The sequence below is a fragment of the Rhodamnia argentea genome, chromosome 9 (genome assembly GCF_020921035.1).
Source record: "Rhodamnia argentea isolate NSW1041297 chromosome 9, ASM2092103v1, whole genome shotgun sequence".
Classification (NCBI taxonomy): domain Eukaryota; kingdom Viridiplantae; phylum Streptophyta; class Magnoliopsida; order Myrtales; family Myrtaceae; genus Rhodamnia; species Rhodamnia argentea.
Window position 1 is genome coordinate 24941144 of NC_063158.1, and position 68878 is coordinate 25010021.

A 68878-nucleotide genomic window follows, 5' to 3' on the forward strand; every position below is an offset into this window, starting at 1 on the left:
AGGGACTTTGATTTGAGATGAAAATTAGAGGACAAAAATGTGGGAGAGACCCACCGCCCACCGGGGATTGGAAGGGATAAGAGATGAAAACAATTGGAGCTTTAATAGGAAAACGATGGATGAAGGTGTGTGGGATGAGACATTAATGGTTTTAACCTTTTACAGGAAAGGGACACCCAAGTCTCTTGTTAGGCTCACAAATCCCACAAGGACTGAGACCCATTCGTTTCTTTTTTCTTTTTTTTACCTTTTTTTTTTTCCTTTTTTCGTGAAAAATGAAGAAAAGAATTATGTCCCAACACTTGATTTGACGAGATAAATTAGCTCACCTAATTTGGGTCTAAAATCACTGACCTGATGCCTACAAGGCACAAATGACAATCATTTTCTTTACCAGGCTCTATTTCTATTCCCTAGACTAGTTTTCGAGCAGAGACATGTGTTTGATAACAATACAAAATTTTTATTCCTGAAATAGGAATTCATTAGATAATAACATAAACTTTATATGGTTGCCGGCCATTGGGCCTTGGTAGGTGACCGGTGGAGAATGGTGGACGGCGATCGTCGAATGGCGAATAGCGAAGAGCAAATGGGAGCCGGGGACTTGAGATCGGTGGCCGGTGGTAGGGACGCTAGAGAGGCGGCTGACAATAGATGGGAATTAGAGGACGGTGACCGGCGACAAGGTCCGAAGAGAGGGGGATCGCACGTGAAAGAGAGGGAGTGAGAAATGAAAATAATTCTTATTTCAGTTTCTGTTCCAAAAATAGAAAAGTAGAAAAATTTTACTTCTTATATCCGTTCCAAACATATTTCTAGGCCCAAAATTTGTCCCGAAAATAGAAAAATGAAAATGCGTTCCCAAACGAAATTTTGTTCTAAACATGTTCCTCTGAATAGAAAAATAGGGAAATAGAACCGTCGTCATGCGCTCCCAAGTGCCAAGAAGGATGTACACAAATTCATTAATCGTGTGGAAGGAGAAATCATGGATGAACTAGTTTTTGGGAATAAGCATGTAGATAGATGGAATCCTTTTTCATTTTGCATGAGATAATAGTATGCATAAATTGATTGGGTAATTTTTCATTTTTAACGTGGTTGATCTCCACGTTCAATGATAATTTACACCGGATTAGTAAATCGTTTCCCTTATCATGTGGGTCTAATTAAACGAGAGCCCAAACTCGGTTAGAGTTTGCGGTATTGTTATTTCTTAATGAATTGGACCAATTGATGGGCTATAACAATTAGGCATAATAAGCTAAAAACATATTTCGGCGCTAGTGAAATGATTCATTCTTTTGTTCAAGTAGAGAGAGACTATAAATAAATTAAGTTTACTACAAAATTCGAAACTCAAGAGTTATAACTTTTAGTCATGATTTTTTAGGAAAATGTCCAAAAAGTCCTAATTGATTGCACTTTTGCTAATTAAGTCTTAAACCTTTTTATCTTTTGCTAGTTGAGTTCATCTTGCCGTTTTTGGCATGAAATCGCCGACGCCGACACTGGTTGTCTTACGAGGCGCCGACGCCGATGTGGACACATTTTCATAATCTTTTATCACTTTTTGAATCCATTATTTTTTTTTTTATTTTTTTCTCTCTCTTTTCTTTTCTTTTATTTCTTTGGCCAGTGAGGACCAATGACCCCTACCTGGTCTTGGCGATGGTGTGAAGGCCCTCGCTTGTGACCAGCGTGGGGGCTCACCCGCACCGTGCAAGGGCCTCTGCGCCCTCGTCGGTGGCCGACGATGGTTGGCTAGCAACCTCGCCAGTTAGAGATGTAAAAAAATAAAAAAGAAAGGAAAAGAAAAGAAAAAAAAGGAATAACTCAATCCAAAGATAATATAATATTATTAAAAAATTGTTTGCATGAGCGACAGTCATGCAACGTAGGACAATCGTCACGATTTTCAGCCAAAATTGACGGATGAACTCAATTGAAAAAAGGTGAAAAATGTTTGTAACTTAATTGGTAAAATCTAAATGTTCTGGACTGAATTGACAAAAATGCAATAAGTTTAGGGCTTTTTGGACAATTTTTTCATATTTATTTAATAATGTGAAAAACCACCTTGCGCTTTTTAAATAATGTTGGATGATTTGGTTGATAATCTTTCGTATTTTAAATTTCGACACAATGGAATATCACATTTGGGGCATCCTCTGGAAAAGAGAAATTAAGACAAAAGGTCCAATAGTTATCTTATGAAATTCATGCATCAAGTATATGTCTCCGAGGTAAAAGAGTATCCGAGAGAGATTCCGAGACTAGGAAGGACTAGAGATGTTGCCCAAGAATTAGCCCCCCTTACCAAAGGAAAAATTGATGATCTATTTTTTCAACCCGATTGTCCATGATTTCGAACTTCGGGGTGGGCTAATGGTCTTCAATACTACGAGTGCATAGATATACATATACATGAAAAAAAAAAAAAAGGAGATAAGGGTAATGTGTGTCATAAAATTTAACTCTTAACGACCTAAATGTAAGAAGAAAAAAATTGAGATTTCGCGGTTTTATTTTTCATATTTTTTAAGAACATTACATTTATGCCTTCGGGAAGCAAATTACTTCCCGTATGTGGGTCACCAGTGACATTAGGCAATCACTAAGCTATACATTGTATTGAATACTTTTCTATTTAGGAATAAGGTGGTGTCGAAATCGGTTTTCACGCATCTCGACTTTGGTATTTCCTAAGGAAAGGTGAATGAATCTTTCGGTCACTGTCTCTCGTGATCAGCCTTCACATTAAACTCATAAAAACATCTTGATAAGGCATTTATCGATTGGAAAATGCTTAACGAACTCTTGTTAATTAACAAATAGACAAGAAAGCTAACAATAGATGCACATATGCTTCAAGTTTTTGCTTTTAGTTGGTTGGAGATCTCTCTCCCCCTCTCTCTGAGGGGTCATTAAGGCTAATCGCAAGTAGTCTTGCTTGTGGTAAGATTTAAGCCAAGCCATATTTCTAACTCTTCTAATTTTAGACCCAAAAAAAAAAAAAAAACCTCTTCTAATTAAACTAAAAATAAAAATAATTTTTTTGAGTTTCTACCATTAAAGTCACCAAAACACAAAAACTACCCATCCTCATGTGGAGCTAATTAACATAAAAAATCTCGTCATTACAAAGTTCAACCACATCGGACACACTCCACTGGACACTCGGGGTGCAAATGACAATCAGTCTCTTCCCAAGCCCTATTTTTTTATTAGAAATAGATTTTTCTATTTTTATTTTTTGGACGAGTTTCTAAGCAAAGACATGCGTTTGATAACAACACAAAATTTTTATTCTCCGAACAAAAATTCGTTTAATAACGACATAGGATTTCTACGGTTGGGCAAGAGCGTTCAAGGGTGGGTGAATGGAAAATGGTGGCAAGCGATCTGTGAATGACGAACGATAGCTGGCAATCAAAGGCTGGCGATTGGCTGCGAGGAGAACCGTGGCGGGTGAACTGCAATCGAGGAGCGAAGACTAGCGATCGGCAGCGGGAGAACAACGGCCGGGGATCGGAGATCGGGGGCCAACGAACGGCGATGGCAAGTCAACCGTAGCCGAGGATTGAAGATCGGCGACCGGCGGCGGGGGTGAATGACAGCCGTGGACCGGAGATCAGCGAACGGCAAGTGAATAGCCATTGAGAGCCGAAGATCGGTGACCCATGGTGGGGGGCGAAGAGCAGCCGTGGATCGGAGATGGGCGGCGGGGGATCGAAGACTGGTAGATGGTGGTCGTGGATCGACAACAAGCAAACCATGAATTTTAGGCGGCTATCGGGGACCGGAGGCCGGCGACCGACGGTTGGGGACCATAGATCGGCAGCGGGCGATGGCGAATGGCAACAAAGATGTAAGAGAGAGGGAGACCGCACGAGAGAGAAAAAAGGAGTGAGTAATGAAGAAAATTCTTATTTATGTTTCTGCTCTAGGAATAAAAAAGTAAAAAATTTCTACTTCTTATTTCTATCCCAAACCTATTTCTAGATAAAAAAAATTAGTCCCACAAATAGAAAAATGAAATTACTTTATTAAATGAATTTATGTTCCAAAATTGTTCTTTGGCAAAGAAAAATAGAAAAACAAGAAAATAGAACTGTTGTCATGCATGCCCTCGGTAAAGATTTGTATTCAACACTTTAGTTTTAGGTTTCCTATTTTTTTCCAAACAATTTTTTTTTAAAAATTCCTATAATTATTAATGCCTAAAAATTTTAAGGAACAGAGAAGCAAGGTGCGCGTGCACAGTCATTAAAGGCTCCCTCCCCCCAACAGCACAGTTATCATGAAAAAATAAAGATTTTTTTCACCCTCTTTGTTGTTATTCCATGAAAAAGGAAAAATGCTTTGCCCCATTCCTGAGATCTCTCTTCTAATTTAGAGTCGTGGTGTAAGTTGTTGTTCATGAGACAGCGTAATTACTAAACAAGTGATCCAATGGCGCATATCGACACCAATGCAATTGCATGTAATCTTAATCTCACGAATCTAAAAGCCGAGTGCTCTATCGTAATTGACATGCTAGGGAAGTTTTAGATCGATATCGTCACTTGGGGAGATCGCCAAGAGGAAGCCTAAGTCCGAGCTCGTCAACATATGCAATTGGACCCACATTCACTCAAAAGCTTAAGCCAATGAATTATGGGCCAACTATGATATATTAATTGTTCAACATCATACCAATTATCCCATGTGGGACTTCTCTAATACAACTCACACGTGCATTCTAACAATCTCCCTCTTACGTGTGAGCAATAGTGTTAGGTTTGCTCCCCTTAATCTAAGTATCCTTCCGCATCAATTTATCTCAACTTGAATCTCTAAGTCATTGCAATGCATCCACAACTATGCATCGCAATCAACCAACATCAACCGCTAACTTCTGATTGCATCACCCATGGTCTCGATCTTGCGTTACCGGACCAACCGCCCATGGTTTTTTCTTGCTAAACCCATGGTCTCAATGTCACCAAACCAACTGTCCATGGTCTCTTCTCGTCGGACTAACCGTGATAACAATTTTCAATAAGCGTCAATCATGAGAACAATTGAATAGCTTGGAGGCCCACCAATCAATCATTGGCTCTGATATCATTTGTTGGGAGCGTGCAACAGAAGTACGACACCGTCATCAGCGGAGATCGCCAAAAGGGAGCCCAAGTTCGAACCCATCAACATATCCAGTTGGACTTACCTTCGCTCAAAAGCTTAAGCTAATGAATTATGGGCCAAATATGATATATTAACTGCTCAACACCACACTAATTATCCAGTGTGGGACAACACAACTCCCACATGCGTCCTAACATATTTATTATTTTTTGTTCCATTTTAAGTGTTTTTTGATTCACCAAAATTAGCTTCCCTAATGATATTTTCTAACCCACAATAACTTCTTTCACAAATCTTAGAAAAATCTATCATATACCTAGGATGTTTGTGAAAAAGTTGTTACTATTGTGAAATTATCACTAATCATTATTAACAATTGGAAAAAAATTAAAAGGAAAATGATATTTTTACGGTAATAATGACAAATTTAGGAAAAATGATACAAATGATCGCTAAACTTTAGCCCAATGTGTAATGTGGTTCTTGAACTTTTAATTTAACCAAAACGGTCATTGAACTTTAGCCCAATGTGCAATGTGGTCCATGAACTTTTAATTTGTTCAATGTGGTCTTCGAACTTTTGAAACATGTTCAACTTAATCCATGAACTATAATAAAATGGTGAATGTCTTCCTTGAACTTGAATTAATAGAATGGCTGAATTATACATTTTTCTATAGTTCGGGGAGTAAGTTGAACATGTTACAAAATTTCGGGGACCATATTGGTCAAATTAGAAATTCATGGACCACATTGCACATTAGGCTAAAGTTCGGGGACAATATTAATCAAATTAAAAGTTCAAAGATCCACATTACATATTGAGTTAAAATTTAATGACCGTTTGTGTCATTATCCTATAAATTTGTATGCTATAAAAGCAATAAATTACAATCCCAAAAGCTTAGTTATTACACAATCTTTTGAATGTTGCCAACTTTTCCCCCACGTTTCCATGTATTCTGAATAATATGCACGAAAGCAAATGAGGAAATGTAGGCAGTTAAAAGTATAGTCATTAAAGTAAAGACCTTACTTGCCATCATAGATGGAAACATGTCCTAATTCATCTCAATTAAAAATCTTGGAGTTGAATTTACCGTTGTCTAGATAAAGTGGGGTGGCAGTATTATTATTATTATTATTATTATTATTATCTAAAAATTAATTGATTAAATAAATAAATCAGAAGGAAGAGTATCCGAGGTTGAGCTTCATATTCCTCTGACACAAATTGCACTGCAGTAGAGACAAGACAACCATTGATGTTGCCTTTCCACGTGAGGTTGCTTTTTTATACTCATGTTATTACCGATAAGGCATATTAAATGCACGTGTGCACAAATTTTTATTGGAAACTTGGGAAAAAGTGTTCATTGATTCCCAAGTCAAGATAGACGGCAAGTCTCTCTTTTTCTACAAGTAATTAGAGAATCTCTTTGCTTAGGGGCCTTATTAAGGCACTTAATAACACGCCAACCAATAATTAAGGCAACTAATATTTCGTTTTTTCTAATTATTTTTCTGTCAACAATTACTTCCCCCCTCCCCTCACTTTTTTTTTTCGCACAAATATTGTTCACGGGTGCGAGGACGCTAGTATCATAGGTGCGTGATTCGATCCCTGCACTTTTCAAAGAGGCAGAATAAAAGTCAAAGAGATGAGAGTTAGAAATACGACAGAAAAAAAAAAACTTAATTTTTTATATCATCGAACAAAGAAATCATCTCTTTCTAGATGGATTTTCTCCGCACCCTCGAATTTTTCTTTTTTCTTTCCCTTTTTTTGTTATAATCTCCAGCCTAACAATCGAAATTACTAATTAGAGGAAAATTACATACACGAAGGTTGTTGAAATCCTGTAACTAAGCGATGGGCGATATTTAACGTCCTCTCTTATATTTATGTGCAAACAAGAACTAAATTATATGAGGAATGCAAGCGGAGTTGGAGGAAGACGAACAAGGTGCACAAATTCACAGCTTATGCATTATTATCAGGGCAAGATAATTTAAAATTAAGGCTTCGTTCATTTCGCGGAAAATAAATGATTTGAAAAATACTTTCCTAAAAGTGATTACTTATTTCTCTCGAAAAAATGAATAAACGGGAAAATATTTTCATATCCACGAAAATATTAAGACATGAATTATTGGCGATAACAAAAATATTTCCCGTTGACTAATTATTTTAAGCGATGCAAGCGATCGTTTTTGGAAAAATATTTTTCAAGTCATTATTTTTTTTTTCAAAACAAACGAAGCCTTAGTATTCATTCCATGGTGAAGTTGAATAAGTAACCGATTACATAGAAGTGAACATAGAAATTCTTAGGTTGGACTATCTAACAATTCTCCCTGGCCTTTTCATTCTTTTCATCGGGAGTCTTCAAGGAGATGCTTGACAAGTGAGATCATGTACTTGGTCCTACAAAATCTCACATGGTATCAGAGTAGGAGGTGCTGAGTTCAAATCTTTCCAAACCCCAGTTGAATATGTCCACGTTTAGTACGAGGAGTGATAGAATATTTAAATACTAAACCACGCTTTCATCTTACGGTGGTCCCACAAAATCTCACGCACTGATATTGTGCAGTGATTATATACATGAACAGATGATGAGACATGCCAGGTCCTAATTTGTAGATTCATCTCACAAAAATCTGAAAGTTTTCAATTTGGCAAATACCTCGGATGCTATTGCTAATGATTTCTTGGCCGCAACCTAAACACCCTTGCAATGCAGAACATGCACTCGTATGTATATTTAAGTGAAATCACCAGATTTAGCTGTTTTTTCTGATTAAAGAAGGAAGGAGTGAAGATCCAGGCTCCACCAAAGCTCGTGACAGTAATAAGAGCCTCTTTTTTTATGATCTGTGTGTGAAAATACCAGACATGTAGCGATCATTGTGTTCGAGATAGAATTATTTTTCTTGCATCAGCTCTCTCTTCATCCTCCTTAACTCACACTGAACGTCAAATGCAAAACCAACCCATCTTCTTCTTCCTTCTCAGATTTTTCAGCTTCAGAGCTTTATCCTGTGTAGCTTCAAGCTCCAGTTTTGATTGCTGACTTTGCACCCAAAGGACCGACTCAGGTGCTTCTCAATCTCTCACTTCTTCTAAACCCCTTCTCCAAAATGAGGAATCTTCTAACCGTCACATTGTCACCAAAGCTTCATCTCAAATGAATCTATTTCAGTCCCAGGAAGCAAACCAATCTCTGCATTGTCCTGTTCTGTTTCGTCCATGCTGTTTGTCTCTGTGCTTGTGCCAATGTCTTTTCTTGCAGTGCACAATACACAGCCCTGAGGCTTCTTTCTTTTGTTTTGGATGGTTTTTTTGCAGCGGAAACGACTGATTGGGAGAGTAAAACTGGAGGATGGTGGAGCTACATTCATGCCCAGGAATGGGTAATGCATCTGCATTGTGTACTATAGAGGACCGTGTCGGGAAGGCGGAGAGAGAGAGTGTCGATCACATCGTGGCACAGATTTCAGCTGAACTACAGCGAGAGAGGATCAAGAATGCCGAACTCATGGAGAGAATTTCTGAACTTGAAACTCAAATAAGGGTCAATCAAAATAAAGCTCTTGTCCAAGACAAAGAGGTACTTTCCAATGCATATTCTGTTTGCGAGCAGAAGAGTTATCAACACATCGTATGTTGTCAGGTTTTGTTCATTTTAGTTGTTAATCAAACCATGCATAAATTTCGACCACAATGCATCATCATATATCCGGTACTAGTTGATATTCATACTGTTAAATTATGAAAGGAAATGGTGCACTAGCCATGTATTTTTCTACCAGGTTCGTTCGATCGTAACTTATATGGCTCATCATTTTTGTCTTTAAGTCTCATATCTCCGACCAAGTCAAATTTTTCGTATATGTTATGGTCTTTGAAGGCCGCACACTCTCATCCTGCTTGAAAAGGTTTTCAGCAATGTCGGTTCAATGGATCTTTTAAAATGTCGGTTCTCAGGGTAGTCGGAGAAAAGCACCGAGGCAAAGGTACAAAGAGTCCAAAAGACAAAAGGCAGGTGAATTCGATGGTAGGACTGAAAATGGACTAACTGTTGGTGGTAAATCGGCTTCTCCAGTTGGGCAAGATTATCAGTGTGTGCTGCCAAAGTATGAAAGCACCGAACATGGCATGGTCTATCAGATGAGTATGGAACATACACGCATGTTGGGTTTTGAAAATTTGAAAGATGGTGACGACAGCGATGACTTTGATAATGTGGATGAAGCCAACGATGAAGATGACAATTACCATGGTGAAGATGGCGTTGACATTCACAATGCTGAAGAGAACTCAAGAACTAACAATGATATAATAGCCAAGAAAGTGCAGGTAATGGCGGTGGATACTCCAAAATCCAATCTTTGCTTACAGGAGATTGGACAGGTTCAGGACATGTCGAAACTCGGTGAACTTGAGAACGAAGAAGTCAAGACCGAAGATTGCAAAGAACAGGTAGAGGTACATTCATCTGGATATTATGCCTGTCATGCAGGGTCTGGAAGCATACAGCAGCGCAGGAGTTCCACGAAGGTCGCTTTCTGTCCTAAAGAAGTTAGAAGGATTGTCGAGCTGGAAGCCCTGCAAGAAAAAAATGCGCAGTCTCATACGATGAGAAAGATCATTGTTTTCGCGTCCCTCGGAATAAAGCACGGGTGTGAAGATATGTACGAGCTGGATTTCGACCATTTTAGTATTCTGAGGAAGGGTGAACCCTTTGTCTCTCTGCAAAGTCCCGGGGTAATCACTCTGACATTCTATCTTGACAGCAAAAGCTAATCGGTTCTTCTTTCCATCTCATAAAAATGACGATACCTTAAGGAAAATGCTCATCTTTCTGCTGAATCAGCAGGGACAGAAAATGACTTTGTTCTGTTTCAAGAGAGCAGTGTGATGCAGTTGCTGATAAGAATGTTGAATTTATCACGGTACTTCATTGGATCATAGTTTAAACAATGGCTATGGCATCGAGCATTTTCACCGACTTGATCGGTGATTAGCCTATGAAACATTCTAGCAGGACTTCTCGAATCGTCTGATACAATTTCATATTACTTCTTAGCATCAACTATGAGTGAACGTTGATGTGAATTTGCCTGCAGGAGCACGTTTTATATGAAAATCCCGGCATCCGCAGAAAGGTCTTCTATCCAAATAGACAGAACCCGACATTGTGTCCTGTCCAAACACTAGAGGAAGAGAAGGCCATGCGTCCATCTGACCAAAGCTGCCCGTCATCCTTATTCCTCTGCATCAAATATGGAGGGAGGACTAGAAATCTTCCCCAAAACGAGTTAAGTATTATTCTTTCATGGCTATGATTTTGATAGTCTGCCTCCTAATTCTTAGTCTAATAGAAAGGAAAAACACTTTCAACTTCAGTGAGTTTATTTTGCTCCCGAGTCTCTACCTCAGAGTAGCCAAAGAGATGTTTCCACTGCTAAGACCGAAGGCTTAAACAATTTCAGATACGTCAGGCAGCGGATGGGAAAGAACAAGCTGAAATCCTTCGGGCCGCTTATGTGCAAAATGGCGATGTTGGTCCATGTTCGCAGCGGGAGTTTCTTCTTTAAGGCCCTTGGCATAACGCTGTTGTTCATGGCTGGTTTCACTGATCACCTGATTCAAAAGGAGACCAAAAACAGAAGCTTGGGCTTGCTCCAAAAGTACTACAGGTATAGGAAGTCTAGGAAAAGCATTTGATAGTTCTTATTGCCCGATGCAAACGATGTCGCTTTTTTCTTTTACCACATCCATTAACAGTCCAGCATGAGCAAACACTTGACAGATCAGTTGAAATGCTTACTCCTTAGTAAAGCTTTGTGAGCGTGCTGCAGGAAGGATGAGGATGCTGAAGGAGAGAAATTGTTTCTTGAACTTACAGAAACCTCCGACACGGTAAGATTGCCGTTCCGAATCCAATGTATTTCCATATTCTCCAATAATTCAGTCATAGGAACACAATTCACGACTATAATTCTTGCAGCAAGCTGCCCTCAAGTTGGACCAATCTACTACCAAGAAAGCCTCAACAAAATTCAAACCCAAAAGGCATAGTCATGCTGCGCATGAGCCTTCAAATTCTGAAAGATCATCAGGTTATCCGCAATCAGGAGCCACGAGCTGTGCTCCTCAATTTGGATTAGTCGGCTATAACTCTATCCACACTCAAGCACCGGGAGCAGATAAAGCTTCGAGTTTGAAACCAGCAATCAACAACTATGCTAGTAACATGTCATACTCAAATCCAACTACGTGTCATATGTTCCCACCCCACCAGCCCGCAAACGGTTTCATTCCTATGATGTGTTGGCCTCACCCTGGCACATATGCTTATGCCCCGTTTCCATCTTCGGCAAGTTATTTCCCTGTTCATCCACGCAGTTGCTACACCTATCCTCCTTCGCGCGATTTTTTCCCGAAGACAGTCAGAGGCACGGGAAAGACCGATGCAGTCTCAGGGGAATCTGGTGATGATTCTGGAAGCAGTTCGAGCAGTTCATAGCTAAAAGAAGTGCTATTAAAACCAATTCTAGCTGCCACGACTTGTTTGGGAAATGCGCTGCTGCAGTTAAAGAAATGTACTGGGATTTACAAGGTTCATCCCTCCTTTGTGCAGGTGTGTTGTTCAGATTTGTGTATATGCCAGAGACTGTTTCTTTCTCTGTTGTAGCAGTAATCGGCTTAATAATCAGTAGAATCAATGAGCCGACATTAGCGAAAAATTTCCTACCATCCTGGATCCGTGAAGCTAACAAGGGAGGGCAATGCTCCAATGTCTGTTCTACTGGATGGCCTATATCAATCTCTAAATAATGTGGAATGTACTTCAAAAACTCTCTCTCTCAAGGTTCATGGTCCACACCTTCTGTATTGGTACCCTCCATTTTTGTCCAGTGTCATAATTCAGCACTAACTTCCAACCAAAACTTGTAATATTGCAGGAGGATACACAACATAATTTATGCTGATCCATGGGAATCTTATCCTTTTTTAGGTTCCCCTCACTTTCTTTGCCCCATGTGTTCTAGTTGATTGTACATCTTTGTTTGTTTCATTTTGCCACCTATGGGGGACCATTTGAATTCATTATACTTGAAGGGTGATGAACCACTCTTTCTTGAAAACCCAGTTTGCTTCCATCATCATGAAGATAGAGGAAAAAAGGAAAGCAGCATTCAAAAGTAGATCGATAGATACATCAACACTCTAGAATATGCATCATACACCACCACAGATATAACACAACAGCCCACAATCACTATGCCAACTTAGAGCAGAAAACAAATGCATAAAAAGGGTCACAAGATCTGCACAATCTTCACACCCATGTGCAATTTTTTTTTCCCCCATTCCTACAGATGAACCTACAGAGCAAAAGCAAAAGGAGGCACAACAAACTTCTCCTTCTAGTGGTGCTTGTTCGCAACATTGCACTGCTTCCTGATCTCACCTTCGTCACCAGTGAGAGGGTTGTTCTCAGAGAGGATGGTGATGGCCCTTGCAAACTCCTTGAAGAAGTAGTCCTGGCTCTTGGCCATCTTCTTCACATGGGGCTTGGTCCGCTTGTCGGTGGCAAGCTGGTGGTCCACTATTAACAAGCCCTTGTTGTCTAGTATGTTCCTGTAGTAGTTGTTGTCCAGCACCATGGGCGTGCCTCTGTCGTTCCTCACGTACTGCACAGCCTTTGGGTCTGGGATCGCGTCCGGGCACTTGTGAAGCATGTGCTCGACGTGGTCCGGGTTCAGCACAGGGTCGACCTCCGGGTAGAGCCGGTGAACCAGCTTAACGCAGTGGGTTCGGCCCACGCTGTGAGCTCCTGTTGGACAAATTCAGGAGACAGAATGATGCGCCAACCAAGCAACTAAGATTACTATAACAAAGCATGCATACTAATTCTACAATATGCAGGCTAAACAACTTTGGGAAATAAAGGCCATGATGAAGCACTAGGATCATATAGTAAATTACCTAGTAAAGCAACCACTCCCTGTGTATTGATGCCCATGGCGGCGAATCTGTCGAGCACCACCGAAATGCTTTCATTGTGGTCTGGAAGGTATTGTTCGAGCACCTCAGCTCGGCTCTTCCTACCATCTCGCCTCCCAGTTTTCAAGGGAATGTGAGGGCCTCCTAGCTGTTCAGAGAGTGAATTTCAAACACTTGCTAAATCTGATAGGGTTACTAAATATGCAGAGCATGTATGACAGAGAGATTAAAGAGAAACAGAGGAAAGAAAAATCTACAGATTCTATGTATTCACACTGAAACATGATAATTAGGACAAGAACAAGAGCGAGTACCGAGACGATGCCATCTCTAGCAGACAAGACCAGGATGTCCGCACAAGAAACAACTCCAGGGCACTCTCTCTCCACAGCTTCTTTAATGGTGTCGAGGTACCTGAAGTTCCTTAGACCGAAACTCCGGTCGGTTTCTTTCTCCGACAAGCTCCTCCGCGTCGAGTCCAAGAGCAGCGAAGCATCACATGACTGCATTCACACCACACCAGGCAAATGATGTTTCCAAACACTATCGCGAGCGCAAATCTCAATCCTAAAACATGGAGATCGAGTTCGGTCATCTCTCATTTTGCTAGCTCACCCAGCCCCACTTCGGAGATCTTAGTTCTCGACTCCAGAAGGAGCTCATTGGTCCAACCCAAGCACAAAAAATGTACTTGAAAATTAGTGAAAGATAGCACAAAAGCCGTTTTTCTTTCGCAAGGAAAACACAAATGTTGCTTGTTAAACTCGAAAACAACCGATCTGAACTAACGCTAAGGACAATGTGGGGTTGATACCTCAACAGCACAGTCATGGAAGATGTTCCTCAGCCAGGAGAATGCAGTGTTCTTGTGGCGCTTGTAGAGGAGCTTCACTTGCTCCTTGATGATGTCCTCGGCTTGAGGGCAGGTGTCCTTGTAGAAGTCCATCGCAAGACCAGGCTTGTCTTCCTCATTGGTCTCTGCAATGGCAGTTTTCGGTGATGCTGCCGAGAGAAATAAGAGAGCCAAGAAGATGAGAGCTTTGGATGCCATTTTTCAAGCCACTAGGCGTAGTCTGCTAGTTCTTGAGCCCTTCTTATATAGTGGAAGCGGTGAAACTCCCTATTCGTATTGTCCTTTTTATCATTTTTTTGTTGCGTTTTCTTTCTTCTTTCTGTTCTTTCTTCTTGTGTTCTTTATAATGTAATCTGCATTATATCATAGTGAAGATTATGGTAGATGACCCTTTCAATTTGTTTCTTGATAACTTTTATAACGATATTAGATATATGGTAAAAAGATATATAAGCTCTACTTTGCCGGCTTTAAATAAAGAGGAGAGTGGCTTGGTCGAAATTACGCTTCGTAAATAGGGCAGGAGCATTCCCGATGTCAAATTGATCACTTGTGTTTACCGTGATTTTATGAGTATCAACGCAACTTGCCTAACTAAATCATCATTAATAGTGTAGCCTCACGTCCATACGTCCTTCATTCCTTGCCACTGACATAACTTGCAAGAACGTAAACGGCTTCTAACCGGTTGCAATAGCCGACAATCGATACGTTCGGTGTTAGGATTTGACGCACAATCAAATTGAAGCAAAATATAAAATGAGAAAGAAAAATTGAGACATAAGATTTTATCGTGATTCACCTTTAAACTAGAACTTCAATAGAGGATTCTACTATAATTAATACCTCGTACGTATCGTTACATTACCCAATTACAAGCAAATAAGAGTACATATGTCGGTTGTAATTCACGAGTCAAAACCCAAACTACTAATGAAAAATTATGGAGTTGAATCGTAAAATCTCTACGATGTCTAGAGGGTCTTGCCTTTTTTAAACTCTCGCCGAGGCGATTCCCCCTGATCCCTACCCATTCGGTGTGGAGATCCACGTATTTTCCTGTCACATGGGAGTAGAGTGGCCGGTTCGTCTGAATCGCCGGTTCCCGGGTCCAACTGCTCTTTCCTCCCGGGCCTCCCCCCCGCCCTTTTTTTTTTTATAGAAAAACATGTCGGAATTGGTCCCGAACCGGTGGTTCAGAGCCTGTTCCAACAATTTAGAAACCGGAACCGGTTGGTTCCGGTTTCGGGTGGGAATCGTGGGCCCGGGCAACGGGCCGGTTCCGAGCTCCCGATTCCATTTGGCTATGTCTACATGGGAGTGTGAACCTCCCCCGACATATACACACAACCAGCTTCACAACACTAGGTGACAAGTCTTGTTAGCTGGACTTTGGTCAAAGAATTGGCACAAACACGAATCATATTCAAAATCACCATTGCTCAACATTTAAAGAAAAAGGACTCTTAAAGCAGAAAAAGGAGGGCAAGCTGGGGCAACTGTCACTTTCAAGTGGGCTTTCATTGTCTTTCTTCTTTTTAGGGTTTCATTGCTCAACTAAGAGACGAGGATAGCTTTTTTCCCACGAGTCGGAGAACGTGAGTCCGGAGAAGATCAGAGAAGTTGCATAGTGAAGAGCACTGAGGAACTTTCCTATGTCCATTCATTGCTTTGTCTCCGCATTACAAAGTGCTAATGGCTTCTATTCAGGGAAATCATCCTACTGCGAATGCATTGGCAACTTTTTTGTCAAGTCTTGTTGGCATGACCCATGAAAAGAAAATCAGGCTATTCTTTCCCTTCTATGTGAGAAAAATCAAATGAAGTCCAACATCATTTTCTTGGTGCGAAACGGAATCGAATTTGATGGAGCAGAGAAAATTATTGACTATATGCTGGCAAAAATCGAGCTATGTGCGTAGCAAGAGAAAGGAGAAGCTTTCTTAATGTGATTAGTTTCCCTCGCATTTATTACCATTTCATCTGATAACAATCTCCATGAATCTCCATGTGGGCTTAGCTTACGTCATTGATACTGAAATTTAATTGAGTCAAGGTCATCTGTCCACTTTATAAGTGGGGTTTCTGATAATTGCCATTGTGGATGACATTAATGATGGGTCATAGCATATCTAAAAGTTAGCTAGAAGTTGCATATAAACCAAGTGTTCATGTTATGGAGAGCCTACTAAAAATTTGCTAGCATAGCTTTGGAAAGATTGATTTTCTGGTTGGTTCATGACCATACCACATGATAATAACCAAATTATATTGTTGGGTCACTTATTTGGGGTTTTAATATTTTTGATATGATAGTTGGTAGTTGAAAAGTCCTCTCTGGCTTGAACAATATATATAAAAAAAAGGACAAATGAAGAATAGTCATGAAAAGCTAAAATACTACCATATGATAAAAGCAAAAGCATTCTCATGTTGTTTTATGTTTGGAGATTATTTAGTATGATATTGAAATATTTGGGATTCAAGAATGGGAAAGGTAGTGAGCTGGGGGGAGCTGCCAATAGTAACTAGTCTAAGCATGTACCGCTAAAGGGAAAATTACAAAAATCAGAGCTAGTACTATAGGTTAGGTTTTAAAGTTGACTGGATCAGAGATTCGTGCAATTTATGTTGCAAGCCTTAAATGCAGACGAGTACACTTCACATTAGTTAATGGAAATTGCACGACATTTTACATAATATCGACATACAAGGTTACAGAATATTATTAATGATGTTAAGTATTTAAGACTTTCAGAACACCTGACAAATCTCACGACTCATGGAGTTATCTTATTTGAACCCAACGATCTAATTCTTGGTCAGCCGCCCCCGGCATGGCCTTAAGAAAGTTGCATCAACGTGAATTTGGACTTATGATCATGCTTGTTGAGGCACAACTTAATGTTAAAACTGTGAATTAATGCAGGTATCCTTCCAACAGCATTATAAAAGAAAATTAATGAGGATTTCAGACCAGATTGTTGAGGAACCAAATATTGGTTGGAGCCCATTAAACACCCAAGCGGCCTCGCCACCGACACTTCACTTTCCGCCGAGTCTTCACCAATGATCCAACTTTAAATGATTAAAAAAAGTGTCGGCTTTATTCTCAGCTAGTAATTTTCACTCTGGCCAAAGAAAAGTTCAAAATAATTCATACTTTGACTTAAGTACACTAAAAGTGCCAAATTTATATATGGCGCTCATTTTAGTATTAAAACTTTCAAAAGGATCACTTAAATGTCAAATTTTTTGAAAAATAATCACTTAAGTGTCAAATTTTTTTGAAAAAAACCAACTTCAGTGCCAATTTCGGCAAGTCACGTCGGCTCAAATTAGAATTGATCTTGAAGTGAGCGTTTTTAAAAAAAATTGACACTTAAGTGATCGATTTTGAAAGTTTTGGCACTAAAGTTAGTATGGTACACAAGTCCCGACACTTGTAGTGTATTTTAACCTTTGCACTTTATATTAACAGATGGAGGGTTTGAACTAGGCCAAACTTGAAAAAGTGGTACAAAAAAAAAATTAGTATTTTAATAATGTCTGAAACAACAAATTAGCCTAAGAAATAGGATTTTAAAAAGCATTGCCTTTTGCTTCAAATTGTCCCCACCCCTATCAACGTAGTTATTCAAATTTGGGCAACTTTCCAATCATTTCAATGCTACTTTTTTTTACTTATCATTCAATTTGTTTGGCGAATTTAATCATTTTTTTTGTCACTCCAACACCATTTGTTAAAGGAAAATGCATCCATGATAGTCTAACAGTACTATCACTTCTTTCTTACCGTAGATCCACATACCATCATCATGTATTTTGCATAAAACACTCATTAATTGAAAAATTACAAGGTCGGAAATAATGACGATGCCGTCGGACCATCAGGCTGGTGATTTCCTTTGTTAAATAGCCAAATAATGGAAAAGATTCTTCAAGGGGAACTAATAGAGAAAGCTGACTTGGAGCAGATATATTAACTTTTAATTGTCCTAAAAAATTAATGTCACCCCAATTTTTATATGTCACTCCAGCTACGTAGCTTCATATATGCCTCCGTCAATACATTAAAAACAAAATTATGAGAGTTCAATCGATAACAAAACACCAAGAATCATCAGAACTTACTGTAATTCTAACACGTGGAAAATATTTATTTAGTTTATCTTTTTTAGTCTGTTTAAACTCTCTTGACCATTCAATTCAGATTAAACCCACCCCCACTCCCTAAAAAAAACAAAAAACCTAAAAAATCCTCAACTTCATGTCCTGTTTCAATTATGTCCCCGACTTTTCCTTTTTGGTCAATAACGAAAATCACCAACTTTCACTCGAATTCCAAATCTGCCTCCGTTAACTTTCCGTCTATAGTCACCGTTAGTCGTCCAACGTAGCATTTCCACATCAACAATAAAAATCCGCCACAGCGAGCTCGCGTGGATTTAAGCACTGTTCATGTCACTGTTAAATCCGATGAGGGCTTAGGCCGCTCAAACCCGACTTGGCTCTCATCCTCAAAGCTGGCTTTTTCCTCCCCTACAAGCGCTTTGGTTTCTTTTATGCTTACATTCATCTTGTTTGGGTTTTTCCAGAAATTCTTCGTACGTTAATAAAATTCGGTGTTGGACCCAAAAAAAAAAAAAAAAAAACAGGAACTCTTGAGCTATCAATTCGGACTAAATCTGATGCATAAGAATTGCAATCCGATTCAAATCTTGCCAAAGGCCGAGACAACGAGCGACCTCGTGGGTTTTGTGGGCTTCTTGGGCCACTGTTGAGTACGCATGTACTGAATTATAAATGCCTCTGTTAAGGGTAAATGGGGCATCAACTTTCAAACGTCGTGTGCTTTAGAAAATTGAGACATAAACATCCCAATTTGGATGAATTGAGACCTAATCAAATTTATCTATTTGACAAAAGTATCGATAGAAATTGATTGCGCTATGATTTAATCGAATGACGGGCAAAGTACTTGGTACTTCTAAGGAAGCAATCAATCCAGTGGGATCTACGTAATCGTACTAAATAATGTTTATCCAAGTATTTCGAGGTTGAAAGTAGCTCAATACGATTAGACCAAACATTCTTGGTCCCATGAATTCTAGTATTGAGAATGATGCCCCAACACCAACAAAAGCTGAATTTGATAGCCAAAAGAGCTCATCTTAAAACAAAAAATCTTAAAAAAAAAAGAAAAAGAAAAAGAAAGAGAGAGGAAGAAGACTGAATTTATCTAGATAAGTCCATGAGAGAAGCTATGTGCAATTGTTGCTTCTTCTTTTTAACCTTGAACTCATCTTAGATGATTAGATGCAGAGTGCTTTGAAGCCCAGAACTTCTCAATCTCTTCTGCCGTTCTTCCCGGGATTCTCCCAGCTATAAGCGACCACCTGAAAGCACAACGACATGATTTTTGCCAAAGTAAATCTCTCGAAGTTCTCCCAGATGCACACGAAGTGAAGCACCACATTACCTTTCTCCCACCAAGCTGAACATCCTAGCAATCAGTTTCTCCTCATCTTCAGAGAACTCTGCCTTCGATTCCTCTGCTCTGGCCTCTAGAAGAAGGCATCGTTTTTCCCTCGTCATTAGAGCAATACGGAGAGGAAGGAAGACTGCTATTATCACTGTGTATGCTACAGAAAACACCTTCAATTTCTAAACTAGTCAACTTAAAATTGGTACCTTCTGCACACCCATTGCTTTCATGAGAGCTGTGGTCTCTTTCTCCCATCACTAGTGCAAAAAAGGGTTGCTGACAGAAATCACAAGAGGGTGTAACTGGAAATTTTCAAAATAGGAGATTTGTGACTGTGAAGACAGCGGGAGAAGGGGACTGATAATGTTAATGTTGTTTTTCTTGTTTTTTTCCTCTGACATTATTGATTTTGGTGGTTGGGGAAGAGAAGAATGGTAGGTGCCTTCCTTTGATGGGTTGTTGAGGAGGGTTCTGTGAGTTTCTTGAGCTGGCATTTTGACTCAGCATGACCAAAGCACCAGTCACTAAGCTTCAAAGCAGGTGTTTGTGTATTTATTGATTAGGCTAAACAAGGTGGTCCTTTTCAAGATTTTTTCTTACTTCACGGCACAACAGAACTCACTTTCATATGCACAGGTGCTGCCAAGTCATTTCCCTATGCATGCAACTGTACTTTGGCCCTATGATCATGACCCCATGAGGCCAAATTGGACAACCAATAGAGACAGGTTAGTCGAGGGCATGATATCTTATTCACTTGTTCTAATTGGTGAATGATGTTGCAACCCACAAAAGGTTATATGGTGAAAATATTTATGCAGGCTTGAGTTCATCAAAGAAGAAGCAGAACTTGATATCCTCGAAGCTGCGGAAGCCGACTTGGAAATTTATGCAAATGTTGCAGATTGTTCCGGCAGAATGGGATTACTTACCCGGCCGCTCGCAAGAAAGGAAACATCTTATGCAGCTGTTGGGATTCCATTCGGTCGACTGAAACTAATCTTGAGAAAAATGACAACAGCATACAATTACAAGAGTGTAACTAAGATCCTTGAGATGATAATGTTCACAAAGTTCGCTGCCCGGGGCTTCAATTCTTTGTGGGGAATCAACCAAGCCCCTTATTTCTGGCCTTATTTAGTACCCATTAGAGTAGAAAGTTCACACCGTGCTGGTCGCTGAAGTGATGAGCCTTTCGGAGAGATTATGGAGGACCAGTTTCCACAGCATGCTTTGATTCCTGCTGCAACAGAAGCTCAAGCAATAGCAGATTGATATAGAGACCGTCTTCTCTATTCGTCAAGAACTTTGTCTGATCATATTCTAACCAAACTTCATTAAAATGTTTATGACTAAATTGATATTAATGTAATGCGTTTATGACTTTTTTGACACTTTTTCCCCCTTCATTCGCAAACCGATCATCAAAGATTTTAATTATTTGAAAATATATAAAAATTTCTTCAACCCGTAACCTGTCATTTGTCGTCATTGTAGTACCCATCTCCTAAACCGCTGTACCTTTTCTCTTCACACATGACAAGAACTCGTGTTAAGCAAAAAGCTCAATGAGCGCCGCCGTCTCTCTTCCGGGTGACTCCGATGTAGCAGGACACCGCGGCGAAAATGGCAGTCACGAGGCCTCCGATGATGACCCACCCGCTGGCCACGGACTCATCCAATGACCTGTGCTTTGTCGCTGCCGCAGCTGCAGCCTCTGCTCTCACAAGCACTTCAGCCGCCACCGCCGGGAACTCTTCCTTGTCTTTGGACGGCTTGGCCGCGGCTTCCGATACGAGCTTGCACAATTGGATAGCAGCTCGGGCCTCGACTCGCGACGAGCTCGCAGCAAAAGCCTCCGATGGACCCGCCATTGCTGCAGATTGCTGCGGCGGGATCTGAGCTACCGATAGTATTCATAGCCAAGGCAGAGCAACCCTCTTCATTTCTCAAGTAGCGGGTGTTGTTCTTCTTCTTTCAGGTAAGGTGGCTGAATATTCAATTCAATCCTTCAGGTTAATTTTGATAGGATATTGTTGACATGGATACCCGCCGGCTTACATGACATAATTGGTGTTGATATGAACCTTTTTAATATTATGACAAAAAAAATATTATTTTAATATTTTTCAAATTATTCATTTTTCTTTTCGCTTTTTTGTCTAATTTTTTTCTCCTCTTTCCAGTTGGCCGGCATGGTCACGGCCAGCGAGGGTGGAAAGAGAACAAAAAAAGGACAAAATAAATAAATAAAAAATTTCGACAATTATAAAAAAAAGTTATTAAAAATGTTTATGTCGATGCTGATTATGCCGCATTAGCTGGCCGACGTCCATGTCAATAATATCATGCCAGAGTTAGTCGGAAGTCTTGAATTGACTCTAGGTTAAATATTTAGGATTAAATTGACACAAATGAAGCAGATATAGGACTTTTTTTTTTATACTTTTCCCTGCCTCGAACTCTAAGCTCCCGCTAGCTTTTGCACATAAAGTGCACGAGCAGTCGGCACTTGAAAGTTCAGCGGCCTCACTTCATTTTCTTGCGCTCAAGCACACTTCATCTCCACTTCACGAGCACATCTCTCGTCCCTTGGCGATCCTGGCTTCGATGTTTTGCCCGTCCGCGATCTGGACTTCCTCGGCGTGGACATAGAAATCCAATTCTTATCGGCTCCATCGCGAGATATCTTTCGTTAATTCAAGATTAGATATGCATAGAGGTTGTGATTTTTGCATAGGGGCAGACAATTCCATGTTTGATCTCTAAATTCCTCATGTCACTAGGAGATTTCCATGCTTTTAATCTAATGAATGTTGCATCTTTGTGGCTTAAATTTGTCCCTTTAATCGAATAAAGATTACTCGGTCACGCCCCCCTTTGTCGATTTGCATGAACATTGGGCCTCGGGTTCCTTATCTCTCTGGCACCTTCATCTGACTCAATAATTATTGCTTTATTATTACTTGCTTGTATATTATATTGCTTGAGTACCGTGATCATCTTTCACATGTTACAATATTTAGGGAATAAAATTGATGAAAACCGCATGGTGGGTGTTAGATTAATCTAGCATAACCAAATCTCCATATTTAAAATTTCTTATTCGTATGATTAAAATGGACTCCCACATCCTACTCGGGTTTCTTGCAGCGGCTCCAAAATCATAGTAATCAATTGAATAAGAAAATCAAGTTGTGATATTTAGAGCTTGGGAGAGCCCGTGCTAAGCTTAAGCACCACCTTGCAAGAGGAACCATTCAAGCCCCATTTAGCTTAACTTGTCTCACGGAAAATGAACCATTTGAAAAATAATTTTCTAAAAATAATCGTTTGTATCAATTGAAATTATTAGTCCATTGAAAATGGGGGCGCTCCTTCGGCCTGTGTATTCGGGAACCACCGGTCGTTAACTTGCTCGACGAAGCATTGCCGGTTTCTAATAACTAGTTATCCCGAGACTTAGTTTCCTGGGCCGATGCACAAATGTTCTTTTCAGACCGGATTTGCTAAGAAGAGGGGGCGGCTTTCCTTCTGATTCTAGACAACGTACGAAAAAACCTGCTACGGAACTACATAGCATTTGTTATCAACAATAGTTCGTGTCTAAATAATTTCGTGAATGATAAAAAAAAGTATTTATTAACTTATTTTCGCCACCAATACAAAAGATCATTTTCAGAAAAATATTTTTCAAATCCTTTGTTGTGAAACAAATGTAGACTCGTCCACTTCCCAACGCCTTAAGTAACAACTGTTGTTTGTTTACAAACCGTCATTTTCATTTCTTAACAGCGCCTTAAGTTTGCTAGCTTCTTTAGAAATTATTAATCTAAATTGACGTGGCTTACCAACTTTCTCAGTTTAAACTATAGTCGAATTTTCGTTTGTCAACCCTCCTTTGAGTTATTTATTAAGTTCCTCTATCTTTCAATTACCAGCTAACTTTTATGTTTTACCAAAATTGATTTACCTTTCTTGATTAGACCTTTACCAACTCTTATGGGAAACAGTTAACATCAAGTGAAGCCATAAATTGATATATCTATGATAAATTTATTCTAAACTATTTTTTTGACCACAAAAAAAAAAATTAAACCGATATATTTGTGACAAATTTATCTCAAACTGGTACACTTGCTATAAATTTACCATATGTTAGTTTTTGTTAAATCTAACCGAATTTGATGACACGTGGCGGTTTATAGATGTACTAATTTGGGATTTTACCTTATTTTTGTCATATGTGGATTGATTTAAGATTTTTCGTTGTATTAACCAAATTTAATGGAAGATAAATTTGTTATAAGTCTACCAATTTGGGATTTTTTATGATAAATTAACTAATTTAGGGTAAACTTATCTCATATGTACTAGCTTGGGGCTTTTAGTGTTAAAAAAAAAGTTCAGAGTAAATTTGTTATAGGTATATCGGCTTGAAGTTTTTCATGATAAAAAAAATAGTTTTGAGTAAATTTATCATAAGTGTACCAATTTGAAGTTTTTTCGTGACATTAATCATACATTTAACCGATTTATCCATTTCTTTTGAGTAAATTACCAAAGTTTATTTATCTTTTTTACACGCCTTTATTACGAGTATCTCGAGCTTTACCAGCTCTTTCAAAATTTTATCAGTACAGGGAAACAAAGGGAAAAGTTAAAAATTAACAGAAAAAGACATCGACCAGAGCAGGTTTTATCAGAGAGAACATTCCATAGATCTCACACCAAGTGTGTCCCCACGTGGCGTGTTCCCATTCGGCGTGGCAATTTCTGGTGGGCCCCTCCCCTCCCACGGACTCTAAAAAATTCGGGAAAAACCCCGAAAGACCGAAATCCGGCAAATATCTCCAGCGACTCCTACCCCGCACCCAATCCCACGCGGAGCGCATCTCTATCTCTCCTACCCACCGTCGGATCAGTCCGACCCTAGAAAAGTATTCCAAATCGAAGGTCGGATATCCATGTCTAGATTAATTTCCCCTACTCCGGAGACTCGCAGTAGGACGGGCCCCACTTATGGCTGAGATTTCTGGACGTCTTTTTGGCGCCGTCTGAGAGACACTGAACTTCGCGCACTCGTTTCTCAAAAATTGTTCTTTTTAGTTTTTATCATTATTTTGGATGAGTCACTTCGTTCAACAGAGATTGGCGAATGAAAATGTGAGAGGATGAGCTCGATCGATTGATCGGATCGTCTTCTTCTTCTTCTTCTTCTTGTTGCTGGATTTCAGCGGTGGTTCCTCCGTCGCTTTGAAGGTATGGAGACGGCGTTGCGAGCTCAGAGGCCGGTGAGCTGCAGCCCCGCGCTCCGCGAGGGGCGTCGGCTGAAGATCGAGCCTTGCGTCACGAGTGTTCCTTCGCGGGTCAGTGCTTCGGTTTCCGCTTTGTATTGGCTTATTCGTTGATTTTTCGTTGCGTCGTTTCTGTGTGGTGATGATTCTCGTTCTAAGCCTTTGTCTTCGACGAGCTTGTCCGTACGAGTTACTGCCTCGCTTCTCTCTGTGTTAGTTTGCGCCGTCGATTCCGTATTGTGTTTCCGTGGAATTCGCAGTGGAGTAAAATTTGCTCTTGGCCTGAGTTCCAGGTTGCACTCGGAGTGTTTGGATGCTGATAATAAGATTGCTTCTGTAGGAATCGAATGTGATTTGCAAATATCTCGATCTTATTGGTTGGCGGAAGAAAAGCTCAATTTTGTTGTTTTTTAAGCATCAATTTCCTCTTAGGATTTCTTTTTGGTGATGTATGACCGATATAATCTTCCTGGTTCGAACACGTAGTCTATTTTTGATGCTGTTTGGATTAGCTCGCTGAAATGGCCAATCTAAACTTCTTTTTCATCAGTTTACTACATGGCAGACAAGAAATCTTTCCTATGGATTTCCCTTTCGAATCACTGCCGCGAGTGCAGGTGACCTCGATCATCCGATACTGTGTCCTACTTTAGTAGGTTCTAGGCGTCCCTAGCCATTAAGGTTCTAATATAGATTCCTTTAATCTTGCGATAGATTTTTCGAGAAGGAGAAACCGGAAAACGGCGAGCGCAAGGCCCGGAGGATCTTCTCCAAAGGGATTCATGCCCAAAGGCCCTGTTGGAACCAGCACACAGAAGAGGGATACGGAAAAGGATGGAGAGCAAAAAGGTTTTAGTAGTCCAACTCGCGAGCATTCTGCGCTCGAGTTAAAATCTGATTTTGATGAAGAACAAAATCTTGAACTAATCCAGAGAAATGAGATTGATGAAGAAAGAGATTCTGAGTTTGGTGATCACCTCGAGGATACATCAACAGCAAGCATTGATTCAGCTGCTTTGACTACTGAACAAGATAGATTTGTGAAGAATGGCAGTTTTGTCAGGAATGGTGAGGAGGCAGTGGAATCTCCCCAGAAAGAAGTAGTTTCAACGAGGGATATCGATGGCATGGCTGATGTTGCGGATGATAATGGAGACGCTTTAAAGAGCGATGAACAAGATGATGACACAATGAAAGTTAAAAGTTTTGAGTTGGATGAGGAGAGAATCCATGAGGATATTCTTAAGCTGGAGATGGAGACAAATCTTCGAAAACAAGAAGCTGAAGCTGCTCTAAAGTTGGAGATGGAGGCTAAACTTCGAAAACAAGAAACTGAGAGGCTTGCCATGGAGAGCTTTGCGAGAGGCAACAAGTTATTTTTTTACCCTCCGGTGGTGAAGCCTGATTTGGATGTAGAAATCTTTCTAAATAGGGGCTTGTCCACTCTAAGTAATGAGCCAGACATTCTGCTTATGGGAGCTTTCAATGACTGGCGATGGAAATCATTTATTGTGAGGCTAAGCAAGACCCATCTCAGTGGTGATTGGTGGTCTTGCCTGATTCATATTCCCAAAGAAGCATATAAGGTGGACTTCGTGTTCTTTAATGGGCAAAATGTCTATGACAACAATGATAAGCAGGATTTTAGCATACCCGTGGAAGGCGCAATGGACCCCATTGCTTTTGAAGATTTTTTGCTGGAGGAAAAACGCAGGGAACTCGAGAAACTTGCGAAAGAAGAAGCTGAAAGAGAGAGAAAGGCGGAAGAGCAGAGGCGAATAGAGGCAGAGAAGGCTGCTAGTGAAGCAGATAGGGCACAGGCAAGAGTGGAGGTAGAAAAGAGACGGGAGGCATTTCAACAGTTGATGGAAAAGGCTGCAAAGTCAGTGGATAATGTTTGGTGCATAGAGCCTAGCGAGTTTAAAGGAGATGATATGGTGAGATTATATTATAACAGAAGCTCTGGTCCTCTTGCTCGTGCTAATGAACTGTGGATCCATGGGGGGCATAACAACTGGAAGGATGGATTGACTATTGCTGAAAGGCTTGACAAATCCAAGAGAAAGGATGGTGATTGGTGGTATGCCAAAGGTACGCATTTATAGTTGTCATATCTTATTCTTGGATACTGTTGCTGACATGATAAAACTCACAATAGTAAAACTTTGTGTTCTAGGCAACTTTATTATTCTGAGTGTTGCCTAAAATACTTTGCAGATGGTTCTTTGTCAATCTCTCAAACTCTTCTTACTTGCATTGAGGATATAATTTTTCTCCAGAAATAGATCTACACATATTTAAATTGGAAACTGAATGTACAAGCTAGTGATTTGATGATACAGCGTTTCTTTTCCTTTTTCTTTGCCGGAGACAAGGCATTGCAAAAGCATGAGTGCTTCAGAAAGTTTTCCTGTTAGAATTGAGAGTAGAGAAGTTAATGCGAACGCCCACTTGGTAGGCTGTTAGAGTTTGGTAATATATTGCTAATAGTCTTTCTTGTTCCTCCTCACTTTTTTCACTCCTTATCTGTTAAGTTATCTATGCCTTACAATAGCGAATGATATACCACTCTTCAAATATTAGTGTCCGTGCATCTTGATCTGAGAGTTATAACTACAAAAAATTACGCACAGCAAGCAGGCTTTTACATAGGTGTTTGATGGATACCAGATACCTTATATGTTACATATTCAGAATGCACATGGTGTTTAGCAAAGGGCCAGGGGCTTGTCATGAAGTCTCCATAGATTTTAGTCAATGTACTGATTGTTCTTTCACTTTTTTAGTAGTTTATGAATGTGCCATTTGAAGAATTACGCTTTACCGCTGGATAATGGAGAGCATTTGATGTTTCCACACAGAGAGGCGGGAATGTCTCGTTATTAGGAACATGTATTTCTGATGTTACCACTTGTGCCCCGAGGATTATCTCTCTCTCTCTCTCTCTCTCTCGCTCTCTCACACATGCGCGCGCGCACACACACACATAAAATTGTACAAAACCACACTAATTAAGAGTAAAGCTAACTGAAATTCCAATTTTTCTTTTTACACTATGAAATGTATCGACTGTTGACAAGGACAAATAACTCCATGCAACCGATTCGATCTAGATAATTAATATGCTTGGTCAGAAGGCATAAATAGACGTCTACTTCGTGTCACTGCTGAATGATGTTGCAATTTCTTTTTACTGACCAACTATTATATTTGTTTTTTAGTGGTGGTACCTGATCAAGCAATGGTGTTGGATTGGGTTTTTGCTGATGGTCCGCCACACAGTGCTGTTGTGTATGATAACAACCATTGGCAGGATTTTCATGCTATTGTTCCAAATAGTATACCTGAAGAGTTGTACTGGGTTGAGGAGGAACACCAAATATATAGGAAACTTCAAGAAGAAAGGAGGTTGAGAGAGGAAGCTATACGCATGAAGGTCAGCTGATTTTAATTCTCTAGAACTTGAAGATTTCTTGATAGTGGATACCTACATCATGTACCCAATAGTCATTTCAAGGATAGTTCTCCTTTTTATCTAGCGAGCCAGTCATCCTTTCCCAAAATTAAGCAAATCATCGCTGTGTGTTTCATTCGTTTCCCTTGATGATAGTCAACAATAAGGTAGAAGTTATGGGGTTTGATAGCCTTCTTTTTTTCCCATTAATCTATGAATATTCTTTCAGTTCAAAACGAACGTTGTATGTTACTTCAATAGTTTTTTTTCTTTGCACAACCCCTGGAGACACATCCAATTTTTAGCTCTTTATATCTAGCTCTATCTTCTTGTCGCAGGCTGAAAAAACAGCACGTATGAAGGCTGAAACAAAGGAACGAACTTTGAAGACGTTTTTGTTGTCACAAAAGCACATAGTCTACACTGAACCCCTTGATTTGAAAGCAGGAGATACTGTGACAGTGTTTTATAACCCTGCCAACACAGTCTTGCATGGAAAGTCAGAAATATGGTTCAGATGCTCCTTTAACCGTTGGACCCACCGGTTTGGGCCATTGCCGCCTCAGAGAATGGTACCTGCAGAAAATGGTTCTCATGTAAAAGCCACTGGTGAGTCTTAAAGTCAAATGGTCTGTATGTGGGTGCCTGTACAGCTTCTCTAGAAATACAAGAACGTGTCGGTAGTATTCAGCCCATGTCATTGTTTTTGGATTTATTAATTTCTATTACTTAATTTGTTGAATAAAGCTGAAAGAGAAAATGAAATATGACAATGAACTCTTTAGATATTGTTTTAGCTTGTCATGACTCCAAGATGCTCATCTCTAGGATAGAAGATTTTCTAAGCAATTATATACTAATGTTGCTTAATAACAAATTGACTGACATACACTGAGCTCTCTTATCAGTAGAGTCGACATCATTATTACATGCAAGTTAATTAGCATTTTGACTTGCTTTGCAGTGAAAATTCCATTGGATGCTTACATGATAGACTTTGTGTTCTCTGAGAGAGAAGATGGAGGGATTTTCGACAACAAAAATGGCACGGACTACCACATACCTGTGTTTGGAGGATTAATAAGGGAGCCACCAATGCATATAGTACACATTGCAGTTGAAATGGCCCCAATTGCAAAGGTAATGTCTATGTTGTGATTCCAGGTATTATTGTCTGTCTAATTCACCCTCCTTTATCAGGCTGTTTTTTTTCTTGACGTTACTTTCTACCATTGGTTACTCCTGGAAAATACTTCCAACAACTTCAATTTCTCATCCTTTTCAGTGTGTACTTCAGATTTGATACTAAAGAGAGTGTAAGTGCAAGGAGATCCATGTAACCAACTCCACTTAGTTGTAGACGTATTAGTGGTGGGGCATGATTATCGTTTACAACGTGAGAGTGGCAATGCTATCAGAGTTGTAATGGACATGGACTTGATGTTTTTGCACATGTTATAATTCTCATGAAAAAAGTGTTAAAACCTGAAGTAGGTTTTTGCTTACTGTATCACCTATATGTCCTGCGCTGTGGATGAATATGCACAGAAGTAGATATATTCTGTCACCATGGCACCTCGGAGGACCTTCCGAAGTCTGTAATGTGCTGCACCATGGGGATTGGGATGAACTTGAGTGGTTCTTGTTTGACATTAGATATATATATCGAGTCTATCGTTGGCTTGTTCTCATTGGATGCTGTTAAAAGGAAGGTGGGGTTCTTCCTTGACAATCAAGGAGGGCACATTATAGCTAGCTTGCTGAAATATGTCGTCATGTTCTAAAAGAACGCTCTTGCTCCTTTTTGATGTTTTTTTTTTTTTGGGTAAGGAGCTCCTTTTTGATAGTTCGTCTAGCTTTTAAGCTAAAAATAGAGGTTCAAATATCATTTGTCCGAAACTTTTTATCCTTAATAAAGCGAAGTTCTTGTTAGCACCTCATTGGCCTTCTTCCTTGTGGATCTCCACTTAGTTCCTTTGTGACCCCACCTGTCTTTTCTCATATCTGCTGCATGTGGAAAAAATAAGCACAAGCTTAGCAGTTCTGACAGAATGTCATCAACATGGGAACTTGCTCATGATCTCCAGTAGTAAGCATTTCTCAAATATAGCTAGGAGTAGTAAAACTGTCTGGATTGAAGCAGGTGGCTATGTTAGATTTCCATCTTTTAACTCCAAGCAATACTATATGATGAAGAATCATTTTCAATGAGGAAAGTTTCGAAGTTGAAACCGAACAAGCTTGGTGGTTGTAATTTTTGGGTTCCTAAAGCAGATATGATTTCTTCTAACTATGACTAGATATATAAACCTACAAGTTAAATTGTCTACGATTTGCAGCAGTAGTCTGCTGATGTGCAGATGCCTTGCATTGCATCTCAAGGACCAGAAGAAAAATCAACCTCCACCTCTTAATTTCCTACTGCTCCCATTGTCTTTCTTTACCTATATTGTGAGATTTTATGACAACTTCGGCTGTCATTTGGATTCAATGACATGCAGTTCATTGTGTTACAAAATTCCTTTAATAATGTGATGCAGGTGGGAGGCCTCGGTGATGTCGTGACTAGTCTATCCCGTGCTGTTCAAGAATTAAATCACAATGTCGACATTGTTCTTCCAAAGTACGACTGTTTGAACCTTAGCAACGTAAGCTTCAACTCTGATGCTTTGCTTTAACTCTGATGCTTTTGCTTTTTTAATTTATGTTGATTGTGCTATGAGTCTTAGTCTCAATTTCGTGATTATTGCATTAATTAACCATTTATAACATGAATTAGTTAAGATCCTCAGAAAGTTGGAAAGAAAGCAATTTGTCCAACTACCCGGCCTAGACAGACGTAGCATTAATGCCATCACATGGTTGGTTCTAGACCAAGCATAAGGCAGTCCATTGTTCTCGATGCTTGGGAATATCAAAGCCGCTTATAGTTGACATCCTAAAATAATCTCTTTTAAGTTGTTCTTGATGTTCCTATACCTCCATAGGTGAAGGAAGACATATATCACGATGTTCAGGGTTCCTCTACGGTGGATGGTGCTGCATGTAAACTTGCTTCATATTGTTATTGGATGCTTTAGATTGCTACTTAGTGTAACAGATGACTTAGATGGTCAGCCAATTTGGTTTTCCCATTTCATTTATGTGTGGTATCTTGAGGCCTTAAAATGCTTTGTATTAGATGAGCTTTCTTGCGCACAACTTTTGTTGGCAGTTTATGGTATTAGTCTTGTCTGTTGAATCATTATATAGTTAATCGGGCTATTTTTACAGGCTAAAGTTTCGTAGTCAGTTTGCAGATCTTTTTAATTTCTTCTGCTTTGTTCAACAATTCTGCAGAAGTGTTGGCCCTATAACCGTACTCTAATTACTTCCTTTATACATCCTTTGATTAGGTCAAGGACTTTCAGTTTCACAGGAGTTATTCCTGGGGCGGGACTGAAATAAAAGTTTTGCATGGAAAGGTGGAAGGTCTTTCAGTGTACTTTTTGGAGCCACAAAACGGGTAGATATATTATGTCGTAACTGTTTGCTTGTTATGGTAATTATACAGTTATATTCTCCATTACATGGGTCCATCTGACTACAGGGGTTGTCTATTACAAGCTAACTTTTTGAAAAATGTCTAATCTGAGCTGTGTACTTCTATTTGAAACTGCTGTCTATGTAAGCTCTACAAAGGGGCTCTTTTGTGGAACCTGCAGTCTAAATATTGTTCAATATAAGATAAAGTTGAAGGGGACAGAAAATGAATGTGCCAACTTTGATGTGACACGTACTGGAAAGTTACTATCTACTTGGTTTATCTTAAATATGCAGTTCTACCATAGGTCTGGAAGTTACTTTGTGAGGCTAAAAAAAGGAGGAATAATTACTCGATTTATGGTAGGGTGGATCATAAATGCTGCCAATAGCTTGTGGATTTTTATTTCAGCATAGGAGTATAGATGCCTTGAGCTCGGCATTCTGAGGGTGCTATGGAACTGATAACTTTTAGACCATACATCTTAGAATACATGCGTTTTGATGATTTCCAGTGGCTAAAGAGTAATGATTCGTATTCCCCATGGAACTGCTGCTGTTCATTATTTTTGTGCATTTGTGATACTCAAATCTCCAGACTGTCCTTTCTAGTCTTTTTTCCCTATATATTTTTATTTTTGTATATTTATTTTAGATAATTATTTTTTTTCTCTCAATGGATCTTGTTTTATTTTATTTATTTTTGGGTTCATCGACCGCCGACCTCAACTAGTTTGGGATAAAGGTGTTGTTGATGTTGATGTTGATGTGTGATACTCAAATCTGACAGTCAATACTGATGCTCCTGGATCCTGTAAGCTAAAGACCTGCTTAGACACCTGCTAGTTGTCCTTTTTCTATCTGTCTATCATTAGAAAATAATGGCATCTCATGTTTAATGTAAACTGGATATTTTGAGGATATTGAATACCCACAATGGCAACCTGCATGGGAACTTCTATCGGTTTCCTCTGATTTAATTGAATATTAGATCAAAAGTAGATAATCATTTTTCAGTACATGTTAGGGACGGTTGTTACTAACCTGGACATATAAAAAATTTCTTGACGATATTGTTAGTGACAAATATAGTGCCATCATTTTTGCAAGTTTTGCTATGTCATTGTTGGCTGTGCACTTTTCCTTTGGAATTACTTGTGGGCCTGAACCTGTCTTTTACTTGCAGATTTTTCGGGAGAGGCTGCATATATGGCTGTAACAATGATGGTGAAAGATTTGGTTTCTTTTGCCATGCTGCATTAGAGTTTCTACAGCAAAGTGGCTCCCATCCTGTAAGATCAATTGATTGCTCTTGATCCTTAGTCTTATGGTTTTCAGACAAATGAGGGATTTCCACATCAGATTACTTTATAGTAGTTTTGATTGATCATCCTATGAATTAACTTTCTGTGAATTTTGACATTTTTGCATGTGCATACTTCAATGTATAGTTGGTGATATTAGGGTTTATGGATATCCACTTTGGCAGATTCCACTTCTTGTAAAGATTAAACATCCTTGTTGTTTCTTTTGTCAATTGCAAGGATGTTTTTTAAGCTTAGATCATAAATGCAAATGTACCGTTTTTTCTCCTCAATATGGACTAACTTTTTCTGTTGCTTGACCTTTGGTAGGATATCATCCACTGCCATGATTGGTCCAGTGCGCCTGTCTCATGGTTGTTTAAGGACCACTATAAGCAGTATGGTCTTAGTAATGCTCGGATTGTCTTCACTATCCACAACCTCGAATTTGGGGCACATCTCATTGGGAAAGCTATGGGTTACTCGGACAAGGCTACAACTGTCAGTAATTCACATCCATTTCATCTGATCCATAGTTTATAATGTTTGCCTTGTTTGGAATTTTTGGGAAGAAGGGATTTTGCTTTTATTTACCACGATTCACTTCAGAAAGAGGATCAACTTTTCTCTTGTTGAGGATAAATTGAAGCGAGTTGGTAAATTTCTCTTTTCAAAAGATGGATTTAATGTCTAGCTTAAGTTGTAGAGATGTGGGCATAGTTCCTTTGGCTTTCTTTCTTTATTTTGTAAGTCTTTTCATCTCTGGGACTCTTTAAATGGATTGGTAACCTCCTGACCTTTCTGAAGATATGCTATTTTTCGTTTTCAAGAAGTGGTTGTACTATTACTGACGGAGGAAGTGGTATTGCCGGTAATATCAGATTGATCATTACACGATCTTAGGTTTGCATCGTTCTTTTGGTTGCAGGTTTCAAACACTTATTCAAAAGAGATTTCTGGAAATCCTATTATTGCTCCTCATCTATTTAAGTTTCATGGCATAGTGAATGGAATTGATCCAGACATTTGGGACCCATACAATGACAAATTCATTCCTGTAAGCACGTTCTACTTTGTTCTTTTCTTTCTCCTGCTATTTTTCAGAATCGAATCATTAACTCAGTTCAGGCAGCTCTGAGACTTCTCTCCCTTGACTATGAAAATTCAGAGTCTACTATCATTCAGCAGGGGGGAATAGCATGTGCTGGTATAGTGTGTCTAATAGCTTAGATCAATAATTGCACCTAAACTATACTGACTTTGGCAGATCATCCTAAGCTGTACTTCTCTGCTTGGGACCAGACTCCTCAATGAAATTCTTTCAAGAAAGAGATCTATTAAAGAATGCTTTTGTTTTTTCTAAATGAAGAAATTGAAGATTCTACGTAATTGTCATCTAATTAGCTGGAGTTGTCTCGACATATATGTGAATACCAAAAAATGACTTTTAAGCTAGTTGAAACACTTACTAACTCCCTTGATTGCGAAGATGTGCTGGATGGGTACTGTATATGATTGTCTTATACTGAAGATGCATGTTTCAGATATCATACACTCCAGAAAATGTTGTTGAGGGAAAAAGAGCTGCTAAGGAAGCTTTGCAGCAAAGACTTGGATTGGAAAAGGCTGATCTTCCTCTTGTTGGAATGATTACACGCCTAACCCATCAAAAAGGAATTCATCTAATCAAGCATGCAATTTCGCGTACATTGCATCGAAATGGACAGGTTGTCCTTGCTTCTCTTTGTTTTCTTTGGGTAATAAATATGATGGGCGTGATGGGTTAGCTCAAATTCCTGTCATTGGGCTGATGTTGAAGCAATGCATGGAGCAATTATGATTTGATGGTCCAAAATGGTCTCGTGTGATTGATCACTCCTTCACATCTTTATTCCTTGTCTCCTCTATGTATAAATCTACTAGCAGTTGTCATGTACTGACTGAGTGGTCAATCTGCCCAGAAAAGGGTAAGTTGTATGTTTGAGAAAGGGAATGTACAGCTGATGACTTCATTCTAATTGAAGTACGCAAGAAGCATTACTCAAGTTAATGCATGTTAATATCCTACCTTCAATTATTTTGGCTTTTCGATGCTCATATGAGAGTGGGAAATCCTCCTCGGATTATTGATTGTGCACATGATTACAGATCGTACTGCTTGGTTCAGCTCCTGATCCTCGTATACAGAATGACTTTGTGAATTTGGCCAATCAATTGCATTCTTCTCATGGTGGCCGTGCTCGCCTTTGTTTGACTTATGATGAACCTCTTTCTCACTTGGTTTGTTATTCTCACTATCTCAATTCTTTTTGCATCTGTCTTCCCACAAACCAACATACCACTAACAGGCTGGCTTTGCCATTTGTATAGATATATGCTGGGGCCGATTTCATCTTGGTGCCGTCAATTTTTGAGCCGTGCGGATTGACTCAACTCACAGCAATGCGTTATGGTTCTATACCCGTGGTTCGCAAAACTGGAGGTATCTTATTCCATTATTGTGTCATTCTTGCACATACCATCTAAAAGAAATCCTGTGCCTACAATCTCTGGGACATTCTAACAGCAGGAAACAGTTTCAGCTTTTTATCGTGGAGAGTCTTCTTAGGGTCGCTCATCTAAACGTTTTTCCTATATCTCTGCTGTTTTCTTTTGACCACCCGCATTCTATGACGGCAAATGCAGTTTGACTAAGGCAGTGCCAGGCACAGTAAACTGTTAGTATACTTTGGCCAAAAGAGAAATAACTATGTATGGACATAGAATGTTCATATACAACAATCTACCTCTTGCACTTTCATTTCTGGACTTACATTTTGCTCAGAAAGTTTCTGATTGCATGCTGATTGTGAGGTTTGCATAGATGTAGATGGGCATACATAGGCCTGGAAAGGGAGTTTCACTTTCGATTTCACCTGGACCATTACATTTATGATTTCTTTTGTAGGTCTTTATGATACGGTATTTGATGTTGATCATGATAAAGAGAGAGCAGAAGCACAAGGTCTGGAGCCAAATGGATTCAATTTTGATGGAGCAGATTCTGCTGGGGTCGATTATGCTTTAAATAGGTGAGTTAGGTTTAGAGCTTACATCAAGTCTGTGTCAACATATTCCAGTGCGCAAGTGCAAATAGGCATAGCATGTATTTTGGGTTGCCTCACATGATTAATGCTTGTGTCTGTAAGTCCTAGTCTCCGGAAGTATTTCATTCAGAATTATTAATTGCTTCTCAGGGCATTATCTGCTTGGTATGAAGGTCGGGATTGGTTCAACTCATTGTGTAAGACGGTGATGGAACAAGATTGGTCTTGGAACCGACCAGCCCTCGACTACATGGAGCTCTATCATGCAGCACGCAAATGAGAATGAAAATTCAGCCATGGAGATTATTTAATTCGAGTGCCCTCACATCACACGTACAGGTGCACACTGCAGTGTATATTTGCTAGGGTTTTTTGGGCGAGCTCTTGACTAGTTGCATTCATCCTGATTGAAGTCGTGCAAGATAAGATCAGCGTAGAGCTTGAAAATGTCCGTGGACCTCTTTTTTGTATTTTTTTGGTAGCACTAGCAATAAAAGGTTAGATCAGCTTAAATAAAGATCTGTATTATCACTGTACAGAGGCAATTAGTTTGACAATTGCTAACTCATGTTACTGGAAAGGTAAATAATGGAGATGAGTAGTGGAATTAGAAAAATGGATCTTCAAGACCGAAACGATAAAGCACACTTATGTCGCGCATCATGCGGTGGAGTCCATTTCCTAGATACGAGAAAACCCCCACATGTTCGGCTCAGAAAGGCCCTCTTTTGACCCTGACACTCTCCATTGTTTTGAGTGCATCAGTACTCTTCGCCACTGAAGTTGGATCTTATTTGGTCCGCGCTGGACCGAACATTGAAGGCCCCTGCGGAAAATGATAGTCTAGGAACTGATTGGAGTGTTGGTGGTGGGGCTAGGACTCAGATTGGATGAGCAAATTCAATGGAGAGGAGCTTATTCTCGAGTCCCCACTCGCTGCTTGAAGAGATTTGGGGAGGAGGAAGATTTGAGCGACTGCTGGTATTTGCTAAATCTCGCAGATTCTCTTCGGATGGTGGAGAATGCATTCTTTGCACACAATGATTTCCATCCTGTGATCCCACTATGTTCCTCATTGTGATGGCATGATTGTACTTGAACAATTTACCCTTGGCCAAACGTGAAGTAAGAAAAACCACTGATGTTTCTCGCCTTAATGCGTATGGACTTCAAGCTAGACTTCTAGGAACCTCTCGTCCCGGTTCTTTTTTTTTTTTTTAAATAAGTTTGGTACTGTAAAACACGAGGTTTTTTCCTCATTTTTCAGTGTTTGGTGCAGTTGAGGGAACAACGAAAATGCCAGGAAAACGAATACATAGTTGATTTGCAATGGCTAACTTGAAGTGAATACATACTAGAAAAACCGCATGTGGTTGACGGGATAAGGGTGTGCTTCAGGCGCTTTTAGTGCTCTAGCGTTAAAGGTTAATTTAACCACAATAGAATGCAAAGTAATCGGACAATGCCGTTGAACGTGAAGCAAAAGATAGGTTGATTTTTAGCTGCAAAGCGAGACTTTAGTTTAAATATGTCGATTAGTGAAGTCTGAAAGTGGTTGAATCGTATGGCCAGAAGGAGAAGAAAAAAAGGGAGAAATTAAGAAAAGGTGTGGAAGTGCTTGCTCCACATATCATGTGAGGATAATGTAAACAAGTAGAGAAATATTCCATTATACTAGAGAAGCTGCCGTTTTTCGTTCTCTTTTGCCGTTGCGCAAGGACATTGATCAAATTAGGTCACGCGGTCTAAATTCTTTCAGACGGGTCAGGTAGCTTTTAGGAGAGAAGAGAAGAGAAAGGGGTAGAAGAAGAACACACGAGATTCTTGGGATGCCGGCTCGCTAGACTCGACAACGCTGATTTTGTAAGTTGTACGAGATATTATAGTATCAAACTTGTTTAACAAAGTAAAGACGATGATTTTCCAGTGTTATATGGAATTGTTTGTGCAAGAATTGAGACATGTTTCAATGGATGCGCTACATCACTCGACTGGCAGTGATGGGTTAAGTCGTGACGGGATAAGCAATTTGATGGATTCGTCCTTATCCAACCAGCACATAAAAACATTGCTAAGCCTAATTGTGATGATAGGACCAGCCGCTGTAGACATGAGGGGAAGATGCAAACTAAGACAAAGATTTTCTTTACTTGAGAAGCCGGCCTTCTTAGTTTGAAATTATATGTAGACCCTAGCTTTTTATGGCAATGCCTATCTCCTGAAAGTATAATTGGTCATTGACCCTCCAAAGAATGTCGACAGGAAGGAAAGTGCTAGATGTGCTGAGAAAGGTTTTTGTAGACTTGATCACATAATAGTGGCGAGCTTCTATTGGGTGTCAAATCAAATGGGACGATAAGCTTCTTTAAACATATATTAAGAAATTACCACATCATTCAGTAAATTTTAATAAAAAAAGCGCTTACTATGTAGATAGCTAGATTGTCGTGTTATGTGGCAGTTTTCAAAAGAGATAATGACATAAATAATCCCAAAATTTTAACCTAATGTGCATTATAGTTCTTGAACTTTAAATTTATTCAATATGATCTTTGAACTTTAGCCTAATATTCAATATAATCCTTCAACTTTTAGTTTGTTCAATGTAGTCCTTAGACTTTTGTTACATGTTTATTATAGTCCTTAAACTATATGAAAATATTTGATGTAGTCCTTCCATTAATTTAAGATTAGGGACAATAATGAATATTTTCATATAGTTCGGGGACTAAATTGAACATTTACTAAAAATTCAAGGACTACATTGAATAAGTCAAAAGTTTATGGATCAAATTGCACATCGGATTAAAGTTCAAAACTACATTGAACAAATTAAAAGTTCGGGGATCACATTACACATTGGATCAAAGTTCAAGAACTATTTGTATCATTTTTTCTTTTCAAAATAAAGCGGAAATGCGCGAGGGAGCTACCATTGTCAGCAACGCCCACGGGCATTATTACGAGAGTTCCACGGTTGTGGTCTAAAGTGAACGATTCGAGCCATAACTACTGTTCGTATTGAGCAAGTCCGGTCACTACTGCGCCTACACCACAGGCAAATCGTGCATTCCGCAAATTGACGGAAGAACGAGGGTTCGAACTTGTGATCAAGGCCCGAGGGCACTCCAAATCATATTAAGATAAGTACCATTCATGGTTTCTTTGAAAAGTATTTTTCTCGTAAACAAGCAAGAGCAACCATTATATTACCTCCCCTAGAGTTGCCAACTCTGGCTTAGGGACGGTGTGCAAATCACACATATCCTCGCACCAGGAAAGGGTAATTTTCACTCCAGCACCATCTCCTAGGCTCTTTTCCCCCTGGGCTAGAGGGCAAAAGAAGAGATTTTTTCTCCTGCCTCAAACTTCACAACTTCTACAAAACAATGGTGTCATGTCATCACCTCACTCGCCCGAGTGAGCATATTTCTCCTCTGCTGCATTTCTTTTTTCCAATCCCCCAGCTCGGTTATTGCCGAATGAGCTGTATTATTGCTGGTGAGGTTTAAAGAGGATAAGGTTACGGAAACCAGTGAAGAAAAGGGTCTTTTGATCAGACCAATCCTTCATCTCCACATCTTCCAATCACATCTCAGCGTCTTTTCAGAGGGCCATAAACTATTCTTGTGGTGCTATTCTAGGTGAAAAAAATCAATCTTCCGAGTGCATGAGAAGCCTCAGGTCATTAGTATAAAACACTGAGTGGGTCATGTTAGTCATTCTCATCTCATCTCATCTCATCTCCCATTGTGCTTTGCACACAGCCACTAGAGATTTTTGTAAGTTGCTGCCCTTGTTTTGTTGACTCCCGTTTTGTTCATCCTTGTGTTCTATTGATGGTGATTTGACCATTTTTGACCTTTCTGAGTAATTTCTTGCCATGAAGCAAAGAACATTGGACCATAGGGTGTATTCCATTATGAGTTAAAGGGTTACTGAGATACTTATGGAAATCCATCTCTCTCTCTCTCTCTCTCAGCCTGCAAGTCAAGCTAGCTAGGAAGAAGACAGTGAAGTTCAACTTCTTTACTTCCCATCTGCCCTCACTCATGCACTGCATTTGAACATAGGTGTGGAGCAGTCTTTATCAACTTCTGTCATTAGTGCAGTGGTGCTTTCATGGCCTTGGCATGTTAGCCTCTGAGTCTGTCTGATTGCTTCTTGGAGGTATTGAGTCCAGAGAGAGAGAGAGAGAGAGAGAGAGAGAGAGGGCGGGGGGGGGGCAGTTTTCCTTGGTCCCCGTTTGTCCATGCAATTTTACCCTTTTGAGACACCTCTCCAAAAGCTCTGTTTTTATTTGGAGCTTATTGACATGAAGGCAAGGAAGATTCCTGATTTTATTCTCTTCCCCTCCTCCTGATTCCCAAGAAAGGAGGGAAAAAAGAAAAGAAAAGGGAGCCCATTTTTCTTCCGTTTATAAAAAAGTCACTTGAAAAACTTTGGCTGATTTTTTAAATGATTTCCCTAGCTGGTCAAAAGAGAAAATTAAATACTAACTTCTTATTTTAAAACAGCTTTTGTCATTTTTCACCATGGCCATCATGATTGAGCTATAGAACAACCCCTCTATATATTTGTGCCAAGTCCAGAAAGTTTCTCTAGTTAAAATACACACAAGACCCTCCTCTTTCTCTCTTCTGGGTCACTGGCTTTCGGCACAAAACAAAGTGTTAACTTTCGTAAAGAAAGCATTTTTATCAATGGGTGATTACTGGCCTCGTGCTAAAAACAAACAGAGAGCCAGCAATGGAGATTTTGAAGAGGAAGATGTGTGGTCGGTCGTGACCAAGGGAAGGGAAGACTCGAGCCCCACCATGGGAAGCTCCATTCACAAGAGCCTCACTGCTTCCTCATCCGCATGGCAGTACTCAAGTGCGCCGAAAACGATCCCAAGAAGACCCGCCAACCAAGAAGCTGTGACTCTGGGCCAGCGGTCGTCGGCCCCGGTCAACATCCCCGACTGGTCGAAGATTTATGGGAGCAAGAGGGGGGATGGCCTTGACGGCGAGCGTGAGCATGGTCATGGCGTCTATGGTGATGATGGCGATGATGGGGCTGGTCATCATGGTGATGATGGGGATGATGATGATGATGGTGATGTTGATGGCGAAATGGTTCCTCCACACGAATGGGTGGCTAAGAGGCTGGCGAGGACTCGGATTTCTCCGTTCTCCGTGTGTGAAGGGGTTGGGAGGACTTTGAAAGGGAGGGAACTCAGCAGAGTGAGGAATGCAATCCTGACGAAAACTGGCTTCCTGGAGTGAATTTTCTCTTTCCTTGTTCGCCCTCTCCTCGGACTTCTTAGCTTTTTTGTTCAATGTCGGCGGCAAAAGTGCGGCTCTTATGTCCTAGGATGAATATTATAGCTTAGAGATGGACCGGAACTCTTTTGAATATTCATCGTAAGCGTTACAATATCTCAACATCATTCGCGAAAATCGCTTTTTGGTCTAAAGATTGAATCCACGATCTCGCCTTTCTTTTTCTGAAACTCTTTTAGCTCTCGCACCATGAGACGTCCACGACAACTTCAGACGTTCCTCCAAAGAAAGTACACACTTCAATATGGTCATACCATCTCTTACAGATAGAGAATTCTAGTCTAGTTGTGATTTGAAAGCGTTTATGAATCGAGAGGTAGTTGCTACGAACATATGCAAGAAGATGAACAGAGATTGAGAGGTAGTATGGATTCATTCCCTTTCTCTTTTTGCCTGTTTTCAATCTGATTTCAGGCGGCTTGCTCTTGTCCCTATCCGTGATTGTGACCACCAAATAGAAGATCTGTTGAGGAAAGCCATCGGCAATTTAAAAAAAAAAAAAATGAAATGCTTCAAGTTCAACGCTAGGTAATTTTTTTTTTCTCGAGCATCTGTAAATGACTTCGAAGACTTGCAATCTCTCATCTTGCCAATCTATCGGAAGTGTTCCTTGTCTAGCAAGAATTGCCAACCGGCGAACTAAATCCATACCTCATAAGTTCCATCTTACAATAACATAAGTTAGGAGCATATTGGTGCGCACGGGAGTAAATTTTTTTATGTTTGTGTGAAAATCTAATATGTATTTCCAATGTGAATTACTTGCGTGAACGATACTCTATTTGATATCAATCTTCCTTCTTTGAACAAAATAAAGGGTATCTTAATTTATATATGTTGATGCACCATAGAGAGACTTTGTTACAGTTGAAAAAACATGTGGGACAATGTTTATGTGTAATCAACAACATAAAAAAATCATTAAAGCTGATTAGTCTTTTTGCCCGACCCCCTTCTTTTGTGTTGAACAAAATCTATGGTATTCAATGGGGCAAACACAAATCCTAGTTGGAAGCAAAATGAGCGAAGAGTGCAATAAAAAGTATTCATCGTGGAAAACGACCAATCCCTTGCAAATAAGTGTCTCGTGTGTCATTTTAAAGACAATTGCTAAGCAAGAGCTTGATGTTATATACTTAATTGTAGAGAGATAGCTACATATTAGAGCTTGTCAATCAAAAGAACCTTTGGACCCAAAAAAAATAAATCAAAAGAACCTAATAGGATATGCCAAATTTGGACAAAAATTTTAGGATAGACTTAGCATAATTGAAAAGAACAGGCTTGGTCCATTGATTAGGTTTGGTCTATGGAGGTATAATCGCGACTCAAGCACGAACTTAAGATGACTCCCCACCATATGAGCGGGCTTGGGCAACGACCCGGCCGTATGGAGACTTTGCATTTTGTAAAGGACGGGCTCGATCAATTGATTAGTTTTGGCCTGAATAGACCTAGTCGCGACTCTAGCGTGAGCTTAAGACGCCTCCCCACCATTTGAGCGGGCTTAGGCAACAACCCGACCGCGTGGAAACTTAGCAGTTTTGAAAAGAACGGGCTCAACTCGTTCATTACGTTTGGTTTGCGTAGACCTAATCGCGACTATAGCTCGAGCTTAAGATGCCTCCCTCTATGATCCTCCGACTGTCGGAACCCGAGCCTTCAGACCCAAAAGAACTATGTACCCCGAAAACCCAATATCTGCCCCGCCCAACTCAACCGTCACCGGGCCTAGCGAAGTAGCCGATCTACGAGAGAGCCCGGCCTGCCCATTCGTTCGGCTTACCCCAGAGCAGAGTCAAAAGACTTGAAACGCACGCTTGCCCTTGGACAGCGATTCACTGAAGCAGAGGGAGAGAGAAAGGCGCGAACTTTACTTGCAATAGTGGGAATTCAATTCAATCCCGTATGCGACGTGACAACCCGATACATATCTCTATCGCAGAAAGGTTCCGTGTTGGAAAACTTGGGATCGCAAAGGAGAAGAAGTACGTTTCTTTCACGATCAAAACTTCCCCTCTTCTTAGAAAAGATCATTTCAAATAACCTTCCCTAAGTTTTATGGCTAATTATGTATGAAACACCACTAAGTAGGTTGGTGGAGCAGCAAAGCAAGTCACAGGTTTCGAGATGCAGTGTTCATTGACTGTCAATTTTAATTTTTTCAGTGCTCATGTCTACGAAGTAGAAGGTATGTCTAGTCTACTTTAATTTTACGAAGTTATTTCTACTGTTTTACTTTATATGAATTCACTTGCTGAGGGTACTTTTTCCTCGTGATGAGTTCTCCTGGTAATACGCGTTCCCATCTTATCTATATGGCAGTCTATAGGCCGAGTATTCTACCTTCGTCCCTATGTTAAGGACTTCAGCATTGAGTGCACTTTTTCTTCTGTTACATTGTTGACACTCGGCTCAGTGTATACAACATACCTCGGAGAAAGGATCTCTGACCTGAAACTTGGAAATGGCACATCACTGTTAATATTTACAAGCATAATCTCCTACTTACCAGCATCTTTTGGTCGAAACAAGCTTATCTGGATGGCAACTATGTCGGACTTGCCACCATCATTTTATCTTTCATCCTCTCAGTCCTTGGTATTGTATATGTTCAGGTAAGCGATCATTATATACTCAAAGATGCTAGCTTATTATGAAAGGATTAAGAGAAAGAAATGTACCTAACATGCTCCATGACAAAGATTTTCAGGAAGCAGAAAGGAAAATTCCACTTAACTATGTCTCAAGGTACACCAGCAGAAGTGGAGGGCTTCAAAGCCCTGCTTACTTACCCTTCAAGGTCAGTATTTGTGGATACTATTCATTTCCAGTTGTTTATTAGCTGCAGCGGACTGGAGTAATAAAGTTCTTTAAAAACATGGTCGCAAACTACCCTTCTCCATAAGGCTTCACGGACGGTCTTAGTCAATTTATGGATGGGTCATACAAGAGCTAGTTGTGATCTGCCAGAGTTCCTTGTTACTCCATTTTCTTCTGTTTGGCACCCAACTTTATGTGCTTTTTGTCTATTCTTTCTATTGAGTCCATGTAGTTCTCAGTTTTCTCTTTTTCCTTTTCTGGTACTGAATTGCTTAACCTCAATGAAATGGTTGGATCATATGAAAAATCTTAGTGTCAGTAGACCATGGATGAGCATATTCTAGTAGGTCTGCTTGCTTTTGGTAATCGCCATCCATGCTCCTGTACTTGCCTCTTCTCTTGAGTTACGTTACGTGCTGCTGTTGAAGATGATTTTTCAATTTAGAATTATCCTGTCTTTGCAAGTGACTTGTTATGAGCTAAGCAGCTGGGGAGATGATCTAAATGCATTTAACTACCTAAATTCATCTGTTTATTCAGGCTGATTATTTCCGCCCTTCTCTCTACGAGTTTAATATGCTGAATTAGCCAACAGCTATTTGTTTGGTCTATGATCTGCAGAGCCAAAATATCCTCTAGAAAGAGATTGCATTGTGAGGAGCACAATAAGGGTTCGGACATAGCCAGCCATTCGGAAAGATTCGAGATACCACAACTCTAGTCTCTATAGTTCATTATCTGTTTGCCACCAGAGAAACTACATTTTGATGTTAACAGTCATGTGGTGTAGGTCGTACAGTGTACAAAGTTGTACCTATTGCTTGCAGATATGCGACTGTTATCCATATTTTGGTTGGAATTGTAGCAAGGTCACTTGCTTTGAAGGTTGAGCCAATTAGAGCTATATTTGTATAATTCTTGATTCCTGTCACAGGTAAATAGCTCTGGAGTGATGCCCATTATATTTTCTACATCTTCATTGGTTCTCCCCGGAACCATTGCACGCTTCACGGATTTAGCTGCACTGAAGAAAGCTGCCGTGGCTCTGAACCCAGCGGGTATGATTGGTTCATATAAGAGAAAAGGCTTCAAACTGGATTGCTTAAAATGAAAATAATTAATCATTCTAAATGTCTTGAGAAGATTGTTCCTTCCTTTGCGCTTTAATATGTCAGCTTCCATGTAGAAATGAAGGTCATGAACTCGGAGACCCATAGTTTCATCAAACATGGGAATAGAAATGTAAACTGTTGCTAATGGAATTTTTGTCACCATTCTTACAGAATAATGTGATGAAACACCTGATTATCTATTTGTGCTGAAAGATCTTTTGAATTTATTTACCTATGCATGCATTTCAGTATGCTTCAGCGATCGGACATGCAGCACAATTTAGGAACGGCTGTGGCAAGTTTGATATATATATATTTTTTTTGTCGGAACGAAAATCTTCATTTCATATAAAAAAAGAGGAGTACATGACTTCAAGACGAAGATGCAAATCCTACAAAGCAAGTAAGATAAGTAAATCTAAAAAGTGAATCAACTTAATGCTGCTTGTAAAGATTGGCCCCTTCCCCAAAGACAGATTTGTTGAAGTATCGAAGCTCAAATGTTGGCCAATCACCGAATCTCACATCATTATCGTGAGAAGTACAGGCAAAGAAATTCCTCTCCAATAATTACGGTTTTGCCAAAAGGCAATGCGTGCCTAGATTTGGCGTCTCCATTACCATTACTGTAAGAAACCACAAGAACATCAATATGTTGTAGAAACACAGAAAACATCTAATAAATCCAGATCTATCTTTAGATCGAGATAAAAGACCACCCAAATTTATATTTAGCTTTAGATCGGGAGAGAAAGGCTACAAAATAGATAGAGTTGATTACAAGATCACTCTTAGATAAGTCGACTGCTGAAGACAGCAGTAAAGAAATCTCGTAGACTTGTGGAGCACGCGACTATTTGGTGCAAGCACCTGGAGTTGGAGCGACGAGATTCGAATGAAGCAGATTCTTTCGAGACACACATGTTTGGATCTCTAGAGTTCACTACTGTGGATAATGTTGATCGCAATGTACACGCGATCAACGAAGAAGCCCGAAAAGAAAAAAGAAACAAAGAAGAACATCGGATGGGTTTGGTGGGGCGCGGGGCGGGAGTAGAAGTTTTTTTTTTGGTCAAAGTAGAAGATGGGTTGGAGGAGGGTCTCTCTCTCTCTCTCTCTCTCTGGGATTTCTGCTTCTGCAAGTTCGGGCAGGGGGGCGCAGTAGGAACCCTAGGGGAGGGAGCAGAGAGAAAAAGCTTGAAGGTGTTCTCAGTTAAGAAGTCTCTTTTATCATTTGATAGAGCCGACTTGGGAGCTTTGGGAAGGTTGATTTGTCAAATCAGTACTAGGGTATAAATGGAAAACACAAGTTATTCGTTTCTTCAGTAAAATGTATGGAATAGATTTCGGTGTGTCACCTCATTATTCTAAGCACTTCAACGTTCAAAAGGTATCCCATGAGAGGGAACTCTTATTAGTAATTTAGTATCATCTTGTTCGTACCATCTAATGTTTATTGTCCTTGGTCTTTGCATGGTTAACCCGTTTGCACATGGCAATATGTCAGTGAGATCAGTGCCAAAGTCCCTGCACTGTAGGTACATGTATGGTTTGCTTGATCAACTTTTATACTTGGGGTCTACTTAATGCAATTTTCCTGAAGATTAAATTCTTGCATTATTCATTTCATATGTGAGAGAGCTCATCTGTTTTCAGCATATTCTGCTTTCACTATGTGAGTATCCATCGCATTAGCAAATTGACATTTGTATATCATGTTCATTTCACAAAGAAAATCTCTACCGCTACCGGGTTCCCTGCAGGAATATATGTTAAAAACATCTATTTGTATGTGGTACTTTTAAATCCTGCTTGAGTTGTGCTCTTACTGTGGGAAAGTGGAAACTTTGTTTAGCTCGTGGCCTATGCTGATGGTGGAGTGTTATGTTTTTTTTTTTCCCCTCTCTCATTTTGGACATGTGATGTGGTCTAATGGTGATAAATAACTATTGTAGGTTCTCTATGCCTGCCAACCAACGTACTATTAATAGCCTTCTTCAACTACTACTACACTTCCCTACAGTTGGACACTGATGATGTCAGTGAACGGCTGAAACGCCAAGGAGCATCAACACTGAACACCCCCTTGTTCGACCAGGCAAAACTACAGCCGCATTCATCAAGACGGTAATTTTCCCATGATTATTTAAACATTTTGCGACATGTTTTTGTCCTGGTGTTTTGGTCGGAATTCCTCTTGGTTATATGTCATTTATTTCATGTAGAGGAGATAGGCATCTTTGGTGTTTCCTCGAACGTATCTTGGCTAGTGAGACGAGGGCATTGTGGTGAGCTTTGGGGAGAGGCGTGTGTTGGTCTTACAGAGAGGAGAAGAATTTCATTTTCACGTGACAAATGTGGTTGCAGATTAATCAAGAAGCCACATTGTCTCATTCAATAGATGAATTCTAAAAGTTTCTTTTTTTCTGTTTAAAGAAGGGGCTCTATGTCTCGTAACTTTTTTGATAATTCATGTTTCCCGATCTCATTTTTGTCATGGTCTAAAGCGAAGTTGAGATCATTGAAGCTTCCTCTATATGAGAAAATCCTTCTAGGAAGATTGTAACTAGACTTTGTCATGATACTAGAGATTCAGATTCTTGCATTTGGCTGGAGCACATGGAACCAATTCGCATTCACTAGCAAAGTAAATGCTTAAAGGACTATAGTTATCTTAACAAGAGTCCAAAGAACTTTAAGTGCAATTCGGAAGTTATTCCCTTCAATTTTAGTTCGATTTCTTCAGTAACTTGCCAATGGGAAATCCTAAACTTGAACCGATCAGCATATCTCACCTTCAGCCTCATGGATGAATTCTTGTAAGCTCTATTGATTGTTTACCATATTCCAACGACGCAATATCTATCTCCAGAAGATGCCTACCCAAGAGGTAATCTTAAACACCCTCCCCCTTAACATTAGAATCTAAAACAGTCATACTGATTGGCGAATATCAGACCATTGTTACGCCAATCTTAGCACCCTAAACCAACAAATACATGCGTGCTACTTGCGAGTAACTTGGCCGACAATCTCCAGTGATGATATCAACCAAAAGATATGTTGAGATAGCCACAATGATCTTACCATCTTTCATCAGTACCAAAGACATCCAAAAATACCATCCGGATTGATCCTTCCCACCTGTCATGATATACCCTCTTGGCACTTGTTCACTTATCCATCACAAAATGGTTTCCCGCCTTTAAGGAGGGTATAGGATCATTGATGGCGGTAACTAATTTCACCATACGCACTCGTCGTGATAAACATTAGAACTTGAGATGATTTTGTAATCATCAAAATATCTTAAAGATATTTTTCAATAAATTGAAGCCATCAGTGGTATTATCAAGTGTAAGGAATTGATATTTGGTTTCGAGCAAGTTGAAAAGGAAGCCAACAATCAATCCGGGGGTGAGGGTGATTTGCTCGTGCGATAGGGTTGAAAATGAAGTGGAGATTATCATGATACTTTTGAAAATGAATAGCCCATTGCAACTATCCGAAAATCGAAAAACTCTTTTTGACAGCAGTGATTCAATTTTCTGCAATCATATTTCCCTAATCAGCTGCTTCTTCTTCTTTGACTTCCAGTCAATGGAGAATAGGAGACCAGAGTGAACTTGTCATGAGCAATATGATCGTGCCAACAGATTTGGACAATCATTATTGGAGTAGATCTTTCATGATGCAGTTGAACAAAATGAGGGGTAGCAGTAAAAAAGCACCATCTTTTACAAACACTCTGCAAATTAACAACCTAATCAGCAGGTAGCCTGCTGAGAATATTAGTCATGACATTATCCGGTAGGCTTTCCAAGCTGGCCATGTCTTGACTGGTTGAGGAGTCGATGGATTGACTCCAAGGATGTGAAAGCCACGTGAAACATATACAAATCCCCATATCTATGAATTAGAAACCAGACATTATGCGATTAACGATTAAGGTTTTGTAGGGTTAAAAGGGAAAATAAGAAATTGTACCAAATCCAAAGAAAGGTAGAACAAGATCAATCACAAATTGGTTGTCAATTGTATGTACGTAGAAAAATTAAATAAAATAAAAATTTTAACAGTTGAGTATGCGAGTTTGACTTTATCATTATGCGATTAACGATGATGATGGATTTGGAGAATGAACATATGAAATGCACAAAAGAATTTCCGCCGATGTCGGCAATACTTGAAAAAAATAAAATTAAGTAAATGCTAATAATTCAGTACGCAAATCTGACTTTATCATTATACAATTGGAATGCATCAATGAAAATCTTGTCATGAATCCAACTGTTGTTAAAATGAGAATGAGAAAAGACATGATTGAACCCCCAATTCCTTTTAACTTATCCAAATGCTCACCGACAGACATCTCTTAAAGATAATTACTACCCTTCCTTGTCAACGTGCCTACGTATACTTTTCTACAACTTTAAACGAATCAAAGAAATCTCTCGACGATGTGAGGCTCAACGTACTTTCAATAGCAATCACTTCACAAAACCTAGGCATATAAGGTAGATGTGCAAATTGAGCTTTCGTAACTGTTTTTAGCCGCATGTGGTACCGAAAAAAGCCCTTATCAGGCACTATCAAAAACACTTCATCCTTCCATATGTCGATAAGCTTTATTTGGCTTATTTGGTGAAGATATGCCTCATAGCTCATCGTGGGAACATCATAAACCGGATACTGCTCAAGATGGATGCTGAACTTTTTAACCCAATACCAATTTGCAGAGTCCTCCAAAACCCATATGTGCAAGAGTTTGCCATACATACCATATGCATATAGGTGGCCCTTGGTTGTCAACAAGTGCATATTTTGACGAGCTTCACATGATTCATTCACCTTAAATGGATGAGGCAGAAAACGAAATTTGCAATATTCTATGCTAAAGACCATGATGGAATGTGTACACGGGGGCCATATGTCTTTCTCCCCTCGCTTCCCAATCGCCATCCAATGAAGACACCCATTTACAACAGATGGGGCAAATATTTCTCTAGGACAATAAGGAAAGCACCCAACTTTCCTCCATGTGATAACTGGCCCTAAACCACCTATGTAAAATCTGAAGTCAACCATAACATTATCACATGCAAGCAACTCGTACTTGTTTGTGCGCGAGTCCAAAAAGAAGCCAACAATCAAACCCGGGGTAATGGTGATTTTCTCTCTTCTGATAGGGTTGAAAATGTAGTAAGTAAGTGGGGACACCCAATTTTTTCTGAACATGAAGAGCCCATTGCAACTACCCGAAAATTGAAGAGAGCTTTTTGACGGCAGGAATTCAATTATCGGCAATCGTATTTCCCTAATCAGCTGCTTCCTCTTCTTAGAGCTCCAGTCAACAGAGGACAAAATGAATGTACCAAGTCCATTCGAAGAGGTCTGGAAATACATTACTGGAGTAGATCTTTCAAGATGCAGCTGAACAAAATGAGGGGTAGCTGCCAAAGAGCACCATCTTTTACACACTCTCCGCAAATTAACAACCTGATCAGCAGGTAGCCTGCTGAGAACATCAGCCATGACATCATCCGGTAGGATTTCCAGACTGGCCAGGTCTTGGCTGGTTGAGGAGGAGATGAAGCAACTCCAAAGATGTGAAAGCCAAGTGAAGCATAGACAGATCCCCATATCTAGGGATTAGAAACAGAGCAAACATTAGCTAAACCAATCACCCGTTTCGACGGTATTGGAGGGGAGATCCACTCGGTAAATGACACCAATCAACCGAACTCACCTAAAAATTAGCGGCAAAAACATCAGGAAAGAGTCTATCTACGTCCATACAAGCACACCGCACATCTCCTCAGGCAGCAGAGGAATCTGGATACAGGGCAGCATTTGCAAAAGTAAAAAAAAATTACAAATTTAAGGCAGACAACCACAAGTTTTTCTTTTCTCTTTTTTCTTTCTGTTCTTTGGACATGTAAGCACACAACACAACTGATTTCACGGTATTTCAAACTAGACGATCTGGAAAAACAGAGTCTTTGAAAAAGAAGAATTGATCCAACCAAGGTTTAAGGCGGAGATGAATCTTACCAGAGAGAGACCGGAGAAGATCCATAAAGACAGAGAGAAACATAAGGACGACGAGAACATGGCGATCCGTCGCTGTGACCGCGCAAAGGCAAGGTGAGTCGCTGCTGCGGCGGCCGTGGAGAGGCTGCGGCGAGGAAGAAGGGGAGCTTTTATAATTGGGGAAGAAAACTGTGGTCCGACAGTGAATCCGGGTTCTCAGTACAACTCCTTGACCCGCACGTGTGTATTGTTCTAGAAGAATGGTGTTCAAAATTACTTTCGTATAAAACAATTCAATAAAGAGACTCTATTTGTGTTTGGTTAACAAAATCAAATCACATATGCTGAAAATTTATTCTGAAAAGAAATTATTCTGGCAAGATAAGGAGTGACACCGAAGAACTTGAAAATAATTAGAAATTGAGAGAAGTTGTGAAAGTGCTTGCTCCACATGTTACGTGAGGATAATGTAAACAAGTAGAGACATATAAAGGGGTAGAAGAAGAACACATGAGATTTTTGGGACCCCGGCTCGTCAGACTCGACAATGCTAATTTTGTAAGTTGTACGAGATATTATAGTATCAAACTTGTTTAACAAAGTAAAGACGATGATTTCCCAATGTTATATAGAATTGTTTACACAAGAATTGAGACATGTTTCAATAGATGTACTACATTGCTCGACTGGCAATGATGCGTTAAGTCGTGACGGGATAAACAATTTGATGGATTGGTCCTTATCCAACCAGCACATAAAAACATTGCTAAGCCTAATTGTGATGATAGGACCCGTGGCTGTAGACATGAGGGGAAGATGCAAACGAAGACAAAGATTTTCTTTACTTGAGAAGCCGGCCTTCTTAGTTTGAAATTGTATGTAGACCCTAGCTTTTTATGGCGATGCCTATCTCCTGAAAGTATAATTGGTCATTGACCCTCCAAAGAATGTCGACAGGAAGGAAAGTGCTAGATGTGCTGAGAAAGGTTTTTGCAGACTTAATCACAGAATAGTACGGCCAGCTTCTATTGGGTGTCAAATCAAAGGGACGATAAGCTTCTTTAAACATCTATTGAGAAATTACCACATCATTCAGTAAATTTTAATAAAAAAAAGCGCTTACTATGTGGATAACTAGATTTGTGGTTTTCAAAATAAAGCGAAAATGCGCGAGGGAGATACCATTGTCAGCAACGCCCACAAGCGTTATTACGAGAGTTCCACGGTTGTGGTTTAAAGTGAATGATTCGAGCTATAACTACTATTCGTATTGAGCGAGTCCGGTTCTTGCTGCGCCTACACCACAGACAAATCGTGCATTCCGCAAATTGACAGGAGAATGAGGGTTCGAACTTGTGATCAAGGCCCGAGGGCACTCCAAATCATATTAAGATAAGTACCATCCATGGTTTGGTTTGAAAAGTATTTTTCTCCTAAACAAGCAAGAGCAACCATTATTACCTCCCCTAGAGTTGCCATCTCTGGCTTAGGGACAGTGTGCAAATCACATATATCCTCGCACCAGGAAAGGGTAATTTTCACTCCAGCACCATCTCCTAGGCTCTTTTCCCCCCGGGCTAGAGGGCAAAAGAAGAGATTTTTTCTCCTGCCTCAAACTTCACAACTTCTACAAAACAATGGTGTCATGTCATCACCTCACTCGCCCGAGTGAGCATATTTCTCCTCTGCTGCATTTCTTTTTTCCAAACCCCCAGCTCGGTTATTGCCGAATGAGCCGTGTTATTGCTGGCGAGTTTTAAAGAGGATAAGATTACGGAAACCAGCGAAGAAAAGGGTCTTTTGATCAGACCAATCCTTCATCTCCACATCTTCCAATCACATCTCAGCCTCCTTTCAGACGGCCATAAACTATTTTTTGTGGTGCTATTCTAGGTGAAAAAAATCAATCTTCCAAGTGCATGAGAAGCCTCAGGTCATTAGTATAAAACACTGAGTGGGTCATGTTAGTCATTCTCATCTCATCTCATCTCCCTTTGTGCTTTGCACACAGCCACTAGAGATTTTTGTAAGTTGCTGCCCTTGTTTTGTTGACTCCCGTTTTGTTCATCCTTGTGTTCTATTGATGGTGATTTGACCATTTTTGACCTTTCTGAGCAATTTCTTGCCATGAAGCAAAGAACATTGGACCATAGGGTGTAGAGATTCCATAACGAGTTAAAGGGTCACTGAGATACTTATGGAAATCCATCTCTCTCTCGCTCTCTCTCTCACAGCCTGCAAGTCCAGCTAGCTAGGAAGAAGACAGTGAAGTTCAACTTCTTTACTTCCCATCTCCCCTCACTCATGCACTGCATTTGAACATAGGTGTGGAGCAGTCTTTATCAACTTCTGTCATTAGTGCAGTGGTGCTTTCATGGCCTTGGCATGTTAGCCTCTGAGTCTGTCTGATTGCTTCTTGAAGGTATTGAGTCCAGAGAGAGAGAGAGAGAGAGAGAGAGAGAGAGAGGGCAGTTTTCCATGGTCCCCATTTGTCCATGCAATTTTACCCTTTTGAGACACCTCTCCAAAAGCTCTGTTTTTATTTGGAGCTTATTGACATGAAGGCTAGGAAGATTCCTGATTTTATTCTCTTCCCCTCCTCCTGATTCCCAAGAAAGGAGGGAAAAAAAAAGAAAAAGAAAAGGGAGCCCATTTTTCTTCCGTTTATAATACAGTCACTTGAAAAACTTTGGCTGATTTTTTAAATAATTTCCCTAGCTGGTCAAAAGAGAAAATTAAACACTAACTTCTTATTTTAAAACAGCTTTTGTCATTTTTCACCATGGCCATCATGATTGAGCTATAGAACAAACCCTCTATATATTTGTGCCAAGTCCAGCAAGTTTCTCTAGTTAAAACACACACGACTCTCCTCATTCTCTCTTCTGAGTTACTGGCTTTCGGCACAAAACAAAGTGTTAACTTTCGTAAAGGAAGCATTTTTATCAATGGGTGATTACTGGCCTCGTGCTAAAAACAAACAGAGAGCCAGCAATGGGGATTTTGAAGAGGAAGATGTGTGGTCGGTCGTGACCAAGGGAAGGGAAGACTCGAGCCCCACCATGGGAAGCTCCATTCACAAGAGCCTCACTGCTTCCTCATCCGCATGGCAGTACTCAAGTGCTCCGAAAACGATCCCAAGAAGACCCGCCAACCAAGAAGCTGTGACTCCGGGCCAGCGGTCGTCGGGCCCGGTCAACATCCCCGACTGGTCGAAGATTTATGGGAGCAAGAGGGGGGATGGCCTTGACAGCGAGCGTGAGCATGGTCATGGCGTCTATGGCGATGATGGCGATGATGGGTCTGGTCATCATGGTGATGATGGGGATGATGATGATGATGGTGATGTTGATGGCGAAATGGTTCCTCCACACGAATGGGTGGCTAAGAGGCTGGCGAGGACTCGGATTTCTCCGTTCTCCGTGTGTGAAGGGGTTGGGAGGGCTTTGAAAGGGAGGGAACTCAGCAGAGTGAGGAATGCAATCCTGACGAAAACTGGCTTCCTGGAGTGAATTTTCTCTTTCCTTTGTTCGCCCTCTCCTCGGACTTCTTAGCTTTTTTGTTCAATGTCGGCGGCAAAAGTGCGGCTCTTATGTCCTAGGATGAATATTATAGCTTAGAGATGGACCGGAACTCTTTTGAATATTCATCGTAAGCATTACAATGTCTCAACATCATTCGCGAAAATCGCTTTTTGGTCTAAAGATTGAATCCACAATCTTGCCTTTCTTTTTTTGAAACTCTTTTAGCTCTTGCACCATGAGAAGTCCACAACAACTTCAGACGTTCCTCCAAAGAAAGTACACACTTCAATGTGGTCATACCATCTCTTACAGATAGAGAATTTTAGTCGAGTTGTGATTTGAAGGCGTTTATAAATCGAGGGACGGTTGCTACGAACATGTGCATGAAGATGAACAGAGATTGAGAGGTAGTATGGATTCATTCCCTTTCTCTTCTTGCCTGTTTTCAACTCGATTTCAGGCGGCTTGCTCCTGTCCCTTTCTGTGATTGTGACCACCAAATAGAAGATCTGTTGAGGAAAGTTTTCTGCAATTTAAAACAAAAACAAAAAAAATGAAATGCTTCAAGTTCAACTGCTAGGTAAAGTTTTTTTTTTTTTCTCGAACATCTATAAATGACTTCGAAGACTTGCGATTTCTCATCTTGCCTATCCATAGTAAGTGTTCCTCCTCGAACAAGAATTGCCAACCGGCGAACTAAATCCATACCTCGTAAGTTTCATCTTACAATAACATAAGTTAGGAGCATATTCGGGTGCAAGGGCATAATTTTTTTTATTTTTGTGTGAAAATTTAATATGTATTTCCAATGTGAATTACTTGTGTGAACGGTACTCTATTTGATATCAATCTTCCTCGTTTGAACAAAATAAAGGGAATCTTAGTTTGAAAATGACCAATCCCTTGCAAATAAGAGTCTTGTGTGTCATTTTAAAGACAATCACTAAGCAAGAGCTTGATATTATGTACTTATTAGACAGAGATAGCTACATATAAGAGCTTGTCAATCAAAAGAACCTTCCGACCAAAAAAAAAAAAATCAAAAGAACCTAAAAGGATATGCCAAATTTGGACAAAAATTTTAGGATTGACTTAGCAGTATTGAAAAGAACAGGCTTGACTCATTGATTAGGTTTGGTCTACATAGATCTAATCGCGACTCGAGCTCGAGCTTAAGAGACCTCCCCACAACATGAGTGGGGCTTGGGCAACGACTCGGCTGTATGGAGACTTTGCATTTTGAGAAGGATGGGCTCGATCCATTGATTAGGTTTGGTGTGCATGAAGCTAGTCACGACTCGAGCGTGAGCTCAAGACGCCTCCCCACCATATGAGCAGGCTTTGGCAACAACCCGACCAGATGGAGACTTAGCAGTTTTGAAAAGAACGGGGCTCAACCCATTGATTAGGTTAGGTTTGCGTAGACCTAATCGCGACTCTAGCTCGAGCTAAAGATGCCTCCCTCTATTATCCTCCGACCGTCGGAACCCGAGCCTTCAGACCCACAAGAACGATGTAACCCGGAAAACCCAATATCTGCCCGGCCCAACCCAACCGCCACAGGGCCTAGCGACGTAGCCAATCTACGAGAGAGCCCGGCCTTACGCAGAGCACAGTCAAAAGACTTGAAACGCACGCTTGCCCTTGGACAGCGATTCACTGAAGTGGAGGGAGAGGGAAAGGTGCGAACTTTACTTGGAAGAGTGGGAATTCAATTCAATCCCGTATAAGACGAGACAACCCGATACATATGTCTGTTGCAGAAAGGTTCCGTGTTGGAAAACTTGGGATCGCAAAGAAGAAGTATGTTTCTTTCACGATCAAAACTTCCCCTCTTCTTTAGCGCACTCTTCTTTCTTATGATGTAGAACTCGTACTATCTCGAGTGTTCTCGCTTCTCTGATTTTGACCCTTTTGGTTTTTTTCCCCCTCTCCCGAAACCCAAGTCGTCAATCAATCAATCGTTTCTTTGAGCCCCCAAAGTCTGAATCTTGTTTTCTTTTTTCTTGGTTTCGTGTCTGGTATGCTACTGCTTTGCCTTTTTATACGCTAAGTTCTTAGTTCTCTCACTCTCTTTCGGTTTCAACCTATGTTTGTGCTCTTGATTATGTGGGTTTGCTGGTGAGAGAGAAGGTTTTTCTGGGTGGGGCACAAACGTGATGTTTCGGTGCTTGAAATCTGCAGAGTGTAATCGGAGTCGGACTGCCATGGCTAAGAGCTTATTCAAGCTGGAGCACCCTCTCAGTTCGTTTTCTGTTCTTTTATTTTGCCTTTCGTGTTTGTTAGTGTTATTTTGTTTGCCTTTTCGCTACGCTTGAATTGCTTGCTTATGGCTGAATGTTTGAAGGAGAAGGGGATGACAAATGGGGATTTCTGGAGTTTGGTTTTGAGTTGTTTGTTTAGGTTAAGAAGTTTCATGTTATCTTATTTGCACTGGTGAATGTTGCAAGATATTTCTTATGATGGATTGATCATTGATTGTATTTCAGGCCATACTGAGGTACTTTATGTTGGTGGCATCAGTAATTTGAAATCTCGTAGGGGACTGAGGTTTTTTGTAATTGAGCTTTAGGTGCCGGTTCTGGTTGGTGGATAAGTCCTAGAGGGAAAATTTGAAGCAATTAAAGTTTAGCACTTCATAGGACATGCACACTGCACTTGGATTAGAGAGTTTGATCTCTCTTTAAAAATCAAAGATTTGTCTTTGGATCTTTAAGAAAGATGTCTCTGAATAAATAGTCATGTTTTAACTGTTACTTTCTTTGTGAGGACAAAAAATCTCTCTTGGTGGGTTTCTTTCTTCTGTTTTTAATGTTCCTCTTGGGAGCATAAGAAGGGTGAAACTTCGTGTCCTGAGTCTTAATGTACATGTCTAAGTTTAGTATTTTTCTGGGACTGCATGTATTCTGTGTTTCTTGTTTCTACCTCTTTTACTAGAGTCATGAAACTTTCACAGAAGCATGAATGGCATAAACAATGCATTGCTTTCGTTATGTCGGCATGCTATGCATTCAGAAAACATCATTGAGGGACTGTCATCTGTCAATTGCTATTTGATCTTTGCTCTAACGCCTGTTAAAGGTTGTCTTCAATGATTCCAACACCTTAACTTTTATTGTCACTGCTGACGTAGTTTCGTCTATTTGGTGGATAGCATACTCATGACCTTGTGTGAAGCGCACTTGCGGCTATATGTACAAATGTAGATTTTATGATCTATTTTCTCGGGCTTTGGTCTTAAAATCTGTTCATTGATGATAATTTGACATTATCCCTGACTTTGTAACCCTTCATCATACCAGAGAAGAGGCAGGTTGAATCTGCACGAATTAGAGAGAAATACCCTGATAGAATTCCGGTAAGGACTTTCTCATCAACGTGCCAAGATTTGTTTTAGTTTTGTGGCAGGGAAATTAATTGCATGTGCTGCACAGGTTATCGTGGAGAAGGCCGAAAGAAGTGACATTCCCGACATTGATAAGAAAAAGTAAGCTGCTTCTTGCCACCTAATCTAGCTGATGTAACTTGTGTTACTCAAGATTGCTTGTGTCTTGGAAGTTTTTCTAATTACAAATTTCAATTATGCTTGCCCAGTAAAACATATGATGTAGGATTTTATTTGACATTTTAATCCTACTGGATGTTTCAAGGATCATTCATGGATGTACTCTTATTAATCTTGTGGATTGCAGTTCTCCACATAAAATTGCATTTAATCTGGTGGATCTTTGGCCACTTTCTTGTAAAATGAATGTAGATACCTTGTACCTGCCGACTTGACTGCTGGGCAGTTTGTTTATGTTGTTCGGAAAAGGATCAAGCTCAGTGCTGAGAAGGCTATATTCGTCTTTGTGAAGAACACTCTACCTCCTACAGGTGAGTGACAACTCACTGAACCAGGATGCCAGTTTCTTTTCACTGTTTTTTTTTTTTTTTGTGTCTGCATCTTACTCGAGGCATCTTTCCCATTATTCAGCTGCACTGATGTCTGCAATTTATGAGGAAAATAAGGATGAGGATGGTTTCCTCTACATGACTTACAGTGGAGAGAACACTTTCGGTTTCGGGAAGCACCAAGAGCTATAGCTTCACTTTGTGGATAAATCCGAAATGTGTAAATTCTTCCTCTTTCAACTTTGCCATGCTACACTCTTGCCTATACTTTTCAATGCATAGGTCAGATTCTTCAAAGTGATATTAGGGAAGGCACTCTGATGATGCTACTCTTCTACTAGTGAATGCGTAGTTTGTTGGCTCGTCTATTTTCAATTGTTTTCTACTCATAACAATGCTGAGTAATGAGCTTCAAATGTTTTGTTGCAAACGGAGGAAATATTCCATGGAATAGATGCTGCTTTCAAATGCTTAAGGATTTTGTAGGGTTAGGGCGAGGGCCAGTTCCAATTACAATCAGAGATGACTTATCTCCTGGACATATGCATCATAGGAAGATCTGTTCCTACCTTTTGGGAGGAAACTCGGTCTGGCTTGATCTGAATGTGATGTGCATGATTGAACTTGCAGTAATGGGTGCAGTGTAAACACAGACCGAGGAAAGTAGGAATTAGAAACTTGAAACTCTGTATTAAGAAACCGTCCCTACGGAGCGGTGAGTTCTCTCCAGTCATCATTTGGCAGAGCCCGTTTTCCAGGAGAGATTATTGAACCATTTGATGCTGTTAGATGCTCCAAACATGATCTTTTGCGCGCTGCCTGTCATGGCCGTTTTGATCCTACTGAATTCGCCCTTTGAAACAGCTCTCTTGCTACTGGCGTTTCCCTCTTTCTTGGTTCTGCTGTCATCATCATCAACTCCCATTGCCACCAATCCCTCCAGCACCCCATTGATCCGCCCAGCTTGGTGCCTCACCCGCCATCGGGTCTTCTTCTCTGACTTCTAACCTTGCCTTGCAGAAAAGGATTATGAGAAAACAGAAACAGGAATCAATGTCCTTAGGATAGCTTCGTGGGAACGTCGAGCGTTTGCTTCGTCTGTCTGGCTTTTGCTTGTCATGAAACCTTCCTCCTTGCACTCACCGATGAACGGAATCGGCTGAGCACACCAGATGCAGCTTCTGTTCCGTTTTTCTTCTGCAGCTTTGGCATGTCTCTTTAGTTGTTTGAGAAATCCTCTATGCGCTCGAAACGAACACTCATTCTATGCGCTCAAATCAGTTCCCGTCTTCCTATCGATTGCTAGCAGCATGTCATACGTTCTCCTTATGGTCATGAAAATATTTAGACGTAAATGGTTATCGATAATGAAAATATTTTCTGTTGATTAATTATTTTAAGCAACACACGCGATCATTTTAAAAAATATGTTTTTCATGTCATTTATTTTTCGTAAAATAAATGGAGCCCGAGCGACTAAAAAAGTTTCAATATATATATATATATGATTTTCCTCAACACAAACAGAGCAGTAGATAAATGTGAGAATTATCAAAATAATGTTAAACTTATTGCAATTATGTCAATTAATCTTAAACTTTTTATTTTGCCAATTGACTCTAAATTTTTTGCATTTGTACCAAATTCAGTTTATCCGATTAATTTTGATCGGAAATCTCTGCAATGGATATTGGTCGTCTTATGTGGGGCGGATTGTAATGGCGTTGACAATTTTTAACAACATTTTAATATTTGTTTTGAAATTTTATTTATTTTCTATTTATTATTCTTTTGTTTCTTCCCTTCCTTCTTCCTCCAACAGGTCCTCGGACGTAGGATAGCCAGAAAAATATTAAAATATTATTAGAAATTATCTATGTCAGTATCCGCAGCGGCATATAGGATAGCCGGCAACAATATTAGCAACTTCCTATCAAAATTGACTAGATGGATTGAATTGACACAAATGCAAAATGTTCATGATTCAGTTGGCAAATAAACATAACTTGTCCGATATATTATAATAGGTTTAGGACTGCTTTGATAATTTTTCGTAGATAAATCTGGAATTTGCAGTTGAAATGATTTATATATTTGATAAATTGGATTATTTGAGGTGATTTATATATAAGACAAGTTATATTATTTGGTGAATGTTTCGATGATATATCTTAACATTTTTTAAAATTCTGATATTCGTAAATGCAAATAGAGAAACAGAATTTCAATTTGTGGATGGTTTTACTTTTTATTTTTTGTCAGAATCTTTTTATTTTTATCAATTGGTGGATTGTTTACTAGGTTTTTTCCTTTTAAACGGTTATAGTCTCCTTGAAGTGGATAAAAGGCAGTACAAATTTGGCTATTTTGGCAATTCTTCATCAGAGCTTATGAGGTCTGGTCTTTCCTTCGTTCCAACTTTTTAAACTTTAAATGGATGATTGTTTAGAAATGTCAAAAGAGATTAGAGAAGAAATAGTCAAAAGCTGTGCTAAGTTGGTCCAGAAAGTCTGATTCCAAACCAAACGTCACATCTCTGCAATGTGCATAGGTCCCAAGATTAACAGCAAACTCTCTAGATAATTTTGAAAATAAAGGTAGCTTACATCGCTTAAAATAATCAATTAATAATTTTTTATAAATAATAATTCATGTTTAAATAATTTTTATGGACCATGAAAATATTTTTTGTTCATCCATTTTTGTAAGTGACACAAGCAATCATTCTTTGAAAAAAAAATTCAAATAAATTTTTCTTAAAAAAATGAATGATTTGAATAGCATTTTTCTAAAATTATTGGCTTGTATTATCTGAAATAATTAGTTAATGATTTTTTTTATTATCGAGAATAATTTATGTTTAGATATTTTCGTGAATGATAAAAAATATTTTCGTTTATTCATTTTTATAAGTAATACAATTTATTATTTTTAAGATAATATATTTTTAAATTATTTATTTGGGAAAAATAAATAGAACCTTAATTTTTTTTCTTTTTTGTCTGTAAAGCAAACAAGCATGCATACATGCCTGATACATGGCATACTTGAATTGCAAGTTTTAATGTAGAGTTAATACCATGAAAAATCTCAAACTTGTACATCCGTGATAAATTTATCCCAAACTATTTTTTGATCACGAAAAATCTCAAACCGGTACACCTATGATAAATTTACTCAAAACTATTTTTTGACTACCAAAAACCCTAAACTGGTACATCCGTGATAAATTTGTTATAAACTTTTTTTTTTTACCTAGAAAAACTCAAAATTGATACATTTGTGACAAATTTACCCTCCGTTAAATTAGATTAATACGACGAAAAATTTCAAATTGATACACTTGTGACAAACATAGGGTAAAAATCCCAAATCGGTACATTCTTGAACTGTCACGTGTCATCTAACTTAGCAATTTGACTATTAGATATAACAAAACTAACGATGGGTAAATTTATCATAGGTGTACCGGTTTAGGGTAAATTTGTGACAAGTATATCGGTTTATGATTTTTTGTGGTTAAAAGAATAGTTTGGGGTAGATTTGTCACGTATATATACCTGCTTGAAATTTTCGTGGTATTAACCTTTTAATATAAGATTTGATTACACCAATTTATTGATTTAAGACTTGATAGCTCTTTTCATTAGAGGCCTGAGTCTCTGCACCAATTCAAAGTATGAATGCCTTAAAATCTTGCAAACTCGAAACATTGGCAATCTGAACAAATCTCGCATAAAATTTCTTGATCTTTTAGTTTGACAAAGGACTCAATTTTGAAAACAATAGAGTCACCACATATTAGTGTTAATAACCTGGGTTGATTGGAAATTTAGGATTTTATGTTCTAGCGAAAAATTAATGTTTAAAATAGTTTTATGAAATTATCCACGAAGCCGTAGCATTCTCTTCCATGTGTGACCTACCATTGGGCCTGCTTTATTTCTGTTGTTTCAATGGCGGAGCTTGTATAAAAACACTGACAGAATAATGGCTTAATAAAAATGATTGTTTTCTTAACTTTATTTTGGTACACCAACAAATATTTCTACATTTTCTAGATGTATTCTTAGCAGAAAAACAAAAAGAAAAAAAAGGCTCCATCATTTCGTGAAGAAAATTCACTGTATTTCAAATAACAGACGAACCTAGGCAAGGATTTTGGGCCCCACATAAGATTCGGCCCCCCGATAGATAAGTCATGTAAATCTTTTTCTATTCATTGTCTAATTAGTGAATGAGAATGACAGGTGTTTCAGCTAAATTTTATATAAAAAAAAAAAAAACTTTCACGACGCATGTATGTATCTAGTTACGGATACGAATTTATTTGATATTCTCTATACTCAATGTATAACAACTGAGCGAGCGTGCACAAACACACATAAATAACTTGGGTGGGGGAGGATGCCTCGGACGGATTGCCAAGTTATCAATCCGAAGAGACAAGGACCATTGGATTGTGTATATGAGTCAATCTCCATGATTGGATCATGAGACGAGGATCGATATCCATCAAGATGTACCTCCATCATCGGATTAGTTGGACAATGATTGAATCTCTCTATCATTAGATTGTAAGGATGGCGTGAATCTCCACCATTAGATTGGTAGGCGAGATCAATAGGTGGATAGATCTCCACCATTAGATGAGATGTGCGATCAATGGTTAGAATTAGAGGGACTCTTGTATAAATAAGGAAGTCCTCCCTCATTTGTTTACTTTGATATATCCCATTCGGATCATCTGTCCAAAAACTTTCATCCTCTACACCAATATATGTGTAGGCCGCGAAACTAGTTGTTCAAAATAGTAAGATCATTATCAATCACATATCATAGATCATTAAGATCATTATCAATCACGTATTATAGATATCTTCATCTTGTCTTATCAATCACATATTATAGGTATGTTCATCTTGTCTATATGTTGCATGCATAAATCATCAAATTCACTAAAAAGTTGAAGCGCTGTTTGAAGGAACACATCCACTTCGTATATAAGAGAGACTTGTTCGTCATGCAAACTCTTCTCTCTTTTTGAAAAAAAGGAGAAGATATTTAGGAATTACTCCACATGTTATCCATTGTTTCTACTGTAATTTCAACCCCGATCAATCTGCCTCTACAAGTTTCATCGTAAACTCAAATATGCCAACTCAAAGGTAACATTATGCACGAATAGGCTCGGACAAACGACCCGGATTATCTAATTATGAATTGGGATTCTAAAAGACAAGAAACCACGATAAAAAGAGTCCGCTAAAAGACAAGTACCTATTTTCATATTCTGTCGATGTAGAACAATTATTGTACCACGTAGATAACCAACAACAATCGTCGCCACGAAAACTATGAACAAGGCTGTCGATGGGATACTCAGTTGCACTAAGGAAGCACAATAAAATCTTGATAGGCTCCCGTCCAACCGAGATGGCGCCACAAGACTACTCTTGTCTTCAATTGTTGGTGTTGCTGGAGCTTTGTTCTATTCTAAGCTTGAGTTGATGTTTTGTTCCGAGAGTATCCCGCATACTTGGATGCAATGAGGAACTAGGCAGTGATCGCTCAATCTTAGCCCGCCGAGCGTTAGCCAGGTGATTCATACTAATAGCAGGCCAAGCTATTAGCTTGTATCACTCGCAACCTTCAGACACCATCCTAATATCTTGAAATGGGAAATAACAAATCCCACAATCAATCCAGCCACAAATACCACGTGCACTACTAAGCATACCTAGATAGAATTTTTGTCTGAGCTTGTAGCAACAATGAGTAAACATCAAGGTGGGTAATATGTAGGTACATGACCTTACTCGCTTTGTCCTCTATTTCAACTTGTTCTTTCTATAATACATTGTCCTTGTTTTAAATCAATTCAGCCACGATGATATATGTCCTTTGCCCTTTCTATCTGCGGGACATTTTTAACCATCTTTATCTTCAATATGTCTATTACGACTTCTTTAGATTCCGTGAGACTAAAATTTAAGATCATCAAATCAAGTTGAAAATTAGTCCAAAAACTATGCCTATATCGGACAACACAAGGGCAGATAATCTAAATCAGCAACCAATTTATATTGGTAGAAATCACAAACTTAAATTTTGTCTAAGACAAAAATACGAAAGTAGATAAACATATCATAGGGACAGTTCATCATCTTCTTCAAAGCATCGAGAACACACCAAACAGAATCACATCATAAATTGATGCATCAAGCATGGAAAGATACACTTGACCATCAATCCATCTATGTTGATGACTAAACTTCCACCATTGACTGCATCCTGTCGCCCCACCATATTGCTGCCAGAAATAGGTGCCCTCCCCTCATTTGTATCATCCAATTTTCGAGCAATAGAATACATTCTCTTCAGAGCATCTTTCTCTAAACATTTATCTCTAAACCAATGTGTATAGGATTGAGAACATTATAACTAGTTTAACAGAATAAGAGCTTTGATAAATCATATCCCATTTGAGACCTTGACCAATTTGAAAGATCATTTGATGTGGTTGAAATAATTGAAAACATAATACTTTTTTCAAACAACGAAAATTACGTATACAGTAATTTAGATGTAATTTTCCTCGTCTCATTAAAAAAAATCATAACCTAATGGGATCGATAGAAATTATTTGATTTGTAACAACATCACACTTTACTAGTGGAAACTCTAACTCGACATGGCAAAGGAAATCAATCTTTCACCTTTGCAGTCATATATGCAACCTCTCCCAAAAAAGAAAAAGAGCTATACAAAAAATTTAAGGGTTTAGGCTCTTTTTCCAATGGATTTTAATATAAACCATTGTGAATTTTCATAGAAAAAGTGCAAAGACAGACTACCGCATAGCAAAACTTGTGAAGAGATTACATTAAGTTTGTCCATAGCAATGCTCTTAAGAGATTTTGACATTTCCACATTAGCAACAATATTGTTGTTGACACCTGATTTTCAATCAGTCTTTTTTAGAAAATTAATAGAAAATAAAAAAATTCACAAAAATAAAAAATCAACTTTGAAACCCTTGGTGAAGTATAAGGAGCCGTTTTTTTTTTTTTACAAAAAAAAATAGTTTTTTCCAAATTTTTCTGAGTTTTTTTAAATTTCTTTTCATTTGAAAATAGCCGAAAATAAAAGAAAAATAACAAATGAGGTTGGAAAAATAAAAAAAATAATTAAAAATTTTATTTTAATTGCATTTTAGCCACTTTAGTTCTCATAAATTTGATTGGGTCGTAGACTTTCTAAATCATGGATTTTCATGCCTTAATCGAACAAAAAAATTGAACTTTTTTCAATATTTTTTTCCCTCACTTCGAGTCAATTGGCTACATTTGATCCAGAGACCTTGATTTCACTTTGGTCGAATTAATTCCACATTTGCGGTGCATTCGAATTTTTGCGATATTTTAGACCCAATTTGGAGTTTTGATGGATAATCTCTCAAAAACCTATTGTAGGCATGTCAGGACAAAAAGTATGAGCTGGCCTAAAGAGGATACAGCTGTGAAAAGGAGTTGGGGCTCTGTTTTTTTTTTTGGTCCGAGGGGCTCTGTTCTCTTGGCTGGTTTTAAGGGAGCAAAAGACCAAAAAGAAGAAAAGCAAAAAATGGGGGAAGTCTCGGTCAAAAGAGAGTCAACGTTTTGAGAAAAAGCAAGGAGCTCGTACGCACCGCTGTGAAAAGCAGTTAGGGGTTAAATAGCATCAACACTGACACACGATATGCGACTTGATATGACACGATATGTCTGGCACGTCGTTTTTGAAAAATAAAAATTTCCGACACGTTGGTGACGCGTTATATATGCATGATATGTTATTATTTTTATAATTTATTTTATAAAATGGAGAATTTGCAAAAGGAGTTCTTATAATAAAAAGAAAGCTCATACCATAGATATTTTCATAATTTGATCCAATCAGCCTATAAAAATAAATAAATAATGAATTAAAAAAAATTCTTAATATGTGGCTGCACTCTTCCCCTCCTCTTTCACGTCTCCTCCCCTTCTCTCTTTACTTTTTTTCGAAAAAATATCTGACACTCGCCTCCGCCCCCCTCTCTCCTGTCTGTCTCCCCCTCTTCTCTCTCTTTGCTTTTTGAAAAAATCACCAAAAGAACATCTCACATGTTTCATCTCTCTCTTCTCTTCGTTCCCCCCCATCCTCCTTTCTGCTTCTTGAAAACATCTCACACCCCTCTCTCACTCCTCTCTGCCTCACGAAGCCGACTCCAACGTCTGCCACCGTGGTTTTTGCTGCTCACCTCTCCTCTGACCCTGTCTCGCTCTGTCCTCCTGCTCGTTTGCTCTCTGCTCCCTCGCACACGAAAGCTGTTCCCCGCTCGGACGCTCGCCGCGCGTCGCCGGCTCCCTCCCTCATCCCTCTCATGGCCCGAGGTGCTCTTTCCCCCTTCCCCCACCGATCTCTGCCCTTCGGATCTGCCTTTCCCGCCCTCCTTCTTCACGACTCGCGTGTCCCCGGAGTCTCGCCGGTGTTGACTACGTGTCGGACCTCCGACACGCGTTGACCGCATGTGAAACGCGTGTCAGAACGTGTCGGCAATCCTGGTTAACAGGCCGATTCCGAGCTCAAACCGACCCGTGGCCATATCTAATTACAAGACACCAAGATCGCATGGATCTCCCGTTCCCCGAGGTCGCACCGAATGAATTCCTCTTATATATATAATTAATAACCCCAGCATAAAGAAAATCTAAGAAAGCCATTGCATCTTAAATCTAGGTAGGCCTTATGTCTTCATTTATTTTTTCCGCTCTTTCACGTGAAGGGTGGTGAAGCAATTACATTCTTCTTTTCAGCCAAAAAAAAAAAAAAAAGAAAAGAATTTGCTGTTCAACACTTATTATTTATAACATATCCTAGTCCTTGCACATGCGTATGTCCTGATAAGCCGACTCCGAAAAGAATGCGCAAACACGTAATGTTTTCTCCAAGAACTTACCAGTGGAACAAGGTGAAGCTGGCTAGAGCTAACCAATTTTGTTTTCGTTAGGATCACATGCACAAAATATAGGGTAAAAGTGAGAAAAAGAAATCGAGATACAAAAGTTTATCTCGATTCGCTCTTAAATTATAGTCCAAACTAGCAGTATAATATGGATCCTAACTATAAAAACCCTTTGGCCGACAGGAGGCGTTGCCTTCTACGACTCCCGCCAGCGGAGTGGACTTCATACCTTCTTATGGATAGGGAATATGATCCGTGTCTCAATCGGTGGAGTAGTTAATCATAGAGCAAAGAAGTATGTAAAAGAAAGGGAATGGGCATGATTGATAGCAATGTCTCGGTATGCAGGATCTCAAAGCCCGTGAAAATGACAAGAACCAGCGGTGGCCCATGACTCTTGAAGTCGAACGCCATGATTTGACTTTTTTCCCTTCCTCTTTGGGGTAATCAAAATTAACACCGTTAATCTTGGCATGAGCCTACCTAATGTTTCCCAGAAATATTCTTCCATTGATCCAGTGTCAATGATAATAGAACAGAGCGTAGTGTACTTACCACTTTCCATGTGCATGGTCCATGGTTGATGGTCATGCGTTATGTACGTCGCATCTTCTCTGTCTCTGTGTCTGCGTGTGACAGCTCATGTCATGCTGCATCTCTGTCTGCCTCTCGGGCTCACGTACAAACATGACATCTACTCTAGAGTACACCAATAAATAGACAGGGAATGGAGGGAGAGAGACAGAGAGACAAACCCAGCTAATTTTCTTCCCCCTGGTTCACTCGACTCGAGCAATGCCACAGCCATAAACACTTGACCTCAAAGAACTTGCAGACATTGTTGGAGAAGTCAAGCTCCGAAGTCCAAAAGCATTCACTCAGCGTGGAAGAGAATAGGGAACGAGAACGAGAGAGGATGGGAGATTGCACTTGCTGGGTTCTCAGATCTCTCATCATCTGTGTACTGTTTCTTCTTCAAGGAGCAAATGGGGATAACCCATACAGGTTCTTGACATGGAAGGTCA

General features: G+C 39.5%; 9 protein-coding genes across 12 annotated transcripts in view; 7 read left to right on the forward strand and 2 right to left on the reverse strand.

Annotated features, from left to right (window-relative positions):
• Nucleotides 1-8493: 8493 nt before the first annotated feature.
• Nucleotides 8494-12456, forward strand: LOC115742887. Its single transcript, XM_030677409.2, has 6 exons — nucleotides 8494-8747; nucleotides 9125-9904; nucleotides 10267-10457; nucleotides 10633-10839; nucleotides 11002-11062; nucleotides 11151-12456. The coding sequence occupies exons 1-6, from the start codon at nucleotides 8520-8522 to the stop codon at nucleotides 11667-11669; spliced, it is 1986 nt and encodes a 661-aa protein (XP_030533269.1). The 5' UTR covers nucleotides 8494-8519; the 3' UTR covers nucleotides 11670-12456.
• A 55-nt stretch (nucleotides 12457-12511) lies between these two features.
• Nucleotides 12512-14233, reverse strand: LOC115742941 (peroxidase 42-like). The gene is made up of 4 exons (XM_030677495.2): nucleotides 13968-14233; nucleotides 13468-13656; nucleotides 13136-13301; nucleotides 12512-12983 (listed from the first exon to the last, which is right to left on the reverse strand). The coding sequence occupies exons 1-4, from the start codon at nucleotides 14202-14204 to the stop codon at nucleotides 12574-12576; spliced, it is 1002 nt and encodes a 333-aa protein (XP_030533355.1). The 5' UTR covers nucleotides 14205-14233; the 3' UTR covers nucleotides 12512-12573.
• Nucleotides 14234-19092: 4859 nt separating this feature from the next.
• Nucleotides 19093-19861, reverse strand: LOC115742874 (transcription factor CPC-like). The gene is made up of 3 exons (XM_030677394.2): nucleotides 19701-19861; nucleotides 19489-19573; nucleotides 19093-19405 (listed from the first exon to the last, which is right to left on the reverse strand). The coding sequence occupies exons 1-3, from the start codon at nucleotides 19747-19749 to the stop codon at nucleotides 19309-19311; spliced, it is 231 nt and encodes a 76-aa protein (XP_030533254.1). The 5' UTR covers nucleotides 19750-19861; the 3' UTR covers nucleotides 19093-19308.
• Nucleotides 19862-24597: 4736 nt separating this feature from the next.
• LOC115742873 (starch synthase 3, chloroplastic/amyloplastic) lies at nucleotides 24598-36773 on the forward strand. 2 transcript variants are annotated; one of them, XM_030677392.2, is made up of 16 exons: nucleotides 24599-24863; nucleotides 25342-25408; nucleotides 25506-26882; nucleotides 28013-28227; nucleotides 28584-28854; nucleotides 29210-29385; nucleotides 30786-30893; nucleotides 31641-31750; nucleotides 32954-33059; nucleotides 33402-33572; nucleotides 34000-34128; nucleotides 34616-34798; nucleotides 35220-35351; nucleotides 35442-35553; nucleotides 36019-36142; nucleotides 36308-36773. In XM_030677392.2, exons 1-16 carry the CDS (start codon nucleotides 24759-24761, stop codon nucleotides 36435-36437), a joined length of 3516 nt encoding a protein of 1171 aa, XP_030533252.1. In that variant the 5' UTR covers nucleotides 24599-24758; the 3' UTR covers nucleotides 36438-36773. The 2 variants fall into 2 exon arrangements, with proteins under 2 accessions (XP_048140910.1, XP_030533252.1); XM_048284953.1 differs by lacking the exon at nucleotides 34616-34798 and having other exon boundaries at nucleotides 24598-24863.
• Nucleotides 36774-40779: 4006 nt separating this feature from the next.
• On the forward strand, nucleotides 40780-43664 carry LOC115742937. The gene is made up of 2 exons (XM_030677487.2): nucleotides 40780-41463; nucleotides 43641-43664. Exon 1 carries the CDS (start codon nucleotides 40861-40863, stop codon nucleotides 41422-41424), a length of 564 nt encoding a protein of 187 aa, XP_030533347.1. The 5' UTR covers nucleotides 40780-40860; the 3' UTR covers nucleotides 41425-41463; nucleotides 43641-43664.
• On the forward strand, nucleotides 42791-47547 carry LOC115742888 (preprotein translocase subunit SECY, chloroplastic-like). Its single transcript, XM_048284830.1, has 6 exons — nucleotides 42791-42796; nucleotides 43650-43672; nucleotides 43997-44099; nucleotides 44195-44284; nucleotides 45239-45362; nucleotides 47372-47547. Exons 1-6 carry the CDS (start codon nucleotides 42791-42793, stop codon nucleotides 47545-47547), a joined length of 522 nt encoding a protein of 173 aa, XP_048140787.1.
• Nucleotides 43402-59230, forward strand: LOC115742939 (autophagy-related protein 8C-like). 3 transcript variants are annotated; one of them, XM_030677491.2, is made up of 6 exons: nucleotides 43402-43469; nucleotides 57158-57217; nucleotides 58276-58331; nucleotides 58408-58460; nucleotides 58731-58849; nucleotides 58950-59230. In XM_030677491.2, the coding sequence occupies exons 2-6, from the start codon at nucleotides 57181-57183 to the stop codon at nucleotides 59057-59059; spliced, it is 375 nt and encodes a 124-aa protein (XP_030533351.1). In that variant the 5' UTR covers nucleotides 43402-43469; nucleotides 57158-57180; the 3' UTR covers nucleotides 59060-59230. The 3 variants fall into 3 exon arrangements, with proteins under 3 accessions (XP_030533351.1, XP_030533353.1, XP_030533349.1); XM_030677493.2 differs by lacking the exon at nucleotides 43402-43469 and adding an exon at nucleotides 56826-56994; XM_030677489.2 differs by lacking the exon at nucleotides 43402-43469 and having other exon boundaries at nucleotides 57016-57217.
• On the forward strand, nucleotides 54243-55200 carry LOC115742938. The gene has a single exon (XM_030677488.2). The coding sequence runs from the start codon at nucleotides 54398-54400 to the stop codon at nucleotides 54959-54961; it is 564 nt and encodes a 187-aa protein (XP_030533348.1). The 5' UTR covers nucleotides 54243-54397; the 3' UTR covers nucleotides 54962-55200.
• A 9338-nt stretch (nucleotides 59231-68568) lies between the features above and the next one.
• Nucleotides 68569-68878, forward strand: part of LOC125316510 (L-ascorbate oxidase homolog) — a 1194-nt gene continuing 884 nt past the window's right edge. Inside the window, exon 1 of the mRNA XM_048284879.1 lies at nucleotides 68569-68878. This exon is cut by the window's right edge and continues 38 nt beyond it. Within this exon, the coding sequence (XP_048140836.1) occupies nucleotides 68770-68878 (109 nt within the window). The 5' untranslated portion in view covers nucleotides 68569-68769.

Excerpts from the sequence above, each read along its gene's own strand:
- LOC115742887 (XM_030677409.2), top strand. The coding sequence starts at position 8,520 with ATGGTGGAGCTACATTCATGCCCAGGAATGGGTAATGCATCTGCATTG. Across the intron at positions 8,748-9,124 it reads CTCTTGTCCAAGACAAAGAG|GGTAGTCGGAGAAAAGCACC; the intron begins GTACTTTCCAAT and ends GTCGGTTCTCAG. Across the intron at positions 11,063-11,150 it reads TTACAGAAACCTCCGACACG|CAAGCTGCCCTCAAGTTGGA; the intron begins GTAAGATTGCCG and ends TAATTCTTGCAG.
- LOC115742941 (XM_030677495.2), bottom strand. The coding sequence starts at position 14,204 with ATGGCATCCAAAGCTCTCATCTTCTTGGCTCTCTTATTTCTCTCGGCA. Across the intron at positions 13,657-13,967 it reads TCCATGACTGTGCTGTTGAG|TCATGTGATGCTTCGCTGCT; the intron begins GTATCAACCCCA and ends GTGTGAATGCAG. Across the intron at positions 12,984-13,135 it reads GGGAGTGGTTGCTTTACTAG|GAGCTCACAGCGTGGGCCGA; the intron begins GTAATTTACTAT and ends TTTGTCCAACAG.
- LOC115742874 (XM_030677394.2), bottom strand. The coding sequence starts at position 19,749 with ATGGGAGAAAGAGACCACAGCTCTCATGAAAGCAATGGGTGTGCAGAA. Across the intron at positions 19,574-19,700 it reads AAGCAATGGGTGTGCAGAAG|AGGCCAGAGCAGAGGAATCG; the intron begins GTACCAATTTTA and ends GCCTTCTTCTAG. Across the intron at positions 19,406-19,488 it reads TTCAGCTTGGTGGGAGAAAG|GTGGTCGCTTATAGCTGGGA; the intron begins GTAATGTGGTGC and ends TTGTGCTTTCAG.
- LOC115742873 (XM_030677392.2), top strand. The coding sequence starts at position 24,759 with ATGGAGACGGCGTTGCGAGCTCAGAGGCCGGTGAGCTGCAGCCCCGCG. Across the intron at positions 29,386-30,785 it reads AAATGGCCCCAATTGCAAAG|GTGGGAGGCCTCGGTGATGT; the intron begins GTAATGTCTATG and ends AATGTGATGCAG. Across the intron at positions 33,573-33,999 it reads ACTCGGACAAGGCTACAACT|GTTTCAAACACTTATTCAAA; the intron begins GTCAGTAATTCA and ends TTTTGGTTGCAG.
- LOC115742937 (XM_030677487.2), top strand. The coding sequence starts at position 40,861 with ATGGGTGATTACTGGCCTCGTGCTAAAAACAAACAGAGAGCCAGCAAT.
- LOC115742888 (XM_048284830.1), top strand. Across the intron at positions 43,673-43,996 it reads TCATGTCTACGAAGTAGAAG|CATCTTTTGGTCGAAACAAG; the intron begins GTATGTCTAGTC and ends CCTACTTACCAG. Across the intron at positions 44,285-45,238 it reads CTGCTTACTTACCCTTCAAG|GTAAATAGCTCTGGAGTGAT; the intron begins GTCAGTATTTGT and ends TTCCTGTCACAG.
- LOC115742938 (XM_030677488.2), top strand. The coding sequence starts at position 54,398 with ATGGGTGATTACTGGCCTCGTGCTAAAAACAAACAGAGAGCCAGCAAT.
- LOC115742939 (XM_030677489.2), top strand. The coding sequence starts at position 57,133 with ATGTTTCGGTGCTTGAAATCTGCAGAGTGTAATCGGAGTCGGACTGCC. Across the intron at positions 57,218-58,275 it reads CAAGCTGGAGCACCCTCTCA|AGAAGAGGCAGGTTGAATCT; the intron begins GTTCGTTTTCTG and ends TCATCATACCAG. Across the intron at positions 58,461-58,730 it reads CCCGACATTGATAAGAAAAA|ATACCTTGTACCTGCCGACT; the intron begins GTAAGCTGCTTC and ends AAATGAATGTAG.